At 52.3% G+C, this 69,116-nt stretch overlaps 3 protein-coding genes across 4 annotated transcripts in view; 2 read left to right on the top strand and 1 right to left on the bottom strand.

The window, feature by feature from the left end:
• Positions 1–4,482, top strand: part of POGLUT1 (protein O-glucosyltransferase 1) — a 23,491-nt gene extending 19,009 nt beyond the window's left edge. The window contains exons 9-11 of the mRNA XM_064152275.1: positions 645–812; positions 1,472–1,528; positions 2,153–4,482. Of these exons, the coding sequence (XP_064008345.1) occupies positions 645–812; positions 1,472–1,528; positions 2,153–2,309 (382 nt within the window). The 3' untranslated portion in view covers positions 2,310–4,482. The remainder of the gene's footprint in view (positions 1–644; positions 813–1,471; positions 1,529–2,152) is intronic.
• Positions 4,483–4,821: 339 nt separating this feature from the next.
• On the top strand, positions 4,822–20,130 carry TIMMDC1 (translocase of inner mitochondrial membrane domain containing 1). Its single transcript, XM_064152274.1, has 7 exons — positions 4,822–4,960; positions 5,072–5,237; positions 8,261–8,349; positions 10,826–10,893; positions 15,207–15,285; positions 17,832–17,942; positions 19,226–20,130. Exons 1-7 carry the CDS (start codon positions 4,866–4,868, stop codon positions 19,299–19,301), a joined length of 684 nt encoding a protein of 227 aa, XP_064008344.1. The 5' UTR covers positions 4,822–4,865; the 3' UTR covers positions 19,302–20,130.
• A 6,562-nt stretch (positions 20,131–26,692) lies between these two features.
• Positions 26,693–68,248, bottom strand: CD80 (CD80 molecule). 2 transcript variants are annotated; one of them, XM_064152139.1, is made up of 5 exons: positions 68,008–68,248; positions 44,616–44,945; positions 42,214–42,495; positions 36,365–36,490; positions 26,693–27,677 (listed from the first exon to the last, which is right to left on the bottom strand). In XM_064152139.1, the coding sequence occupies exons 1-5, from the start codon at positions 68,057–68,059 to the stop codon at positions 27,532–27,534; spliced, it is 936 nt and encodes a 311-aa protein (XP_064008209.1). In that variant the 5' UTR covers positions 68,060–68,248; the 3' UTR covers positions 26,693–27,531. The 2 variants fall into 2 exon arrangements, with proteins under 2 accessions (XP_064008209.1, XP_064008210.1); XM_064152140.1 differs by lacking the exon at positions 26,693–27,677 and adding an exon at positions 31,201–31,320.
• Between the last annotated feature and the right edge of the window lie 868 nt (positions 68,249–69,116).

The raw sequence follows: 69,116 nt of genomic DNA, 5'->3' as shown, positions 1-69,116 counted from the left end.
CAAGCAAGCAAACATCCCTCTGAGATACAGCTAAGAGAAATGTGCTGCCAGTCAAGCCCACATTACAAACTTGGCAGAAAACACTGAAAACAAAATTGTGGATTCTTTGTTATCTGCAAAGCCCATCTGTTGTCTGCTAGCCTATTTAACCTCCTGGGTTGCATTCCCAAGTTAATATGAAACAATTAGATTCAGATTAAAGCAGAATCCCAGAGGAAAAAAAACCAAAACTGAGATAGATGTTGTCAAAGCTGAACAATGAACAGAAAAGCTCACTGCGAGGCAAGAGAGAACTGGGAAAAAGCTTCTCATGGTAGCAGAGTCTCTGAAGTGTGGAGTTGCAGGATCAGTACCTACATGGTGACCACCCATGCCTTATTGGCAGTTGTCTGTGGGTCCTCCTTCGGTTTGCCACAGGCAGGTGTCTTTATCAGAGGTAAATCTCATACCTTAATTTTCTCCCTCACCTAACACATCCCTAACTTCACCTTCCTTGTGTGGAGCTCCAAATGTCTCCCCTTTGTTTTAGCAACTCCTTCAGTGTGAGGGAAGGTTGGCTGCTACTCAGAGTCCAGTTTCTTAGTGTGTTCCCTCACAAAACGCCAGGTGTAACCAGCTCCCTCTCTTTGCTTCTCCTTTTAAAGGTATCTCTTTAATTTCCGGGGAGTGGCTGCCAGTTTCCGCTTGAAGCACCTTTTCTTATGTGGCTCACTCGTCTTTCATGTTGGAGAAGAGTGGTTGGAGTTCTTCTACCCACAGCTGAAGCCTTGGGTCCACTACATTCCAGTGCCATCAGACCTCTCCAACATCAGGTGCGAGACCCCAGGTGTGCTCAGCAGAGCACTGCACGTCCCAGGAAAACGCTGCTGTGTTTGGGAAGGCACTTTGGTTTGTATTGCATTAAGAAGTGTTTCCCCTTCTAGGCATCTCCTAGACAAAGGCTCTTGGAGGTCATATTCTTTTCTCTTTTTTTTACTGCTCCCCCAAAAAAGCCTTTGCTCTTATTAGTACAGTTTCACTGGGCTATGTAGGTCTGTCACCCTCTTGGAAATCAGCGGGCAGCAGGCACCTGCATTTGCAAGCAAGCCTTGGAGCACAAAAAATGGGGGAAAAGGAACTTAAAAGTGGGGAAAAAAATGTTAGCTGCCAGATTTCAGCATGGTGTCCTGAACTGTTATGAACAAATGACAAGGGCATGTTCCTCCTGTGCTCTGAAGTGAGGGACACTAGAATCAAAGAATCAGTCTGGGTTGGAAGGGACCACAAAGATCATCTCGTTCCAACCACCCTGCCATGGGCAGGCACACCCTACCCTAGAACAGGCTGGCCAGAGCCTCAACCAGCTTGGGCTTAAACACCTCCAGGCTACCCTGGCTTAGTTGTGGATCCTTAATCTCATCCTTTGCAAGTTTAGCTAATGTTCTCCATCCAGCTGGTTGTTTCATAGCATCTGTTTTTGTCTTCATTTAAGGGAGCTGTTGCAGTTTGTAAAGGAAAATGATGCCATAGCACAAGAAATTTCAGAGAGGTGAGTTGTGTGTCCTTTTCTGTCTGTCTTTTCCTACCAGGCAGTCTTCTTCCAAAGCATTTTCTGACACAGCTTCTGTAAGGTTTACCTATCAAAGACAACCTAGCACTAACAGGGTGCAGTGTAACTGATCTTCTGCAATAACAACAGGAGTGTTGGGGAACTCATAATGAGCAGGGGGATGTGGAGAACAAGATTATATGCTTAAGTCTGGTTTGGATTTGACCTGTGTCAAGAACCCCACTGAAAGCTATCAGAAGTCAAGAGCTTTTGTCTCAATATGAGGTGAGTTGACCCATGGGAACTGTGTCTGCATTGCGTATGGAGGCTGGCAGCGAGTGGCTTCTGAAGCAGCAGCGCTGCTCAGGCTGTATCCCAGACGTGAAATGTGATATTTGTTATCTCAGATAACAAATACCATCGTGAGGATGACAAAAGCACTGCAGCTGTCAGAGCTGTGGGCGTGAGTGAGGGTTGTGAAATTAAACCAGACAGTTAGAGAGCAGCATGTGTTGTTTGTCACTGGAAACTCAGAAGAGAGAAAGTTGATATACATACAAAACAAAACCAACGGCTCTTGTAGGAACTGGAAATTGGTTCTGACTGTGCCTCCCGTGTCTCTAGGGGACGCCAATTCATCACTGAACACTTGAAGATGGAGGATGTCTCTTGCTACTGGGAGCATCTGCTGTCTGAGTATTCCCAAGCCTTGACTTACAAAGTGAAAAGGAAGAAGAGCTACGGCGAGATCACTTCTGAATGGCTGAAAACAGAACTGTAGAGACTTCCCTGTTTTTCTCTTCAGCTCAAACTGATCTTGGTGGAAATCTGAAGATCAGTATGCTTTCCTTCTTGTTCTCTCAGACTTACTATCCTTTACACTACAACTACAGAGAACAGCAGTAGGTTAACTTTGAAACTGCTCCCATAGAGTGGACCTGGTTACACTTGCCGTAAGATTATTCAGGAGAAAGTTGATGATGGGTAATGGGATGGTTGTAGCCATTCCTGGAAAGGAGTGGTTAGCATTTGGGACTTAATTGCTACCTGTCTCAGAAGGAGCCTTAATCCTGTTCAGTCAGTGAGGAGCCTTTCTGTTAATTTTGCTGGACTTTTTACCAAGTGCTCTGCATTCATGGGCAAGGTACAGAGGTTGACAGCTACACTCATCTGGGAGATAGATGACCTCTTTTATTTGCAACTGGTCAGTGTTTTCTCACCGTGAGATATTAAGGTGTTCTCTGACAGAAGCAGGTATTAGGATTTGGGGTTAACTTTTTAGATAGCTTAGAGCTTGGAGGTTGATGGTGAGGCTTTGATGTGCCATTGAATGGTTCCTTGCACAATTAAACTACCTACCTCATAGGAGCATGCTAAGCCTGAGTAGCAGACCAACAGTTGGCAACCGAGGTCCTCCAGCAGATGAGCCAGGTGCCTGCACAGCTGTGCAGAACCGAGCCCCTGTCAACACCCTCCTGCTGCTCAGCCCAGAGAAAGCACATGCAGAGGTAGAGTCAGCTCTTCTTTTCATCCAGTTATCCACAGGTTCTCTGCTGTGACCTGTAAGCTTTCTAAGGTTGTTTTGTGGGGTGTTGTTGAGGTTTTCTGAGACTGCTAACACATCTGCTCACTTCAGTATTTGCTTTTCTTTCCTGCTGTTTTTACACTCTTCATCTCTTTCAGTATGGTTGAGGGAATGTCTTCAGCCACACAGTGGCAGCTAGTCCTCACACTGCTGGTTTTGAGGTCAGTCACAGGCTGTTTGCATTCACAGAGTCATAGGATCAGCCAGGTTGGAAGAGACCTCCAAGCTCATCCAGTCCAACCTAGCACCCAGCTCTGGCCAATCAACCAGACCATGGCACTAAGTGCCCCAGCCAGGCTTGGCTTCAACACCTCCACCACCTCCCTGGGCAGCCCATTCCAATGCCAATCACTCTCTCTGCCAACAACTTCCTAACAACATCCAGCCTAGACCTCTCCCAGCACAACTTGAGACTGTGTCCCCTTCTGTTGCTGGGTGCCTGGCAGAAGAGCCCAACCCCACCTGGCTACAGCCTTCCTTCAGGTGGTGGTAGACAGCAATGAGCTCTGCCCTGAGCCCCCTCTTCTCCAAGCTGCACACCCCCAGCTCCCTCAGCCTCTCCTCACAGGGCTCTGCTCCAGGCCCCTCACTGCCTTCCTTGCCCTTCTCTGGACACCTTCCAGTACCTCATCATCTTGAGGAGCCCATAACTGGACACAGCACTCAAGGTGTGGCCTGAGCAGTGCTAAGTACAGGGGCAGAAGAAGCTCCCTTGTCCTGCTGCCCACACTGCTCCTGAGCCAGCCCAGGATGCCACGTTACTTACGCTCACTACAGCTGCTCAACCCAGAGGAGGTATCATTTCTGAAATACTCTGGCCCTTGGGAGGCCAGGTAGGAGGCAGCATCTCTGGCAATCGGGCAGAAGAGTGTGGGCAGCAGCAGGAAATCCCAGGAGGGCTGTTGCCTCCCATGTGAGCACCCTTGATTGTAAAGCAGCCTCAGCTTAGGAAGAGAATGATAGCAACTGCTCCTGCTGTCTTCTGCAATCAGTTTGAGTCAGAGGAGAGGAGAACACTGCAAGGGCCAGTAACACTAAGTGCACCTACACACATCTGTGCTCACACAGGCTTCCCAAGCCCCGATGCAGCAAGGCAACTATGAGAACTCTTCAAGCACCAGAGAAGCACCAGGTGGCCAGAACAGCATGCTGATACAGGCACTTGCCTTGTCCCAGCCTCCTGAGGCTAGCTGACCCGGGAGTAGAGAGTAGCCTGGGCTTGAGGATAGGAACTGTGCAAGAGTTGGAAGGGCTGTTATGGGTTTGTTCTTTCAGTCGGTGGATCGACAGTATTCTGAGGAACTGAAGCAGTTGTGTGTTTTTAAACCATTTTTACTGAAGTGCTTTTGGAATAAAACAAAGAAAACGATGTTCCGTTGCATGCAGCGTTGCTCAGCAGAGGTGCCGTAGCAGGGGCAGCCCCCAGCTGTTCTGCCAAGCGGGCGCGGTGTGGCTGCTTTTCCTCTCCCGCAGCGTGGTTTAGGGGGTCTGTACTTCCAGTCTCAGGTGGCTGACAACTTCTGGCCAGCCGCCTGTGCGCGCTGGGGACTTTTCCGTCCCGTACGCTTGTCCTGACCCGTGCTAGAGAGGGCAAGCCCCGCGTCCGCCCCTGCGGAGCAGCCGAGCTCCGCCGCCGATGTTGCCGAGGAGCAGCGCGGAGCGGGGCCGCTCCGGGCGCGCCTTGCCGTGCCCCGCCGGCAGGGCAGGGGGCGCTGCCGAGCCCGCCCAGCGCTGCCGGGAGCCTGGGACGCTATGGCGGAGGCCTTGGGCGCTGGGCCCGAGTTCCGCCGCCCGGCGCCGCCGCCGCAGACGGGCTGGGAGCGGCTCAGCGAGCTCTGGCAGCGCGAGTGAGGACCGTGCAGGGCTGGGGCTGGCGGGCAGCGGGGGGCAGCCGCCATCGCGGGGCGCCCGAGCCTCTCTCGCCGAGCCCCGGGCCCAGCTCTGCCCTTCCCTTGCAGCGAGCGGCAGCAGCTCCCGGAGGAGACGCTGAACATCTTCAGGGCAGCCTTCACCGCGGGGGTGGCCGGCTGGCTGTACGGCGGGCTGCCGGCATTCCGCCAGGCCAGGAAGGCCTTCATCGATGGCAGCCACGGCGAGCTTTTCCAGAACCGCGCCGATGCGGTGGTACGAGCGGCCCGGCGCGGCCTGCAGCGCCGCCCTTGGGGCCCGGGGAGCCGCCGGGGGGGCGCACGGGGGGCATGGCACGGCGGGGGCGGGCAGGGCATTGCCCCTCGCTGCGGGAACCGGAGCGTCCCTGGGCCCCTGCGGGGCGGGGGTGTGTGGCGTCTGCCTTTATAGGAGGGGAAGCTGGCCCAGGGACTCCTCGGGCCACAACCACCAGAGCGGGAGAAAGAATGACCTTGTGCTAGGGCGAGTCCCGGGCAGCTCGGGGTGGGCGATGAGCGGCCAGTGAGCCTGCCTGGAAAAGGCTTTCACCCTTGGAGTTTTACACAGTGTGTGGGCAAGAGTCCTTGCCCCAGAGTCAGGCTGGGCTTGGCTTGTGCCTGGGAGCCTTTTGAAACCGTGTTAAACTCTTGCACCTTGCAACACAGAGCGTTTTGGACATTCTGCAGGTGCATTGGAAGTCTTTCCATCAATTAAGATGCTGGTTAAATGGATTATTAAGAAGGAAAGCCCTTTAAAAGTCTACCTGATTTTTACTTCCTTCACTATTTGGATTTGGCTGCAACTGCACCTTGCAACACAGAGCATTTTGGACATTGTATAGGTGCATTGGAAGTCTTTCCACCAATTAAAATGCTGTTTAACTGGATTATTAAGAAGGAAAGCCCTTTAAAAGTCTGCCTGATTTTTACTTCCTTCACTATTTGGATTTGGCTTGCAACTGCATCTTGCAACTGCACCTTGCAACAAAGCACATTTTGGACATTCTGCAGGTGCATTGGAAGTCTTTCCATCAATTAAAATGTTAACTGGATTATTAAGAAGGGAAGCCCTTTAAAAGTCTGCCTGATTTTTAGTTCCTTCACTATTTGGATTTGGCTTGCAGCTGCACCTTGCAACACAGAGCATTTTGGGCATTCTGCAGGTGCATTGGAAGTCTTTCCATTAATTAACATGCTGTTTAACTGCATTATTAATAAGGAAAGCCCTTTAAAAGTCTGCCTGATTTTTACTTCCTTCACTATTTGGATTTGGCTTGCAGCTGCACCTTGCAACTGTACCTTGCAGCTGCACCTTGCAACACAGAGCATTTTGGGCATTCTGCAGGTGCATTGGAAGTCTTTCCATTAATTAAAATGCTGATTAACTGGATTATTAAGAAGGGAAGCCCTTTAAAAGTCTGCCTGATTTTTAGTTCCTTCACTATTTGGATTTGGCTTGCAGCTGCACCTTGCAACACAGAGCATTTTGGACATTCTGTAGGTGCATTGGAAGTCTTTCCATCAATTAACATGCTGGTTAACTGGATTATTAAGAAGGGAAGCCCTTTAAAAGTCTACCTGATTTTTGCTTCCTTCACTATTTGGATTTGGCTTGCAGCTGCACCTTGCAACACAGAGCATTTTGGGCATTCTGCAGGTGCATTGGAAGTCTTTCCACTAATTAAAATGCTGGTTAACTGGATTATTAAGAAGGAAAGCCCTTTAAAAGTCTGCCTGATTTTTACTTCCTTCACTATTTGGATTTGGCTTGCAGCTGCACCTTGCAACACAGAGCATTTTGGACATTCTATAGGTATTATGGAAGTCTTTCCATTAATTAAAACACTTCATTCACTCTTTGGATTTGGCCCTCGCATAGCAGCCAGCAAAGTACTGGTGCCTGGCATCGCTCAGCTCTTGTGCTGTCTCTCCTGTGTATCAGCGCCCAGGCCAAGCACATGCACCACAGGCAGGGGAAGAGAAATTTGTTTTTCTTTCATGGTATTACTTGGAGTATTTTTAATGTTTACTGAGCTTCTGTTTCTCACATCATTTTTAAGAGCCACTTACTGCCGAAGTTTGAAGCGCCAATGCTGAATTGCAGAGCTTGATAGTCTCTTAACATTTACATGGTGGTTGGTGCTTATTTGTTAGGGTTATTGTTTATTAGGACTTGCAAACTTGTAATAATTGACAAGTAGTTTTCACTTTGCTTCCCCCCATTCATGCTGTCCTCAGAAAGCTCTTGCTGTCCCTGCCCCAGATGCCTTTTGGCACTGGGATTAGAACAGTGAGTGGGGTTAAATCTTGGTTTTTCCATTGGCAGCTGGGGTAAAGGTGAGCAGCTTTCCCTGTGGAGATGGCTGACTTCACAGTATCACAGTGTCACAGTATCACCAAGGTTGGAAGAGACCTCGCAGATCATCAAGTCCAACCCTTTGCCACAGAGCTCAAGGCCAGACCATGGCACCAAGTGCCACGTCCAGTCCTGCCTTGAACAGCTCCAGGGACGGCGACTCCACCACCTCCCCGGGCAGCCCATTCCAGTGTCCAATGACTCTCTCAGGGAAGAACTTTCTCCTCACCTTGACCCTAAATTTCCCCTGGCATAGCTTGAGGCTGTGTCCTCTTGTTCTGGTGCTGGCCACCTGAGAGAAGAGAGCAACCTCCTCCTGGCCACAACCTCCCCTCAGGTAGTTGCAGACAGCAATAAGGTCTGCCCTGAGCCTCCTCTTCTCCAGGCTAACCAATCCCAGCTCCCTCAGCCTCTCCTCGTAGGGCTGTGCTCAAGGCCTCTCCCCAGCCTCGTCGCCCTTCTCTGGACACGCTCAAGCATCTCAATGTCCCTCCTAAACTGGGGGGGCCCAGAACTGAACACAGTACTCAAGGTGTGGTCTAACCAGTGCAGAGCACAGGGGCAGAATGACCTCCCTGCTCCTGCTGGCCACACCATTCCTGATGCAGGCCAGGATGCCACTGGCTCTCTTGGCCACCTGGGCACACTGCTGGCTCATGTTCAGGTGGGTACCAATCAGCACCCCCAGATCCCTCTCTGTCTGGCTGCTCTCCAGCCACTCCGACCCCAGCCTGTATCTCTGCATGGGGTTGCTGTGGCCAAAGTGCAGCACCCTGCACTTGGAGCTATTGAACGCCATCCCTAAGGGTCCAGGGTACCATTGCCAAGTGACCCATTGCAAACATGCCAGGCTAGTGGTGCTGGTGAAGGGCTGTGATCCCTAAACTGCCTCCTCTCTCCCCTAGCAATCTGCACATCGGGCTGGGCTCAGGAGTTTCCTCCGCTATGGCTGGCGCTGGAGCTGGAGAGTGACTGCTTTTGTGACAATATTCAAGTAAGTGTTTCATGACAGTAACGGGAGAGGAGCTGGCTTGTGCTTAACACACTAGTAGCAGGGAGCTTTTCATGCTGGCAGTGCTTACAGCTCCTCCAGAGCAGTGGTGAATGCTTGAGGCTCAAAGTGCTCTGTTAACAGTGAGTTGATTAGTAAGGTGTGAGGGTGAAAAGGGTTTGCATAATTATCCCAAAGTTCAGGGCTTCTAAGGAACCAACACAAAAACTAAAGCTGGAAAAGCCACATTCCAGGTATCTACCTCATACCTGAGTACTCTCCTTGCCTCGAGGGCTTCTTTCTGCTTCATCTCCCTTCTTTTTGTTGTTTTTCTCTTGGAGAGTGTTACAGTGTGTTGACTGCTTCTGGAAGAGCTTATCATAGAATCAGGGCACCACAAGGATCAGACAGTTCCAACTCCCTGCCATGGGTAGGGACACGCTGCGCTAGATCAGGCTGCCCACAGCCTTACACACCTCCAGGCATGGAACCTCAACCACCTCCCTGGGCAACCCATTGCAGCATCTCACCACTCTCATGGTGAACTTCCTCCTCACATCCAGTCTGAATCTCCCCACCTTCAGCTTTGCTCCATTCCCCCCAGTCCTGTCACTCCCTGACAGCCTAAAAAGTCCCTCCACAGCTTTTTTGTAGGCCCCTTTCAGACACTGGAAGGCCACAAGAAGGTCACCTAGGAGCCTTTTCCTCTCCAGCCTGCACAGCCCCAATTCTTTCAGTCTGTCCTCATAGGAGAGGTGCTCCAGCCCTCTGAGCATTTCTCCCTTCTTGTTTCATGACATTACCCCTAGTTTGCATATGCTAGCATTGCCCAACAGCTCTTTGCTCTTGTCCACAAATGATCATCTCATTAAGCAGTCACTGGGCAGACCTACCAGTTGTATGTACCTCTTTAGGTCTTCACATTTTTCCTAAGCACACAAGCAAGGCACATTTTTTTCCTAAGCATCAGTGGTTCTGCTTCCCTGTTTTTCTCCCTCAGATGGGTCACTGCATATCTGACAGTATCACATCAAACTGAACACACTCTTCTGACTAAACACCTCTTAAACTAGGAATAGCCCCTTCCCTGATGTTCCAAATGGTAAATTTATGTCTAGCCCTGCACTGCACTGGTTACATCTGCAGGTATGTTCTATTTACATTCCCCACCTGCTTTTAAGACATCAACAGCTTTCATAGAATCAGAATCAGCCAGGTTGGAAGAGAGCTCCAAGCTCAGCCAGTCCAACCTAGCACCCAGCCTTGTCCAGTCAACCAGACCATGGCACTAAGTGCCTCAGCCAGGCTTTTCTTGGTTTGTATTTCTGTCTACCTGATTGCTTTGTTCCTTTCTGAATTTCTTTGGCTCTTTTTGGGTCAGGATTTGTCCTGAGGTTGTAGTTCACTTTTCTATCCTGCAAGTTGGGGTTTCTTGAGCTGTTCCTGGGCTTGACGTGCAGGCTTGTCATCTTCCACCAGGTGTCTCCCCTGCAGTCAGACCATCCTCTTCACCACCCATTTGTAACAAGCTTTGGCGTTGTTCTCACTCCACTCAGCTGAAGATTTTATCCTGCTATGGAGCGACTGTTTAGTGTTACCCCGGGCAAAGGCTGAAGGAGAGAAAGATTGCTCTTCACTTGTAGAGGACATGCAGGAGGCTCATAAAATGCTGAGGAGCATGTAGCTGCTGAGCTGAGAACAGGGAGTGTTTTGAGGCTTAACTGATGTCTTTGGAAGAGAGAGTGTACCTACCCTGGTAAGAAGAAGACTGGATGACCCAGCTGGCATCATGAGTGACTTAGCTGTAGTCTGAGGGGCTGTCTATGAGGCAGGATCTTGTAGCCAGATGGGGTTGGTCTCTTCTCCCAAGCAACCAGCAACAGAACAAGAAAGGACAGTCTCAAGTTGTGCCAAGGGAAGTCTAGGCTGGCCATTAGGAAGTTGTTGTCAGAGAGAGTGATTGGCATTGGAATGGGCTGCCCAGGGAGGTGGTGGAGTTGCCATCCCTGGAGGTGTTGAAGCCAAGCCTGGCTGGGGCACTTAGTGCCATGGTCTGGTTGATTGGCCAGGGCTGGGTGCTAGGTTAGACTGGATGAGCTTGGAGGTCTCTTCCAACCTGGCTGATTCTATGATTGAGTTTCTGGGGGTAGAGGTCTTATATCAGGACAGACTGACTGAACCCCATCATTGCTTAGTTCATTTTATCCTTGAATATACAACCAAAAAAATTGTCTGTGATCAGAAAAAGAAGGACTGCTCCAGGTCCCAGCCAAGACTCTTGGTTCTCCCTGGCCTCTGGCTGTGCAGCTGCCCGCAGTGAGCAGAAATCAAGGCACTTGTGTGCTCTGGTCAGATGGGCTATAAGGCAGCTAGAGGCGACCTGAGGGTTGTCTGAATGAAACCCAGCTTTATTTCAGTGTGTGTTGCTGCCCATCTTTTCCCCTGTGCAGCTGCTGACTTGTGTGCCCTGTGTTTGCAGCGTGGTGAGCACCGGGCTGGCTGCCTACCGCGACAAGACCACCATCGGTAATTTTGCTTGGGCAGGAGGTAAGGCTGCTGAACCTTGTGTGCTGTCCTCTGCATCAGCAAGGGCCATGAGCAGAGAAGCAAAAGCTCCTGGGTGTGACCAGTTGTCTAGCTTCTCTGCTCCTGCCATTGTCTGCTGGTTTGAGGCTGGTTGGAATGTGTAAATGAGAGAAATTAGATCATTGGTTGTGAAAGGAAAATGATGGTGAGGTTGGTGTAATTTATTGGCTTGCTCAGAGGGATAAAAAGCTAAAATGTAAATAATCTTTCTCAGTCTGGTCTGTAGCTGGATCTAATCACTTCTTCTTAACAGCAAGCTAGGAGCAGGTGTGGAGCTGTTGGAGGGTAGCAGAGCCCTGCAGAGGAACCTGGCCAGGCTGCATGGGTGGGCAGAGGCCAATGGGATGAGACTGAACAAGGCCAAGGGCAGGGTCCTAGACTTTGGCCACAACAACCCCAAGCAGCACTACAGGCTGGGGACAGAGTGGCTGAGAACAGCCAGGCAGAGAGGGAGCTGGGGGTGCTGGGAGAGAGGAGCTGAAGAGCCAGCAGTGTGCCCAGGTGGGCAGCAGAGCCAATGGCATCCTGGGCTGGCTCAGGAGCAGTGTGGGCAGCAGGACAAGGGAGGTTCCTCTGCCCCTGTACTCAGCACTGCTCAGGCCACACCTTGAGTGCTGTGTCCAGTTCTGGGCTCCTCCATTGCAGAGAGATGTTGAGGTGCTGGAAGGTGTTGAGAGAAGGGCAGCAAGGCTGGTGAGGTGCCTGGAGCAGAGCCCTGTGAGGAGAGGCTGAGGGAGCTGGGGGTGTGCAGCCTGCAGCAGAGGAGGCTCAGGGCAGAGCTCATTGCTGTCTACAACTTCCTGCAGGGAGGCTGCAGCTTGGTGGGGTTGGTGTCTTCCGCCAGGCATCCAGCAACAGAACAAGGGGACACAGTCTGCAGCTGTTCCAGGGGAGGTCTAGGGATGTTGTTAGGAAGTTCCTGGCAGAGAGAGTGATTGGCATTGGAATGGGCTGCCCAGGGAGGTGGTGGAGTCGCCATCCCTGGAGATGTTCAAGCCAAACCTGGATGGGACACTTAGTGCCATGGTCTGGTTGCTTGGCCAGGGCTGGGTGCTAGGTTGGGCTGGCTGAGCTTGGAGCTCTCTTCCAGCCTGATTGATTCTATGATTCTGTGAACTCCACTTTATTGTCTTTCCATTAGTCTTGCCTCACAGAAAACAGCATAAGCTTTGCTGCTTGCTTTGTCTGTCTGGGAGATAGAGAGGGAGAAAGCGGCGGGGGGGGGGGGGTAGCTCTTCTGGGCAGTTGCCTTTGTGCAGGAGGGAGTTTGGATTTCTGTGTTGCTTCTAATTTGTATGTAATTGTAAACACTTGTACATACTGTGTATATATATGCTTCTAAGTTTTGTCCTGCTGTAAGTAGAGCTTCATCATACTTTGGTGCCGCAATGAAGGGACGGGGCAACGGCTTGATGCAAGCCAAAAATCCACTTTATTAGAAAAATAGGCAGGTATATATTGTATCAGAAGGACTAGCATGTTACTCACTGATTGGATAGAATTACAGTAAAAGTTAGTAACTACTATATGATTGGCTGATACTCTGCTCAGGCCGAAGACGCTGTTTCTACTTTCTTCTCTGCTCCTTGATATAAGTTGCTATGCAACTATCTGAGCAGTCCTGACCGCAGGATCTTACTTATCTTACTCTTCTGAGGTCTGTCTGACCCACACATTGCATGCCCAAGGTCTATACTGTATTTTGTTTTGTCTCGGGCAGCTGTTCCCTGCTAACAGGCCATTCCCTTATTCCTACACTTTGGAGCCATCTGAGCTAGTCTGGTACATTTCAGTAGTGTAGGGGGAAAGTTCCTAACCCATGTCACATTGTGACTTCACTCCATTAACTTCTGCATGCCTTGGTTTCTCACAGAGATACACTGATGTGCTTGTGAAACCAGTGGGGAGTTTGCAGAGAATCACAGAATGGTTTAGATTGGAAGGGACCTCAAGGATCAGCCAGTTCCAACCTCCTACCATAGGCAGGGACACCTCCCACTAGAACAGGTCACTCAAGGCCTCATCCAACCTGGCCTTGAACACATCCAGGGAGGTTGTGGAGCACAGAAGCACCCAACGTGATCTTTGATTACGTTGGGTGCTTCTGTGCTCCACAGCCTCCCTGGGCATCCTGTGCCAGTGTCTCACCACCCTCACTGCAAACAACCCTTTCCTAACATCTACTTTGAATCTCCCCTCTGCCAGTTCAAACCCATCCCCCCTTGTCCTGCCATTACCAGACCTTGTCAATAGTCCCTCCCCAACCTTCTTGTAGCCCCCTTCATATACTGAAAGGCCACAATAAGGTCTCCTGGAAGCCTTCTCTTCTCCAGGCTGCAGAGCTCCAACTCTCTCAGCCTGTCCTCAGAGCAGAGCTGCTGCAGCCTTCAGAGCATTCTCGTGGCTACTCCACTTCCATGTCCTTCTTGTGCTGGGGGCTGCAGAACTGCGCCCAGGACTGCAGGTGGGGTCTGAGGAGAGCAGATCCATGCTGCAGAATCCCCTCCCTTGCCCTGCTGCCCACACTGCTCTTGCTGCAGCCCAGCACAGGGTTGCTGTCTGGGCTGAACTCGCACTACAGGCCTATGTTGGGCTTTTCAGACCCCCAGGTCCTGTTCCTCAGGGCTACTCTCAGCCATTCCCCACCCAGCCTGGAGTTGTGCTTGGGATTGTGCCCACCCAGGTGCAGGACCTTGCACTTGGCCTTGTTGAATGTCCTGAGGTTGGCCTGGGCACAGCTCTGCAGCCTGTCCAGGTCCCTCTGGATGGATCCCTGCCCTCTAGCAGGTTGACTGTGCCACACAGCTTGGTGCCATCTGCACACTTGCTGAGGGTGCACTGATTCCTCTGTCCATGTCACTGACAAAGATGTCACACAGCACTGTGCCAGCAAATACTTGCAGGAGTTTTGGGGATGAAGAATGGTTGCATAGGGTGAAGCAAGGCTTGATGCATAAGCTGCTCTCATGACCTCATTTGTCAGGAAGAGCATTTCTTGTTTCCACTCTGCAACAGTTCCTCATGCTGTTTATAACCTGCCTTTTGAAGCTTCGTTTTGCATATCTGCTTTTGGCAACAGGGCCCCGGGGAAGGGGTCAGCTTGTTCAGAGGTATAGACTTTATTGCCCTTACAGTTAGGTACATGCTTTACTGATCTATTATAGAATCAACCAGGTTGGAAGAGACCTCCCAGCTCAGCCAGTCCAACCTAGCATCCAGTCCTGGCCAATCAACCAGACCATGGCACTAAGTGTCTCATCCAGTGTTTTCTTCAGCATCCCTAGGGATGGCGACTCCACCACCTCTCAGCCACTCTGTCCCCAGCCTGTAGTGCTGCTTGGGGTTGTTGGGGCCAAAGTGCAGAACCCTGCACTCGGCCTTGTTCAATCTCATCCCATTGGCCTCTGCCCACCCATCCAGCCTGGCCAGGTCCCTTTGCAGGGCTCTGCTACACTCCAGCAGCTCCACAGCTGCTCCTAGCTTGGTGTCATCTGCAAACTTACTGATGCTGGACTCAATACCCTGGTCCAGATCATCAATAAAGATATTGGACAGGACTGTGCCCAGCACTGATCCTTGGGGCACACCACTGGTGACAGCTGCCAGCTGGATGTGGCACCATTCACCACCACTCTGGGCCTGGCCCTCTAGCCAGTTCTTGACCCATATCAGAGTGAATCTGTCCAAGCCATGAGCTGCCAGCTGTGCCAGGAGCTTGTTGTGGCAGACAGTGTCAAAGGCTTTGCTGCAGTCCAGGCAGACTCCATCCACAGCCTGCCCCACATTCACCAGGCAGGAACCTGATCATAAAAGGAGCTCAGGTTGGTCAGGCAGGACCTGCCCTTCCTAACCCATGCTGGCTGGGCTGACCCCTTGGCCATCCTGTAGGTGCTTTGTGCAGCTGCTTTCTGCCTTACATGGCAGCTACTGTTACTAACTGGTGTTGACCAGAAAAAAGAGAAAAGAAGAGAGGGAGGGCTCCTGCTGCAGCCTGGAGAGAGCTTGGGTTTGCTTTCAGAGATAACTTCCTAGCACTTCCCCAGGAGTGGTTCTGCAGCAGAAGGAGCTGTGTGCAGTGCACTCCTGCAGAGACCATGCTGACTTGTGTGCTGAGAGTTGCCCCTGCTGGCCGCAGTGCTTGGTTTCTGCTCTGCTGAACGATGTCAACTCATGAAGAGAAGTGCAGCAAAGCAGCTCCTTCCCTGCAGCTGTGTGTGAGTGGCTGGTGGGGAGGCTCTTTGTGGTTTCAGTGGCTTTGTGTTGTTTTGTTTCAGCCTTCACAGGAGCCCTTTTCCGAATGAACTTGGGCCTGCAGGGACTGGCAGGTGGCTTCGTGTTCGGCACAGTATGTGGGTGAGTTGTGACTACTGCTGCTGAGTGATAGAGTGCAGCTGCTCTCCAAGGGTGCTGCTTAGGTGGTGGCCACACACACCAAGCCATGAATCACAGATGGGGCTACAGAAGCTTCCCTTCTTTTCCTGGAGGCATTTTCTGTATCTCTCCTGGGACCTCATGATGATGCCTTTCCTTCCAGCCTTTATAAAGCTCTTAGGTTGTTTCTTCTTTTTCTCTTGATCTGTGTTTTGTGGCTTCCTTGGTAATGAGAACTCAGTACTCTCACTAGAGTAGTAGAGGAGACACTAACTGCTGTTACACAGGAAATTGTGGAGATGGTTTATAGACATCACCTGTCCCCTTTTCTTGATGTGCTCACTGATGAGCCCAATGGGTGAGTGCAGAACCAGTGGGCATCTTCTGGAAGGAATTGTGTTGTCTGTGGGTAAAGGCAGCAGTGTAAGACACAAGTTTTGGGCTCCCTTCTCAAATTCCCTGGCAACTGCTCCTGTAGCAGCTCAGAATCCAGTCAGTGCCCAAGGGGTGTTTGGTGTCATGGTGGCACACTGGGAACTGGCAGCCTCTAGGTTAGGATTAAATGTAAGAATAATCTTAGAATCAGCCAGGGTGGAAGGGACCTCCAAGCTCATCCAGTCCAGCCTAGCACCCAGCCCTGTCCAATCAACCAGACCATGGCACTAAGTGCCTCAGCCAGTATTTGCGTGAACACAGGCATCCTGGGCTGGCTGAGGAGCAGTGTGGGCAGCAGGACAAGGGAGGTTCTTGTGCCCCTGTGCTCAGCACTGCTCAGGCCACCCTTTGAGTGCTGTGTCCAGTTCTAGGCTCCTCAAGTCAAGAGAGATGTTGAGGTGCTGGAAGGTGTCCAGAGAAGGGCAACGAAGCTGGGGAGGGGCCTGGAGCAGAGCCCTGTGAGGAGAGGCTGAGGGAGCTGGGGGTGTGCAGCCTGCAGCAGAGGAGGCTCAGGGCAGAGCTCATTGCTGTCTGCAACTCCCTGAAGGGAGGCTGTAGCCAGGTGGGGTTGGGCTCTGCTGCCAGGCAAGCAGCAACAGAAGAAGGGGACACAGCCTCAAGCTGTGCCAGGGGAGGTCTAGGCTGGATGTTGTTAGGAAGTTGTTGTCAGAGAGAGTGATTGGCATTGGAATGGGCTGCCCAGGGAGGTGGTGGAGTCACTGTGCCTGGAGGTGCATGGTCTTAGTGCCATGGTCTGGTTGATTGGCCATGGCTGGTTGCTAGGTTGGACTAGCTGAGCCTGGAGGTCTCTTCCAACCTGGCTGATTCTATGATTCTGTAATATATAAACCTCCAGGCACAGAGACTCCACCACCTCCCTGGGCAGCCCATTCCAATGCCAATCACTCTCTTTGGGAAGAACTTCCTTCTAACATCCAGCCTATGTCTCCCCCAGCACAATCCAAGGCTGTAAGGTGGCACATTTCTTTGTGTGTCTTACACTTGTCTGTCTCTTAAAGCACCGTGGGGCATGGAGGAACCAATCACAGGATGTGAGGGGTTGGAAGAGACCCAAGGAGATCATCCAGTCCAACCTCCCTGCCAGAGCAGGACAATCCTATCTGACACAGATCACAGAGGAACACATCCAGACAGGCCTGGAAAGGCTCCAGAGAAGGAGACTCCACAACCTCTCTGGGCAGCCTGTGCCAGTGCTCTGGGTCCCTTACAGTAAAGAAGTTTCCCCTTGTGTTGAGGCAGAACCTCCTGTGCTGCAGCTTACACCCATTGCTCCTTGTGCTATCCCAGGCAGCAGTGAGCAGAGCCTGTCCCCCACTCCTGGCAGCCCTCAGATACTTATAAACATTTATCCAATCCCCTCTCAGTCTTCTCTTCTCCAGACTAAGCAGCCCCAGGTCCCTCAGCGTCTCATCATGAGGCAGTGCCCTCCAGCCCCATAATCATCCTTGTAGCCTTCCTCTGGACGCTCTCCAGCAGACCCCTGGCTCTTCCTCAGAGCCCTGTTCACCAAGTCAGTGCCCTAACTCTGGCAAAGTCTGACTTTTCAAGCACAACTGGGTTTTTTTCTGAAAGTACTGACTTGTGAATATCCACACAAGTGGATTTGGGGATCCTACCTGGACAAGGGAGAGAGCTTTTTACGCACTACATAGCACTGTCAGGCTTGTGTGAGCTGTGAGCATGCATGGAAGCTGCCTGGGCAGCTCTACCAATGGAAACACAAACACCTGCAGAGGTAGGTCAGAAGATAAGCAGGAGTGTGAATAAATCATGGGTCTGAGGATCTAGAGGAGTTGCTTGGGCACTTTAAGGTCTTCTGCTACTTTGCCCTGTGGCTGCCTGTCTGAATAAATGCCAATTCCATTACTGAAGGGGCTACAGTGAGTCACAGCTGAAGACAGGCTGTGCTTGTTGGCTGCCAGTAGAGCAGGACTACCTTAGTCTGTGGTGTGTTGTGAGTACTGGGGAACACTGCTCTGGTCTTGTGGCTGGTCCCTGCATGCTTCTTTTGCTGATGCTGGTAAGTTACTGCTCTTGTGTGTCCCTTTTGACTTGTGATTTCTCTGTTCTAGGATCCCTGCAGGAGGCCTCTTAATAATGATGCAGAAGCTTGCTGGTGAGACCTTGCAGGAGAAGAGAAATCGGGAACGCAGGGAGCTGTATGAGCAAAAGTTAGCAGAGTGGTAAGGAGCAGCCCTGCCCCTTTGAGTCTGTGTCTACACAGACACACCTTGAGTGCTGTGTTCAGTTCTGGGCCCCCCAGTTTAGGAGGGACATTGAGATGCTTGAGCGTGTCCAGAGAAGGGCGACGAGGCTGGGGAGAGGCCTTGAGCACAGCCCTACGAGGAGAGGCTGAGGGAGCTGGGATTGGTTAGCCTGGAGAAGAGGAGGCTCAGGGGTGACCTTATTGCTGTCTACAACTACCTGAGGGGTGGTTGTGGCCAGGAGGAGGTTGCTCTCTTCTCTCAGGTGGCCAGCACCAGAACAAGAGGACACAGCCTCAGGCTGTGCCAGGGGAAATTTAGGCTGGAGGTGAGGAGAAAGTTCTTCCCTGAGAGAGTCATTGGACACTGGAATGGGCTGCCCGGGGAGGTGGTGGAGTCGCCGTCCCTGGAGCTGTTCAAGGCAGGACTGGACGTGGCACTTGGTGCCATGGTCTGGCCTTGAGCTCTGTGGTAAAGGGTTGGACTTGATGATCTGTGAGGTCTCTTCCAACCTTGGTGATACTGTGATACAAATGTGTCTGTGTCTCTGGTTCAGTCTTCTAGATTCACAGAATGGCTTGATTTGGAAGTGACCTCCAAAGGTCATCTAGTCCAACCCCCCTGCAGTCAGCAGGGACGTCCTCCATTAGCTCAGGTTGCCCAGAACCCTGTCAAGTCTGACCTTGAGAATCTCACAAGAATGGGACCTCAACCACCAGCCTGGGCAACCTGTTCCAGTGTTCCACTACTCTCATGGTAAAGAAGTTGTTCCTAACATGTAGTTTAAAGCAGCCATCACACACAGGCTTTCTAAACCTTGGTTCTTCTGTTCTTGCTTTTTGGTGTGTTTCACATAACCACTTAATGACCTATTCATTTAGTCTTCCTAGCCTCAGATGTTGCTGCTCGTTTTGTAACAGGGTATTGTGTTCCAGATTGATGCCCCACCCTGACCCACTGACTTCTGCTTCTGTTCATCCCTTCTGCAGTGGCTGCAAAGATGAGAAGGACAAGCACATTAGCATTTCTTTGCCAGAACTGGGAGAGGCCAGAACTCTGGCTTTGCATTCATTGCTGCCTTCTTTCCCTCCCTGTTAAAGGGCTTGGAGAGAAAAGGCTGTGACACTGCTTTTGTGACTTAAAAGAAGTCACAAGTGATGCCTGTCATGGGAGAACCTTTTCTAGAGCTGGGGTTCTGCAGCAGTGCCTTTGTCAGGAGGATATGGCATAAAAGGATCTTGCACTCTCTCTTTTCTCATTAGGCAATCCAGGCTCGATGTCTTAGGCCAAACAGAAAGCAATGCCCAGGGAGAGTCAGAGACGAGCAAGAGAATCTAAGAACTACTGAGTCTTCCCCAGACCTCTGTTGTAAGCAGCTACAAAGACTTGGAATCTGCTCACATTAAGTCTTCAGTCCAGGGGTGATGGAAGTCTTCTGTGAATGCAGCTATGTCCTATGCACTTGTGAAAAAGCATTTTGCTGAAAACATCCGTGGATGTGTACTACTGTACAAGAGCTTGGAAGTGCCAAACATGTTCCACCTGGATTCAGGAAAAGCCTGAAATGGAGACTCTGCAGACTAGAAACCACCACCTAGGTTTGGCAGGGGTCAGTGGCTCCCCAGAGCCTTGTCTGGAACCCATTTCACTGCTGACAACGCCCAAACCACCACTGATGCAGAAATAATGGAGAGTGTGAATAGTTTAGATGCTAAAAGTACCCTTGTTCCAAAAGCCAATATGCTCTGCAGAAAGCTGCTCTTCAAACAGTGCAGTCAGTAGCAGTGGAAGTGGTTCTCCTCGTCACCCCCCTGACACAGCCTGGCTTGGCCTAGGCTCTTTTAATCGTGGGGGTTTCTTCAGGCCTCTCATTGCAAAAGCCCCACACTTGTTTGCTACAGTGCTTGGAGTCTTTTGCTGTGTTGGGGAAGGGTGGAGGAGCTGGGAATGATATGGAAATACCCTGAAAAGGACATAGTTTGGGTTCCTCAATGAAGTGTGGTTAAGGAGGTTACAGAAAATGCTGACTTGTGGGGTGGTGGTGGAAGAATTGATGCTGTGGACAGTTTTAATGATGATGAAATGGCCTCATTTGAAGATTGGGAATCAGGGGATTACCTTTGGAGGAAATGTGGTCAAAGACACTCAATAAAGCTGTCTAGCAGTGGTGGTTGTGTGCCTGTAACCTTTATTTTAGTACACCGTGTACTTCATGTTAGTATTTCCATTGGAAAAGGTATCCCATGAGAACAGCTCTATCAAGATCCCACCAGTGAGCAGTAAAGCTTGGTGGTGTTGCCAGGTGTTCCTCTGTCTGGGCAGTAATAAAGACAAGAGCCAGGAGGATGCTGACTGTTCACTCTTCTGTTCCATTTGGATCAGCTGTTGAGTGCTAGCTGTTAGCCATGGGTAGGGCTGGAGTTAATGCAGTACCCAGAAGGGTCAAGGGGCCTGGCACCACTGCCAGCAAAGCAGAAGGGCTGAATTCTGTTCCCCTTTCTTTGCTGGAGGATTTTTTTCCCTACTAAAGGGAACTGCATCCAAGCAGGAGAGTTGGATCTCACTCCCACAAGAAAAGAGCATTCAGTCTGTTCTGGCTGAATGCTTTTCTCTGTTACAGCTGGTTACTGTTGATTGAAATATGAACAGTCAATTCCACAGAGCATATTTCACCCACCCAAAGCAGATTTTTGGCACACCTTTTCCTCCAAGAAGGTGTTCTGTTTTCTGCCTTCTGAAATCAGTGTTTTGTTAAGCACTTCAGTTTAGTTCATATTTCTGTTGAAGAAGAAACACATTGGATGACAGAGTTTATCATCAACTGGCTTTGTTTTTTCTCTCTGTGTAAGTGAAGGACCTGTCCAAGCTGAGGTACAGATGTGTCTGTGCCACATCCTGTTTTCAGCTCTGCATCTGTTAGTGGTGGTAGCATCCTCTTCCCCCTCACAAGTCTAAAAAGCCTTTCTGAGTTGCATTTTTGCCATCATGATTCACAGAATCAACCAGGTTGGAAGAGACCTCCAAGCTCATCCAGTCCAACCTAGCACCCAGCCTACACAGAGGGGGGTTTGGTTTCTTTTCTTCCTTTCCTTTTATTGCTGTTGCATCCCCACAGTGTCCCACACTGACCTGTGCAGCAGTTCTGGTGACATTTTGCTGTGTCATTGCTCAGTCTTTTTATCCCCACCTGCAGTCCTGTGTGCAATTCTGGAGCCCCCAGCAAAAGAAGGACATGGAACTGTTGGAGCCAGTCCAGAGGAGGCCACCAAGATGCTGAGAGGACTGCAGCAGCTCTGCTGTGAGGACAGGCTACAAGAGTTGGAGCTCTGCAGCATGGAGAAGGCTTCCAGGAGACCTTATTGTGGCCTTCCAGTATCTGAAGGGGACCTACAGGAAGGCTGGGGAGGGTTTATTGACAAGGTCTTGTAGTGACAGGACAAAGGGTTTTGAACTGGCAGAGATACAAAGTAGGTGCTAGGAAAGGGTTCTTTGCAGTGAGGGTGGTGAGACACTGGCACAGGTTGCCCTGGGAGGTTGTGGGGCACAGAAACACCCAACGTGATCAAAGATCATGTTGGGTGCTTCTGTGCCCCACAACCTCCCTGGAGGTGTTCAAGGCCAGGTTGGATGAGGCCCTGAGTGACCTGTTCTAGTGGGAGGTGTCTCTGCCTATGGCAGGGGGTTGGAACTGGCTGATCCTTGAGGTCCCTTCCAACCTGAACCATTCTATGATGCTGTGATTCTATTCCTCTGTAGTGGTATTTGATGTGATGCCTAAAGAGTGCTGATTTTCTTGTGCCTGACCATTGGTGCCAAGGTGTGACAGTTGTGTAGGTTATGAAGTAGGGAAGGAAAGGGCTGCTAGGTCTCCTTATGACAAAGCATTAGGGGTTGGAAGGGACCATGGAAAATCATGATCTAGTTGACTGGATAGGGCTGGGTGCTAGGTTGGACTGGATGATCTTGGAGGTCTCTTCCAACCTGGTTGATTCTATGATTCTGTGATCTAGTTCAACCCCGCCCCAGGAGCACCTAGAGTAGTTCATACAGGAATGTGTCCAGGCAGGTTTTGCATGTCTCCAGAAGAGACTCCACAACCTCTCTGGACAGCCTGTTCCAGAGCTTTGTCACCCTCCCAGTGAGAAAGCCTTTCCTTATGCTGCCCATTAGAAAGGGGGAGCAGAGCCTTCAGCCTACGCTCAAGATTAGCAACCATTTCTTTTTTGCTCTGTGCTGCATTTAGTTCCCTGCACTTGCCCATGGCTTGCATTCAAGCCCCCTGTCCAAACAGCATCATATTGACTTAAAATGCAAGGAATTCCCCCACTCCCCCCACAGCCCCAGCAAGAGCACAACACAAGTTAGCAGCACTCCATTTTCAGACCAGGTAACACAAGTGGCAGGGATACAGTGAGAGCATCTTAAGATGAATTTTGCTTTTGCAGTTAACCTCCTTTTTGGGGAGGGAGGAGGAAGACCTAGGGGATAGGTTGGACTTGATGAGCTTAGAGGTCTTTTGCAATCTGGTTAATTCTGCGACCTGCTGCGGGTCTTCTGGTGCCAGGCACCACACCAACAAATTGACAGCCATGAGATGTAGTTATGGATCTGATCTATAGACAAGTTGGGTAGCTTAAGTGCCACTTTGTCACTGCTCTTGAGCACAGCAAACAGTTATGCCTTAGGTTCAACAAGGACAAGTGCAGAGTCCTGCACCTGGGGAGGGATAATAAACTGCAGCAGTACAGCTGAGAGGTGACTGCTGGAGAGCAGCCCTGTGGAGAGGGACCTGGGGGTGCTGGTGGAGAACATCCATGGCACAGCAATGTGCCCTTGTGGCCAAGAAGGCCAATGGGAGCCTGGGGTGTATTAGGAGGAGTGTGTCCAGCAGATCAAGGGAGGTTCTCCTCTCCCTCTGCTCTGCCCTGCTGAGACCTCATCTTGAATATTGTGTTCAACTGGCTCCCCAGTTGAAGAGGGACAGGGATCTGCTGGAGAGGGTCCAGAGGAGGGCTACAAGGACGATTATGGGCTGGAGCACTGCCTGATGAGGAAAGCCTAAGGGACTTGGGGTTGCTTAGTCTGGAGAAGAGAAGACTGAGAGGGGATTGGGTCAATGTTTATAAGTATCTGAGGGCTGGGGGTCAGGAGCGGGGAACAGGCTCTGCTCACTGCTGCCTGGGACAGGACAAGGAGCAATGGGTGTAAGCTGCAGCACAGGAGGTTCCAGCTCAGCACAAGAGGGAACTTCTTTACTGTAAGGGTCCCAGAGCCCTGGCACAGGCTGCCCAGAGAGGTTGTGGAGTCTCCTTCTCTGGAGCCTGCCAAGGCCCTGTCTGGATGTGCTCCTCTGTGATCTGTGTCAGATAGGATTGTCCTGCTCTGGCAGGGGGGCTGGACTCGATGATCTCCTTGGGTCCCTTCCAACCCCTGACATCCTGTGAGCCTGTGATGCCAGCTGTACCTGTTGGATCCTTGAGCTCATCACCTGCCTTGCTGCTACACAAGGTATGTTTTCAGCAGCTGGGAAATGATGTCTGGGGCTCATGAATAACTGCAAGGCTCTGCCCAACTCCTTGCACATGGAGCAGACATCTTTTATTGCCATTTATTATTTAATACAGTTAAAGGAGGAATCCCAGTGGGGAAAAAAACTTACATACAAAATACCTGTGACAACCTGGTATGAAGCCCCAGATATTAAGCTGAAAAGGTCTCACAGAAACCATTTATGTGCAATTCACTGAATACAGCATCAAGCAACAACAACAACAAGATTCACAGCATAAGTCCTTAAGGAAAAAACTAAACCTAATAACCTGCACATCGAGGGTATAAAATGGAACTGATGCTAGACACACTTGTCAGTGAAAGTGTCTGTTCCCTTTAGAAGGAGTTAAAGTGTCACAGGAGTCTGTGGTGATGTAGAAAGGTTTGGCACAGTGCAACAGACAGACCCTGCTCTGCTAGGCTGTGCAGTGACCAGAAGCAGAGCGTGGGATAGTCAGAAGGAAAATGTACAACTGTCAGAGCTGTGGTGAGGTTGGTAAGCTGGAAGTGCATCGTGGTTACAGCAGGAAAGGAAGCACAATGCTGAAAATGAGCAAAGTGAGTGTCAGGAGCAGTGTGGGCAGCAGGACAAGGGAGGTGCTTCTGCCCCTGTGCTCAGCACTGCTCAGGCCACCCCTGGAGTGCTGTGTCCAGTTCTGGGCTCCTCCATTCAAGAGAGATGTTGAGGTGCTGGAAGGTGTCCAGAGAAGGGCAGCAAGGCTGGGGAGGGGCCTGGAGCAGAGTCCTGTGAGGAGAGGCTGAGGGAGCTGGGGGTGTGCAGCCTGCAGAAGAGGAGGCTCAGGGCAGAGCTCATTGCTGTCTACAACTGCCTGAAGGGAGGCTGTAGCCAGGTGGGGTTGGGCTCTTCTGCCAGGCAAGCAGCAACAGAAGAAGGGGACACAGTCTCAAGCTGTGCCAGGGGAGATCTAGGCTGGGTGTTAGGAGGAAGTTGTTGGCAGAGAGAGTGATTGGCATTGGAATGGGCTGCCCAGGGAGGTGGTGGAGTGGCTGTGCCTGGAGGTGTTGAAGCCAAGCCTGGCTGGGGCACTTAGTGCCATGGTCTGGTTGATTGGCCAGGGCTGGTGCTAGTTTGGGCTGGATGAGCTTGGAGGTCTCTTCCAACCCGGCTGATTCTATGATTCTATGAGAAGTGGGTGTTCAGCCTGCAGGAAGCTAATAGTCTGTGCTGGAGAGAACAAACATCAAGTGGAAGAACAGGACACTTGATCAATACGAGGCAGGACTGCCCACACACCATGCCCTGCAAGGAGGTCAGGCTGCCTTTTGGGAGCAGTGCTTGTGCTGTCACCTGTGTTTTGCTTGCAACCAGAATGCACAAGCACCAAGAGTATTTTTCCCTTAGCACCCACATTATCTCCTTTTCTCTGTCAAAAAAAGTCCTTCATAAGAGTGTTCTGAAGTTCCCACTTTGTACTCAGTGAAAAAGCTGATGGGGCAGCAGGAGCAAAAAGGGAGCAGTGTCCTTTTACAAGTGGCCTGATCTCTTAGCCTCTTGCAGCTCAAGCCCCTATAAGACACTCAGAATCATAGAATCATACACCACAGAGTGGTTTATATTGGAAGGGACCTCAAGGATCAGCCAGTTCCAACCCCCTGCCATAGGCAGGGACACCTCCCTCTAGAACAGGTTGCTCAAGGACTCATCCAACTTGGCCTTGAACACCTCCAGGGAGGTTGTGGGGCACAGAAGCACCCAACGTGATCTTTGATCACGTTGGGTGCTTCTGTGCCCCACAACCTCCCAGGGCAACCTGTGCCAGTGTCTCACCACCCTCAACCTGTGCCAGTGTCTTACCACCCTCACTGCAAAGAACCCTTTCCTAACATCTACTTCGAATTTCCCCTGCTGAGATCTCATCTTAAATACTGTGTTCAGTTTTGGGCTCCCCAGTTTAAGAGGGACAGGGATCTGCTGGAGAGGGTCCAGCAGAGGGGATGAGGGGACTGGAGCACTGCCTGATGAGGAGAGGCTGAGGGACCTGGGGCTGCTTAGTCTGGAGAAGAGAAGACTGAGAGGGGATTTAATCAATGTTTATAAGTATCTGAGGGCTGCTAGGAGGGGGGGGACAGGCTCTGCTCACTGCTCCCTGGGATAGCACAAGGAGCAATGGGTGTAAGCTGCAGCACAGGAGGTTCCAGCTCAACACAAGGGGGAACTTCTTTACTGTAAGGGTCCCGGAGCACTGGCACAGGCTGCCCAGAGAGGCTGTGGAGTCTCCTTCTCTGGAGCCTTTCCAGGCCTGTCTGGATGTGTTCCTCTGTAACCTGTGCTAGATTGTGTGGTCCTGCTCTGGCAGGGGTTTGGATTCGATGGTCTCCTTGGGTCCCTTCCAACCCCTCACATCCTGTGAGCCTGTGATCTCCTCTTCCAGTTCAAACCCATTCCCCCTTGTCCTGTCATTACTAGACCTTGTCAATAGTCCCTCCACAGCCTTCCTGTAGCCCCCTTCAGATACTGGAAGGCCTCTTCCAGTAAGGTCTCCTTGAAGCCTTCTCCTCTCCATGCTGCAGAGCCCCAACTCTTGTAGCCTGTCCTCACAGCAGAGCTGCTGCAGTTCTCAAGCATCTTTGTGGCCTGCTCTGGGCTCGCTCCAACAGTTCCATGTCCTTCACTTTCAGTCCTCCCTTTTCCCCCAGCAATCTCTCTACCAGTGGGTGCCTGCTAGAAAGAGGTGGAATGGATTTTTCTCTGCTGTGTCCTAACAGGGCAAACAGCTCACACCACAAAACGTGGCCCAAAGAAGATGGCATGGTGCTCTTGGACTTTGTTCTGCCCCACTGTCAACACAAGCAATGAGCAGTAAGGGGATGGGTACAGCTCCCAGTGGGACAAAGCAAAAGGGGAAAGCAAACCTGCCAGACTTAGGGCAGGGCTGAGCGAGGTCAGCAGGCAGAGCTGCTTAGGAGGCTTGGGGGATTTTCCTCTTCTTCCCTTCAAAATGAGGAATCACTTTTTCCTACACAGTAGGCAAGAATATCACCCAGATCAGATGAGTACTATCCAGTGTTAGCAACCTGTTGGGGAGCTTCTTTCAAGCCCTGGCTGAGATACTTCTGGCAGAAAGCATCAGCATTCCAAGCAAAGTCAGTGCCAACGTCCCTGCGTGAAGTCCCAGCAACCTGCAGCGTCTGCCCTGGGAAGCTCTCCTGGGCAGACCTCGGAAGAGAAGCTGAGCTGTGCCTGTGAGGCCAGGCCCTGCACTGCGCTTAGCTAGAGCAGGCACACGGGAGAGAGAGCCAGCAGCGCTGCTGGCACGCCGCGGGCAGGGTGGGCGCCCGTGGGCAGCCGGCAGGTGCGTGGGCACAGGCAGCCAGCGGCAGGCTGCGCCCTGCCAGCCGCGCTCCTGCGGCTCTCCGCTGCGCCTCGGCGCCTGGCTTGGCAAGGCTGTCCTGGCAGGAGAGAAAGGGAGCCAGAACCTCTGCCGCTGCTAAGCACTGGGAAGTGGCTGTCAGGGGACGCTGCCAGTGTGTGCTGTGGCCTAAGGAGTCTCAGGGCAGTGAAAATGAGGAGGAGGAGCACAGTCCCACCTCGGGGTGCTTTTGTGGAGAGGCACAAGTGTCACTGCCTCTGCAGGGGAGGAGGAATCTGTCACGGGCAAGTGAAGTCCAAAGTGCTCCAGCACCAAGCACAGTGCTGGCGGTGCCCAGGCGAGGCTGAACACAAAGGACGTTTTTGGCCGCTCGCAGTCACAAGGCAGAGGCATGGCATCATTTGAGACTGTCAGCATCTGGGGTCTCCCAAAGGTCAGCTCTGTACTCCTGAAAGGCTGGGTGGGCATAGGCTACCTGCTAGGGCTCTGCTGGCACCCTGATTTCCATCAAGGCAGCATTAAGCCACGAGATCCCAAACTCTGGAGCTGGTGTGTCGATGCTGAGGGCATCCTTCTTCTCTCCCGCTGCAGGACCGCTGATGGTCCCAGTGGGTGGAACAACAGTGGTGCTCTTAGAACAAGACCACCCCGCAGCTTCCATGGCATAGGTGGGAGTTTGTATTCAATCACACAGGAGTCTCCTGGCAGCCTTCTTCAGCAGAGCTTTCTACCTTCCATCGTCCCCTTTCAGAGCGCCAAAGGGTCAACGCGAGAGGCATTGCCGTACAACGAACAGCAGGGACTGCAGTGCAGAATACACAGGATAAGAAACCTGAGGGGGACAAATAAAGGTTTTCACTGATTTCTGTCCCCCCCTTCCCACCTTCTCCTTAATCCTAAATGTAAGCCTGAATGTCGCCACCGGGACAAACAAGCATCACCTGCGATGGCCCTCCACAAGAGGGCTCCTACAACAGTAAAGGCAGAGCTGTTCACGGCCAGACAGGCGCTACAGTGGAGCTGCAGATGGGCTCAGTGCTCATGCTGGACCTTACCAAGGTGCCATCCCTCTGCGAAGTGGAGACAGCTAATGAGTGTATTACCTTATTTAAGCAGCAACAGGACATAGCTCAGTGTATCACACAGTTAAGAGGTGACAGCCACTAAAGCTGCAGCTGGGAAACACAAGAAAAGCCCGTCGAACTTTGGTAACAGAAGAGGAACGTGGCAGAATGGATTCATTCAGTAGGTGAACTCCTGCCACCCCCATCACAAAACCACCCAAAGTCATGCTAACCAAGGCTCTAGTGTCTGTTCCAGACAGGGCCTTCCCCAGAGCGGGTGGTCAGGCTTGGAAACGAGACAAGTGGCCTGCGTTGCAGCTTCCCCTCCTGCCGATGGCGAGAGTGGTGGCATTTTAGCTCACTGCAGCACATGGTGTGACAAATCCACCACTTCTAGGGCTCTGCAGGTTGGGCTGGACTCCTCCACAGGACTCCAGGTGGTTGAGGCCCCATCCCTGGAGATGCTCAATGCCAGGCTGGATGAGGCTGATCCCTGGAGATGCTCAATGCCAGGCTGGATGAGGCTAATCCCTGGAGATGCTCAAGGCCAGGCTGGATGAGGCTGATCCTTGGAGATGCTCAAGGCCAGGCTGGATGAGGCTGATCCCTGGAGATGCTCAATGCCAGGCTGGATGAGGCTGATCCCTGAAGATGCTCAAGGCCAGGCTGGATGAGGCTGTGGCCAGGCTGCTCTAGGGTAGGGTGTCCCTGCCTAAGGCAGGGGGGTTGAATCTGGCTGATCCTTGTGGTCCCTTCCAACCCTGACTGATTCTGTGATTCTACAGCTGTTGCCCCTCAGCATGACCCTGACAATCCAGCCTGCTGTGGTGAAAGCAGGAAATGCAGTAAGCTGTGTGTGATGTGCTGGTTTGAGGCTAATCGGAATATTTAACAGAGAGAAATGACAATCCTCAGCTGTGAGAAGAAAGAAAACAAACCCAACTGGTCTCTGTGTCTCTCATTCTTCTGCTGAGAAATGCAACTACTCAAAACATAGATGAGACACTGCGCAGGTAGCTCTCAGTTCTCTCTAGCGGGCTGGTCTGTGTGTTTGCCTCTGCCTTAGCTCTTTAATCCAACCTAACCCTTTTTCCTCTGACCTCCTTGTTGTCTTTTTGACATCTCACCTCAGATCTCTCCAGATTTATCACGTGAGATATATGGGGATTGGTCTGGTTGATTCTGAAGGGAGGGAAAGAGGGAGAGGGAAGGAGGTTTGGGTCAGGAGCCTCCTGGGCAATCTGATTGTTCAGGCAGAGGTGTTGTGTTTCTGTATTACTTTTAACTTGTACATAACTATATATATTTATGTAAATACCTGCTTGCAAATTGTGCTAAGCTGTGACTATAGCTTCATTCCTTAAGTCCCAGCTGGCTGAGCCTGGTCTGGGTGATTTCCTAAGAGAAGGGGGGCAGGGAACTCCCAAACCATCGCATGTGAGTAAGAACAGGTAGCTGTTCATCTTTCCTTAAGTCTCTTCAGTTGTAAAATGCCTTTCTGAAGCTCACAGCTGAGCTTTCAAGGCAAAGTTAAAATACCACTTTATAGTCCCAACCCCATGGTAAAGCAGAGTGGTCCTCAGCCCATCCTTCCCAACACCTCACTGTCAAAAGGAACTCCTTTAAAATGCGAGTGATTCCCAGGAGAGTTGTAGAGAAGAGAGCCACAGACCAGGCTGCCTTGCTGAGAGTTATCTCCTGCCTGCACAGATCCAGCTCAGCTTTCTTTCCCAACTGACACAGCCCAAGAAAGGGCAGAAGGAGGCCAAACAAGCCAGGAAGCAGCCCAGAGAGGGGACTGGAATTTTTGCTTGCTCTAACATAAAAGTGTAACAAACAAAAGGTGAAATTAAAGCCAACTATATTAGATGGGGAAGCTGCCCCAAACAGTTCACATTTTAACTTGGAAATGCTTTCCTAGCTTTGAGATTAGAAAAATGCTCTTCTTGTAAGGCTCCTGCCTGCTGGGCAGCTGTGTTTACTGTGCCACTTTGGACATGGTGAATATTGGGGGCTGGATGAGGCACTTGGTGCCATGGTTTAGTGAAATAGGGTCAGGTGACAGGGTGGACTCGATGACCTTAGAGGCCTTTTCCAACCTGGTTAATTCTGTGATTCAAGAAGGTTTTCCTTTTCCATTTCTCCAGATGCTCAAGGGAATGGGGATATTTCAGAAGCAGGCCAGCACTGCCAGGCTTACTGGGAAAGTTTGAGTTCATAGTATCACAGAATCATAAAACCAAACAGGTTGGAAGAGAGCTCCAAGCTCAGCCAGTCCAACCTAGCACCCAGCCCTAGGCAACCAACCAGACCATGGCACTAAGTGCCCCAGCCAGGCTTGGCTTCAACACCTCCAGGGACAGCAACTCCACCACCTCTCTGGGCAGCCCATTCCAATGCCAATCACTCTCCCTGGGAAGAGCAATTGTGCTCCTGTTGCTTGTGGGGCACTGCTTTGTTTGGGTTATTTCAAATTCCTATTCCTTTCAAATTCAGCTAGGTGGGGAGGGGCCTGGAGCAGAGCCCTGTGAGGAGAGGCTGAGGGAGCTGGGGGTGTGCAGCCTGCAGCAGAGGAGGCTCAGGGCAGAGCTCATTGCTGTCTGCAGCTACCTGAAGGGAGGCTGTAGCCATGGGGGGGTTGGGCTCTGCTGCCAGGCAAGCAGCAACAGAAGAAGGGGACAGAGTCTCAAGCTGTGTCAGGGGAGGTCTAGGCTGGATGTTGTTAGGAAGTTGTTGTCAGAGTGATTGGCATTGGAATGGGCTGCCCAGGGAGGTGGTGGAGTGGCTGTGGCTGGAGGTGTTGAAGCCAAGGCTGGCTGGGGCACTTAGTGCCATGGTCTGGTTGATTGGCCAGGGCTGGGTGCTAGGTTGGCCTGGATGAGCTTGGAGCTCTCTTCCAACCTGGCTGATTCTATGATTCTATGATTTATTCTTTTAGGGACCTGACTGGGAAACACCATGTGTCTAAGCTGGCAGTAGAGCCCTACTGCTTTTACTTACCCTACAGGACAGCAGGCACCTAAAAGCCATATCACAGAATCAACCAGGTTGGAAGAGACCTCCAAGATCATCCAGTCCAACCTATCACCCAGCCCTAACCAATCAACCAGACCATGGCACTAAGTGCCTCATCCAGTCTTTTCTTGAAGACCCCCAAGGATGGTGCCTCCACCACCTCCCTGGGCAGCCCATTCCAATGGGAAATGCCTTTGTGAGCGAACCTTACATGAGAACCTAATAGTACTGGAGAAGCCATGTTACCAAGAGAAGAATGGGAAAAAAGCTACCTGACAGTGCCTCCTCTTCACACAGATGATGTTTCTGATGTCATTTTAGAGCTTGTGAGTGGCTTTGTGCATTCTTTCACACCTTCTTCCACTGAATCCTGAGGCGTACCACTGCAAGAACAGACTGAAAAAGAAGGTCCCTCATTAGTATTTGAATTCCAGGAGACACAGAAGTGTTGAATGCAAATGTCTTTTGTAACAAACTAAGAAGAAATTAAAAATAAAGAAATCATAGAATCATAGAATCAGCCAGGTTGGAAGAGAGCTCCAAGCTCAGCCAGTCCAACCTAGCACCCAGCCCTGGCCAATCAACCAGACCATGGCACTAAGTGCCCCAGCCAGGTTTGGCTTCAACACCTCCAGGCACAGCCACTCCACCACCTCCCTGGGCAGCCCATTCCAATGCCAATCACTCTCTCTGACAACAACTTCCTAACAACATCCAGCTTAGACCTCCCCTGGCACAGCTTGAGACTGTGTCCCCTTCTTCTGTTGCTAGATGCCTGGCAGCAGAGCCCAACCCCACCTGGCTACAGCCTCCCTTCAGGCAGTTGCAGACAGCAATGAGCTCTGCCCTGAGCCTCCTCTGCTGCAGGCTGCACACCCCCAGCTCCCTCAGCCTCTCCTCACAGGGCTCTGCTCCAGGCCCCTCCCCAGCTTCATTGCCCTTCTCCAAACACCTTTCAGCACCTCAACATCTCTCTGCAATTGAGGAGCCCAGAACTGGACACAGCACTCAAGGGGTGTCCTGAGCAGTGCTGAGCACAGGGGCAGAAGAACCTCCCTTGTCCTGCTGCCCACACTGCTCCTCAGCCAGCCCAGGATGCCATTGGCTCTGCTGCCCACCTGGGCACACTGCTGCCTCCTCTTCAGCTCCTCTCTCCCAGCACCCCCAGCTCCCTCTCTGCCTGGCTGCTCTCAGCCACTCTGGCCCCAGCCTCTAGTGCTGCTTGGGGTTGTTGTATCCAAAATGTAGAACCCTGCACTTAGCCCTGTTCATTCTCATCCCATTGGCCTCTGCCCACCCATCCAGCCTGGCCAGGTCCCTCTGCAGGGCTCTGCTACCCTCCAGTAGCTCCACACCTGCTCCTAGCTTGGTGTCATCTGCAAAGTTACTGATGCTGGACTAAATCCTCTGGTCCAGATCATCAATAAAGATATTGAGCAGGACTGTGCCCAGCACTGATCCCTGGGGCACACCACTGGTGACAGCTGCCAGCTGGATGTGGCACCATTCACCACCACTCTCTGGGCCCAGCCCTCCAGCCAGTTCTTGATCCAGCACAGAGTGAATCTGTCCAAGCCATGAGCTGCCAGCTGTGCCAGGAGCTTGTTGTGGCAGACAGTGTCAAAGGCTTTGCTGCAGTCCAGGCAGACTCCAGACAATATGTCCTTGGCCTAATCGTGGACATTAAATTATCTGAACACACAAATCAGACACTTTCCATTCCTGACTTATTGAGAAAAACAAGCTGTGAGCATCTCAGAGTAGGGAGTTGTGAACCTCAACAAAACATCTCTGTGTTTTGGTCACCACCACAATCACAGAGCTGAGAGCTCTGGTTTCCGTTTTGCTCTCTTTCTATTCTCCCCTCCCACACTTCAGCTTTTTGAAGCATGGCATTCTGAGCTCAGAAACCACTCTCAGCATCACGGCAGCTCCTGACTCAGCTTTTCATTTGCCAGCACAACAGAGGTGCTGTTGGATGTATTCTGAGCTCCTAGCAGAGCTCTAGAAAGGTGATGTGTAGTCACAACAGCAGAATTTACTCTTAGGACAGGCATTTCCCTTTCCAAGTGTGCTGGTTTGAGCCTAGCTGGGATATTTTAGTGAGAACAATTAGACAGGCTGTGGAAAGGAAACACTGGTGATGTCTGCTGCACTCATAGGCTTGCTGAGATGGATAACAAGAACACAAACATAGATAGCACAGTTACTCTTTGGCTCTGGCTGCATGCACTTCTGTAACCTAACTTGTTGTCTAACTAATCCCTCTGCTTCCTAACCCCACCTGGCCGATTCTCCAAACTCACCTTGCACATAAGGCAAAGCCTGGGGTAAGGTAGAAGGGTGGAAAAGAGGTGACAGGGTGGCTGGGAGCCCCTCCTGGGCACTCTGGTTTCTGGGAGGGCTGTTGTGTTTCTATATTGGAATGGGCTGCCCAGGGAGGTAGTGGAGTCACCATCCCTGGAGGTGTTGAAGCCAAGCCTGGCTGGGGCACTTAGTGCCATGGTCTGGTTGGTTGGGCAGGGCTGGGTGCTAGGTTGGACTGAATGAGCTTGGAGGTCTCTTCCAACCTGGTTGATTCTATGATTCTACTTCTGTCTATAGCTGTAACTGTTGTAACTATCTGCTTGTATCTTGTGCTAAGCTGTAAGTATAAAGCTTCATTCTCATTTCCAGCTCAGCCAAATCTAGTCTGGGTGATTTCTTAAGTGTGGAGGTGACACCCAAACCATCACAGCAAGCAGGTGGCAACGCACAGCAGCACTGAGCTCTGGCAGTTGTGCAACTGAGAAGTTGGGCTGAAGTTCTAACCACAGCTATTTACAGTACATGTCTGGTCTGGAAAGTGGCTGTGCAAAATAGCTCCAACCTGACTCGGCAAACCAACTGCAAGGGGACCGAAAGGGACACTCCAGCTTACGCAGCCACCTCCCATGCTGCTGAAAGTCATCCTGTGGGGAGCAGCTGAGGGAGCTGGGGGTGTTTAGTCTGAATAGGAGGCTGAGAGGGGACATTATTGCCCTCTACAACTGCCTAAAAGGAGGTTGCAGTCGGCTGGAGCTGGTCTCTTCTCTTGAATTACTAATGCTAGGACAAGAGGAAATGGCCTCAAGCTTCATCAGTTGAGGCTTAGGTTGGCTGTTGGGAGGAAGCTGTTTCCTAAGCAGGAGGTCAGGCACTGGCACAGGCTGCCCAGGGAGATGGTGGAGTCCCCATCCCTGGAGGTGTTTAAAAGGAGAGTGGATGTGGTGCTTGAGGCTATGGTCTGGTGATGAAGGCTGCTGGGATGCAGGTTGGACTGGCTGATCCTGGTGGTCCTTTCCAAGCACAGTGATTCACAGTGATGAGATGTTGTGCTGAGGGGTTTGGTTGAGTCAAGGACTTGCCATTGTGAAACTAATGATTGGACTCTAAGCTTGAAGGGCTTTGCCAGCCTAAGTGATTCTGTGATCACATCCCACCACACTGGCATGCTTTTGACATCTCCTTTAAAAGCAATCTCGTTTCTATGTAAAAAGCTACCTCAGAATGCTCCAGAATCTTACTGATTCAATGGTAAAACAACTTTCCATTTCCAGCCTCTATTTGTTAACAGCTAAATGCTCCAATTCCAGTTCATTTTCTTCTATAACTAGAAGCTCATTATCCATGCAGCACAGGCTGTGAGCAGCTGTGATTTTCTCAGTTTCAACCTGCTTGCTGCTTTCCCATTGACATAGCTCCAGGGAAGAGCAGAGGCTCTCACAGGGGCACACGAGTGGAAAATGAGGTGCACAGGTGTAGTCACTGCCTTCCAGAAGCTTCCTTTCTTTCTGGCAAAACTTGAAAATTAGCCCAGCCTGACTTGGAGGTGACATTTGGTTTTGAAGGGATGTGGCTGGAGAGAAGGGAAAAAGGAAAATGGTAAAGCTGCCTCCACACTTCTCACTTGTCAGAACAGAATAGAATGAAATAGAATCAAACAGGTTGGAAGAGACCTCCAAGCTCAGCCAGCCCAACCTAGCACCCAGCCCTGGCCAATCAACCAGACCATGGCACTAAGTGCCCCAGCCAGGCTTGGCTTCAACACCTCCAGGCATGGCAACTCCACCACCTCCCTGGGCAGCCCATTCCAATGCCAATCACTCTCTCTGACAACAACTTCCTAACAACATCCAGCATAGACCTCACCTGAAGCACCTTGAGACTGTGTCCCCTTCTTCTGTTGCTGCTTGCCTGGCAGCAGAGCCCAACCCCACCTGGCTACAGCCTCCCTTCAGGGAGCTGCAGACAGCAATGAGCTCTGCCCTGAGCCTCCTCTGCTGCAGGCTGCACACCCCCAGCTCCCTCAGCCTCTCCTCACAGGGCTCTGCTCCAGGCCCCTCCCCAGCCTTGCTGCCCTTCTTTCAACACCTTCCAGAACATCAACATCTCTCTTGAATTGAGGAGCCCAGAACTGGACACAGCACTCAAGGTGTGTCCTGAGCAGTGCTGAGCACAGGGGCAGAAGACCCTCCCTTGTCCTGCTGCCCACACTGCTCCTGAGCCAGCCCAGGATGCCATTGGCTCTGCTGCCCACCTGGGCACACTGCTGCCTCATCTTCAGCTCCTCTCTACCAGCACCCCCAGCTCCCTCTCTGCCTCTCTGCTCTTCATTCACTCTGTCCCCAGCCTGTAGCACTGCTTTTGACCACACAAAGAAGACAAATCCATTTCTCCTCCCTGAAGTTCTTCTACAAGTGGGACATTGCTCTGCTTAAGACCTTTCTGGGGCTCTAGCACGATGCATTTTGTAAGTGGCTCTGTGAATTTCCTGAGGGGAGCGCATAGAGAGATCCAGTATTGAAAGCTTTCAGCTGCATCTATCAAGATCACCCAGATTCTTGGCATCTTCAAGCATCTCAATACACGAAAAAGAACCTTTGTGAATTCCTTCAGTTCTGCATGGTCTTGATTCTGGAGCTATTCTGACCTGCTGTCACAGCTCCCCATTACTTCTTCACTCGCAAATCTGAACCCAAGTGCCTCTTGCACACAAAATGTGGGGAAGTCTTAAAGTGGACTTATGACAGTAGATGCTGCACCAAAAAACTCTAACCAAGCCAAAAGAAAAGGGAGGGGAGAGAGGAGGAGAAGAGAGGGGAAGGGGGAAGGGGGAGGAGAGGAAGAGGAGAGGAAGAGGAGAGGAAGAGGAGAGGAAGAGGAGAGGAAGAGGAGAGGAAGAGGAGAGGAAGAGGAGAGGAAGAGGAGAGGAAGAGGAGAGGAAGAGGAGAGGAAGAGGAGAGGAAGAGGAGAGGAAGAGGAGAGGAAGAGGAGAGGAAGAGGAGAGGAAGAGAGAAGGAGAGGAAGAGAGGAGGAAAGGAGCAAAACCACACAGTGTCAGCCTAGCTTCTCTAAATGTATGTTTTACATCAGAACTCCATAAGCATTAAGAGCCTGTGGAACAAGGAGTGACACTTACCATGCCTTGAGAGGTACCTTGCTGCTAGGGCAAGAGCCAAAAGGAAGACGACAATGACGATGCTTGAAGCAGCAATGACATGATAAGGTGGGGGCTTAGGAAGGACAACACAGTCATTTGCTTTTTCTGAGACAGAAGAAACAGGACATTAAAGAAAGAGGCCAACAGCATATCAGCATTTTTATCACAGTATCACCAGGGTTGGAAGAGACCTCACAGATCATCAAGTCCAACCCTTTACCACAGAGCTCAAGGCCAGACCATGGCACCAAGTGCCACGTCCAGTCCTGCCTTGAACAGCTCCAGGGACGGCGACTCCACCACCTCCCCGGGCAGCCCATTCCAGTGTCCAATGACTCTCTCAGGGAAGAACTTTCTCCTCACCTCCAGCCTAAATTTCCCCTGGCACAGCCTGAGGCTGTGTCCTCTTGTTCTGGTGCTGGCCACCTGAGAGAAGAGAGCAACCTCCTCCTGGCCACAACCACCCCTCAGGTAGTTGCAGACAGCAATAAGGTCTCCCCTGAGCCTCCTCTTCTCCAGGCTAACCAATCCCAGCTCCCTCAGCCTCTCCTCGTAGGGCTGTGCTCAAGGCCTCTCCCCAGCCTCGTTGCCCTTCTCTGGACATGCTCAAGCATCTCAATGTCCCTCCTAAACTGGGGGGCCCAGAACTGAACACAGCACTCAAGGTGTGGTCTAACCAGTGCAGAGTACAGGGGCAGAATGACCTCCCTGCTCCTGCTGGCCACACCATTCCTGATGCAGGCCAGGATGCCACTGGCTCTCTTGGCCACCTGGGCACACTGCTGGCTCATGTTCAGGCAGGTATCAATCAGCACCCCCAGATCCCTCTCTGTCTGGCTGCTCTCCAGCCACTCCGAGCCCAGCTTGTATCTTTATGTAAGAGCAGGCAGGTGAATTTCAGTGATTCTGGCCAAATTCTAACTCAGCTATTCAGTCTGAAAAGTCACCCATTCAATAAACAAACAGACAAATCTGACAGCTAAATTTCTTCTATTCCTCTGCATCTGCTATGTGCTGAGATGTTTAACTCCCCCCCCTAGAATCTGAAATGCTGGATCTTTGTCCAGAACAGGGCTGAGGCAAGCAGCATTGTAAAACACAGAAGCTGTTTTAAAAGAAACTGGATGGGCTTGGTGGAAAAGTCTGAGTGTGTATCCAGAAAGCTTCCAATCTCTGCAGTTTTTCCTACTGTTTTCCCCAGATTTATGCCTAACTTTGTTCCCCTTCTGAATTTTCAGAATTGGAGAATTAAACAGACTAGAACAGACCTGCTTCTGTGTGGCAGAAAAATAAGTGGTGTGGCAGTGCTTCAGTGGATCTGGAGCCTTTGGCTCTCTACACTGGAGAGGACCACTTGGACATTAGAGCAAACAATACAGAGTACAGGACAACCCTAACGAGGCAGCAGGGACAGACTTGGTGCTTGTTAATAGGTCTTTGGATTTTCATCATCATCATCATCATCATCTGTCACTGTGCTCATTTGAGGCTAGCTGGAATATTTTAGGGAGGAAAAAATAGATGCTAGGCTGTGAAAAGGAAACACTGGTGGTGTCTGCTGCACTCCTAGGCTTGCTGAGATGGAGAAGAACAAGGACACAAGCACAGCTAACAGAGTGGGTCTCTGTCACAGCTGGTGCCTGTACATTTTCTCCTTGGGCTGCTTCTGTGTAACTAAGCCTTCTGCTTCCTAACCCCCCTGGCCAATCCTCCAAACTCATCTTGCACAGAAGGCAAAGTCTGGGATAAGGTATAGGGGTGGGAAGAAGGTGGAAGGGTGGTTGGGAGCCCCTGCTGGGCACTCTGGTTTCTGGCAGGGCTGTTGTGTTTCTGTATTACCTTTAACTTGTCTCTCTGCTTGTCTCTTGTGCTAAGCTGTGAATATAAAGCTTCATTCCTTAACTATCAGCTTGGCTGAGTCTAGTCTGGGTGATTTCATGGGGGGGGGAACTCCCAAACCATCACAGTCACAAGCCTGATCCACTGTACCATCTTCCACCACCACTGCAGGCTTTGCCTCCTGCATGTAGCAGAGGCTGGTTTTGATCTGAAACTCTGTGTTCACAACAGCTTTTTTTTGTTCAACACCACTTCCATCACACCGAAACAGCACTGCTCCCACATCATAAAAGTGAAGGAATGGGTGTCTGGTGACTGCTGCTGTCACTGCTGATGGCTCCTTCCTCTGAGAAGCTGTTACTTTCTGTTTCTGTGTAGTGTGGTACTCACAGCCTTTTTCTAGTGTCTTCTCTTGGGGGCATAAAGCACTACTCTCTGGCACTTGTCCTGAAGCTGAATGGCCACTCTCCTCCTGAGCCCCTTGGATGAATTAGGTCACTGCTGTGGTAGGTCTGATGGGCCAGAAATAGGCTTTTAGACATACTGGCTTGCCCAGGCATGGTTTTCTCCTGTGGTAAACAAGCTACACACCCAGGGAGGTGGTGGAGGCACCGTCCCTGGGGGTCTTCAAGAAAAGACTGGATGAGGCACTTAGTGCCATGGTCTGGTTGATTGGATAGGGCAGGGTGATAGGTTGGACTGGATGATCTTGCAGGTCTCTTCCAGTCTGGTTGATTCTATGATTCTACGCACACTTAGCTTGTGCCTGCCTTCTGCAAGACCTGTGATATTCCCAAATTTGGGGAAAGCAAACCTATGGCTTCACCCAATATGGTCAGGCTTGGCTAACTCCCATTCTGATTGGCCATTCTGTGTGCAAAGGGCAATTAGTCCTGGCCCATGCTGATAAAAGAGACACACAGGTAAACACAGTGTGTGCTCTGCCATTGTATTCGTGCCTGCTGTAGCCTGCTGCCATTGCTTACTGCCTTGCTGTGTGCCTGGAGACTCCACTCTCATGAGTTTACCAGGGACAGGCTCTAAATGCCTCCATGCAATCAGCCTGCACAGCCAGCATGACACTGTGCTGAGACTGCACATGGCAAGACATCCTGCCTGCACCTGAAAGCCTCCTGCCAAGATGAGAAGTCCTGGAGATACACAGATCATCCAGAGGAGCCAGGAGACAAGGTCAGAGATTGTCTGCCTCCTGTCCCCAGAAGCCTGGGAAGAATCAGAGGTCTCAGCAGCTGAGAGTGAGCAGAGTTCCCTGAAAGCATTTGGGCACAGTCTGGGGCTGTGGCCAGTCCCTGTGAGTTGGGTAATAATAGTAAATACCTAAAGCCTCTTTCTAATTCACCACTGCCTTCTGCCATAAGCAGCAAAGTGCTTCTTGAGTCCATCTAGAGGGCAAGTGCACATGCCAGTGGCATTTGGCCACAGGCACCTTCTCTTCCAGTTCAGTTCATGTTCATCTATTTTGCTGGTTATTACTAGACCTAGTTACTAACTGTAAGATGTTTCCATGACTGTGTGAAGAACTGATTATTATTATTAGAATTAGTGGCCAGGGGTGGCAGAGTTCTGAAGGGCAAAATTAATAAACAAGACTAATTTTGGAAAAAAATATCATAGAATCAGTCAGGGTTGGAAGGGAGCACAAGGAGCAGCCAGTTCCAAGCCCCCTGCCATGCCCAGGGACACCCTACCCTCGAGCAGGCTGCACACAGCCTCAGCCAGCCTGGCCTCAAACACCTCCAGCCATGGGGCCTCAACCACCTCCCTGGGCAACCCATTCCAGCCTCTCACCACTCTCCTGCTCAGCAACTTCCTCCTCACCTCCAGCCTCACTCTCCCCACCTCCAGCTTTGCTTCATCCCCCCCCATTCCTGCCACTCCCTGAGAGACTAAAAAGTCCCTCCCCAGCTTTTTTGTAGCCCCCTTCAGATCCTGGAAGGCCACAAGAAGGTCACCTGGGAGCCTCCTCTGCTCCAGCCTGCACAGCCCCAACTCTTTCAGTCTGTGCTCACAGCAGAGCTGCTGCAGCCTCTGAGCATCCTCCTGGCCCTGCTCTGGACACACTCCAGCATCTCCACAGCCCTCTTGGAATGGGGGCTCCAGAACTGGATGCAGTACTCCAGGTGGGGTCTCAGCAGAGCAGAGCAAAGGGGCAGAATCCCCTCCCTGGCCCTGCTGGCCACATTTCTGCTGCTGCAGCCCAGGCTCTGCTTGGCTTTCTGGGCTGCAAGTGCACACTGCTGGCTCCTGTTGAGCTTCTCCTCCAGCAGCACCCCCAAGTCCCTCTCCTCAGGGCTGCTCTCCAGCCAGTCTCTGCCCAGCCTTGCATTAATTATCTCACATTAATTAATTATCCCCTTCCTAACAGTACCTTAATGAATAAGGTATAAATCCCTAGGAGAAGCAGCATTTCTCTAGCTTCTCTTGAGGGTGCCCTTAGCTCTACAGTGGAAGCATCAGACCAAGAGACGTTTCAGCATGCCTTTTCCTTTGGCAATGACCATTTGCTTGCAAACCTCCTTCTCCTGCAGAACATCTGCCTTCTATGGTGCTGCCTCCCCCCAGGCTGCTTCCACTTCTGCCTCAGGTTTTTCAATGCACAGATTGATCTGTGATCACCAACAAGCCATGAAGAGTGATGGATTGTTTTTCAGGATGAGTTAGCCCTATATTAAATAGGTGTATGAAGGCAGAATTTTGGGTTTGACTCCAGCTATCAGATCCTCTCAGTGAAGCAGGATAAATTTACTTGTTGAATGAGGAAATTCCTTCAGGCATCACCTGTGCCTTTCAAGGCAAGGAGCCAGATGAGGTTCAACAAGGCCAAGTGCAGAGTCCTGCCTCTGGGGAGGGATAATAAACTGCAGCAGTCCAGGCTGGGAGGTGACTGCTGGAGAGCAGCCCTGTGGAGAGGGACCTGGGGGTGCTGGTGGAGAACATCCATGGCACAGCAATGTGCCCTTGTGGCCAAGAAGGCCAATGGGACCCTGGGGTGTATTAGGAGGAGTGTGTCCAGCAGAGCAAGGGAGGTTCTCCTGCCCCTCTGCTCTGCCCTGCTGAGACCTCATCTTGAATACTGCCTTCAGTTTTGGGCTCCCCAGTTGCAGAGGGACAGGGATCTGCTGGAGAGGGTCCAGTGCAGGGCTATGAGGATGATGAGGGGACTGGAGGGCATGGCTGATGAGGAGAGGCTGAGGGACCTGGGGCTGCTTAGTCTGGAGAAGAGAAGACTGAGAAGGGATTTGATCAATGTTTATAAGTATCTGAGGGCTGTCAGGAGGGGGGGACAGGCTCTGCTCACTGCTGCCTGGGATAGCACAAGCAGCAATGGGTGTAAGCTGCAGCACAGGAGGTTCCAGCTCAACACAAGGGGGAACTTCTTTACTGTAAGGGTCCCAGAGCCCTGGCACAGGCTGCCCAGAGAGGCTGTGGAGTCTCCTTCTCTGGAGCCTTTCCAGGCCTGTCTGGATGTGTTCCTCTGTGATCTGTGTCAGATAGGATTGTCCTGCTCTGGCAGGGGGGTTGGACTTGATCTCCTTGGGTCCCTTCCAACCCCTGCCATCCTGTGAGCCTGTGATCTCTCCTGTCCCTCCCTTTGAACACCACATCTCCATCACACAACTGGCAGCAAAGCATCCTGGTACAAAGGAGCACTGAATGGTGGCGACACCAGCCTGTGGGAGCCATGAATGCTGGCACCACCAGATCCCACCGGGATTCAGCTGCCCTCCCACATGACTCACGTTTGGGCAGCAGGAAGGCAGAGCTGTCTCTGCCTGGCAGAGCCTGTCACACCTCTCCCCTCCCACCCTTGCTGTCTCAGGCTTGGAGCTACTTTGGTAGGCAGCTCACAGGTGGGGTCGCTGAGCCCTCCTTGCACGAAGAGACACACAGAATGTACTGCTTTCTCAGAAAGGCAGCTCAGGCTCAGCAGTAGTGGTCTTGTACCACAAACTCTCACTAAAACCTACTCAGAAGCAGGCTGGTGGAGGTGACAAAGCCATTGTACTCCAGGGAGCAAGTGAAGCTGGCGTCTTGGGTCAGGCTGAGCCAGAGCTGGGCAGTGACGTTGTACAGGCTGAGGCTGGACTTGGCCACCTGGCTGGCATTCCACACCACAGGCTTGCTGTCGAGGGCTCCACAGACTTTAGGCTTGGGGAAACCTCCATGAGAAGAGCAGGTGAGCATCACCTCAGCTGACTCACAGGAACTGGCGACCACCTCCGCTGTCACGTTCGGTGTGCTGAAGTCAGCTGAAGCAAGAGAGAGTTTGTTACCATGCTGCCAGACCACGGAGAGGATTGGGGTCCTGATCACTCGGGGTCGAAGCAAAGACTCCCCCCCAGGGCATTCTTCCTCCATCATAATCTGTCTGGCCTCTCTTGTGCCACAGCATTCCCCCCACAGCCTTGAGTCGATATGGCCTTTGTGTCCTTTCTCCTGCCTGGACAGTACAGAGGCTTCAAGTTCCATTTGGTGCTGCCATTTCATAGCATCAACCAGGTTGGAAGAGAGCTCCAAGCTCAGCCAGCCCAACCTAGCACCCAGCCCTGGCCAGTCAACCAGACCATGGCACTAAGTGCCCCAGCCAGGCTTGGCTTCAACACCTCCAGGGAAGGCAACTCCACATACAGCAATTTGTGGGACAACAGAAAGAATCATAAAGCAGGCAGGAAAAACAAGGAACTGAACAAGGGTCTGGTGGGTCCTACTTGATGGGAGGTTGACCACAAGCCAGCAGTGTGGTCCTGTGGCCAGGAGGGCCAATGTCATTCTGGGGTGTATTAGAAGGGTTGTGGCTAGCAGGTCAACAGGTTCTCCTGCCCTTCTACTGTGCCCTGGTGAGGCTGCATCTGGAGTACTGTGCCCAGTTCTAGGCTCCCCAGTTCAAGAGGGACACAGAACTGCTTCAGAGAGTCCAGTGCAGAGCCACAAAGATGGTGAGGGGAAGGGAACAGCTCTGTTAGGGGGAGAGCCTGAGGGAGCTGGGGCTGTACTGCTGGGAGAAGAGGAGCCCGAGAGGTGACCTCATCAGTGGTTATAATTATGTACAGGTGAGTGCCAGGAGGCTGGAGCCAGGCTCTGCTGGGTGCCCAGTGCCAGGACAAGGGGCAGTGGGTGGAATCTGAGGCACAGGAAATTTCATGGACACATGAGGAGGAATTTTATTCCCTGTGAGGGTGACAGCACACTGGAACAGGCTGCCCAGGGGGCTGTGTAGCCTCTGCCTCTGGAGATAGTCAAGATCACAGTATCATCAGGGTTGGAAGAGACCTCACAGATCATCGAGTCCAACCCCTTACCACAGAGCTCAAGGCCAGACCATGCATGCCTAAAGTCTAGGGTTGCAAGCTTAGAATACCTCCTCCTGGGTGCCCTGAGGATCTTAAATTCAACTGCTTCATGGTCACTGCAGCCAAGGCTGTCCCTGAGCCTCACACTGGTCATAGAATCATAGGAATCAACCAGGTTGGAAGAGACCTCCAAGCTCAGCCAGTCCAACCTAGCACCCAGCCCTGGCCAATCAACCAGACCATGGCACTAAGTGCCCCAGCCAGGCTTGGCTTCAACACCTCCAGGAACGACAACTCCACCATCTCCCTGGGCAGCCCATTCCAATGCCAATCACTCTCTCTGCCAACAACTTCCTCCTAACATCCAGCCCAGACCTCCCCTGGCACAACTTGAGACTGTGTCCCCTTGTTCTGTTGCTGGTTGTTTGGGAGAAGAGAAGGTCACCAGCCCTTCCCTGTTGGTAAGAACAAGGTCCAGCATGGCACCTTTTCTTGTTGGTTCCTCTACCATCTGGAGGAGGAAATTGTCATCTATTCAAGCCAGGAACATCCTGATTGCTGATGCCTTGCTGTGTTGTCCCTCCAGCAGATGTCAGGGTGGTTGAAATTCCCCATGAGGACCAGGGCTTGTGACCTGGGAGCTGATTCTATTTGCCTGTGAAGGACCTCATCTGTTTGGTCCTGCTGGTCAGGTGGCCTGTAGCAGACCCCTACAGTACCATCCAATTTGACTTGGATGATTTCCATGCACCAAGGACTTGGTCTCTACTTTGCCCAGAAGACAGCAGGAGGCAGAGGCATGCAGAAGGAGGCCCCTGGGAAGGGTCCTTTCCCAAGAGGGAGATACTAAGGAGAGGATGTTAAGTTGGTGGTGGGAAAGGTAAATTTTCCATACCTGGAGTAGCTTTGAGGGAGGAGGGAGACTGCTAGAATGGAAATAATGAAGACACCTTCTGGCCCTCCTTCAGGCTTCCTGATGAAAACCTGTCTGCTACACTACGACTAGAGCTCGGAGGAGCATCCCTTGCACCCAGAGGTTAGAGTGGAAGACCTGAGGCGGCGAGAGGCAACCCACCTACCTGTAACAAAGAAGGCGACGTGCTTTTCACACAGGACACGTGCCAAACTGAGCACCTGAACTATACACTGGTAGGAGCCATTGTCCAAGATTTCCACGGGGGAGATCCACAGGGTGAAGTTCCTGGTGTCCAGCACCGTGCGGTTCTCGTAGCGCTCGTCAGTGGTGATACCCTGCTCCGGAACGTAGGCGAGCACGACCTCTGTGGTGCTCTTCTGCCAGTAGATTCGGTAGCTCTGGAGGCTTTCCGAGCTGGAAAGCTCATGACAACAAGGCAGGCCAACCTTTTCCCCCATTTTGCCTTTGATCTGTTCAAAATAGCCTGCATAGCCTGCAGCAGGGAGGGAAACAGAGTCAGTGAGACAGCGGTAAAGCTTTGTGTCTGCTGCGCCTTTTGGCTCTGGCAGCACCCACTGATGCTCCTCATCACCCACTGAGCTGTGCACAACTTCAGCTCTGCACTGAAGGGAAGCTGAACCAGGAAAGGTTGAGAGGGGTAGGGGGAAGGTGCAGGAGTGGTTGAGAGCCCCTCCTGGGGACTCAGGTTTCTGGGATGGAGTTGTGTTTCTGTATTCCCTTTTACCTTGTCTATTTCTGTCTATACTGTAACTATCTGCTTGTCTATTGTGCCAGCTGTAAATATAAGCTTCATTCAATTTCCAGAGCTGGCTGAGTCTAGTCTGGGTGATTTCCAAAGTGTGTGTGTGGGGGGGGGGGGGGGGCAGGGAACACCCAAACCATCACAGTCCGGAAGGTTGAGTTGCTTTATGTTTGCCCTGCTTGCCTCAGCCTCATTACCTAAGCATCTGTCAGGGGGTATCATAGAATGGTTTAGGTTGGAAGAGACCTCAAAGATTATCCAGTTCCAACCCCCTGCCATAGGCAGGGACACCTCCCACTAGAATAGGCTGCTTGAGGCCTCAAGATTCCTCTCCCCCAATCCCCCATTCCCCTCTCCACCTCCTCTCTCCCTCTCTCTCCTTATTGGGAGATAAAAAAGGCAGGGGGAAAAAAAAAGGAGGGAGAGACTTATAGTTGATTTACACAAAATAGTTTACTTCTCTACTACGAGGGTCTCAGATTACAGCAGCACATGCAGAGAGAGCAGAGGGAAAAGCTGCATCCACCTACAGCAGCCAAAAGGGCACACAAGTCTGCTGCACTGCCCTGAAAGCAGAAAACCCAAATAGCTGACTGCAGGACAGAAAATATTCAAATTCCTTTTTCTTTCCCTGCAGAACAGATCTCAGTCATCACCTCCGAGACAGAAAGCAGGAAAGTCCTGACCAGGCAGGGTGCCACTGATGGGCAGAGTGCAGCATCAGCCCTCGGTGGAGGTGAGGCCTCATGTGCAAAGCCTCTGTGCAGAGTGAACGCTTGACACAGCTGAGCCTAACACATTACAGCCGGACTGATGTTGGCTCACACGTTACTGTCAGAGCCAGTGGCCAAAGGCAGCTACACTGTACAGAGGCTCACAGTGTGGCCCAGGCTGAGGGTGTGATGGGGATGCTGTGACATTCAAATCGTCACAAGCTTGCTGTCTGCCAGCGCTCGTTTGGGTAGCAGTGATGCGCTTCAGAGTCCTACGGCTGCAGTGCTGCAGGGACACAGGCAGATGTTCAGCCAGAGCGGAGCACTGGCACAGGCTGCCCAGAGAGGGTCTGGAGTCTCCTTCTCTGCCTGTCAAGGCCTGTCTGGATGTGTTCCTCTGTGACCTGTGTCAGATAGCAGTGTCCTGCTCTGGCAGGGGGGTTGGACTGGATGATCTCTTTGTGTCCCTTCCAACCCCTAACACGCTGTGATCTTGGGGCTTGTTGAAGTTAAGCTCCTTTCTTGGGCTGTGTCAGTTTGGAAAGAAAGCTGAGCTGGATCTGTGCAGGCAGGAGATAACTCTCAGCAAGGCAGCCTGGTCTGTGGCTCTCTTCTCTACCACTCTCCTGGGAGTCACTCGCATTTTAAAGGAGTTCCTTTTGACAGTGAGGTGTTGGGAAGGATGGGCTGAGGACCACTCTGCTTCACCATGGAGTTGGGACTATAAAGTGGTATTTTAACTTTGCCTTGAAAGCTCAGCTGTGAGCTTCAGAAAGGCATTTTACAACTGAAGAGACTTAAGGAAAGATGAACAGCTACCTGTTCTTACTCACATGCGATGGTTTGGGAGTTCCCTGCCCCCCTTCTCTTAGGAAATCACCCAGACCAGACTCAGCCAGCTGGGACTTAAGGAATGAAGCTATAGTCACAGCTTAGCACAATTTACAAGCAGAGAGTTACAACAGGTACAGCTACAGACAGAAATAGACAAGTTAAAGGTAATACAGAAACACAACAGCCCTGCCAGAAACCAGAGTGCCCAGCAGGGGCTCCCAACCACCCTGCCACCTTCCTCCCACCCCTCTACCTTATCCCAGAGTTTTGCCTTCTGTGCAAGATGAGTTTGGAGGATTGGCCAGGGGGGTTAGGAAGCAGAAGGCTTAGTTACACAGCAGAGCAGAAGGCTTAGTTACACAGAAGCAGCCCAAGGAGAAAATGTACAGGCACCAGCTGTGACAGAGACCCACTCTGTTAGCTGTGTTTGTGTCCTTGTTCTTCTCCATCTCAGCAAGCCTAGGAGTGCAGCAGACACCACCAGTGTTTCCTTTTCACAGCCTAGCATCTATTTTTTCTCCCTAAAATATTCCAGCTAGCCTCAAACGAGCACAGTGACAGATGATGATGATGATCCAAAGACCTATTAACAAGCACCCAGTCTGTCCCTGCTGATTGGTTAGGGTCATCCTGTACTCTGTATTGTTTGCTCTAATGTCCAACCATCATTCCACCTTCTTTCCACCCCTCTTCCTTATCCCAAACACTACCTTATGTGCAAGGTCTGTTGCAAGGATGGGCAAGGGTTAGAAGCAGAAGGATTAGTTACACAGAAGCAGCCCAGGGAGAAAGCACAGGCTCAGACAGACACACACACACTCTGTCCTGTCTATGGTTTTGTGCTTGCTTTCGTACATCTCAGCAAGCCTATGAGTGCAGCAGACATCATCAGTGTTTCTCTTTCACAGCCTGTCACCTACTTTTTCTCATTAAAATGTTCCAATTTGCCTCAAACTAACAGAAGCCAGGACACAGAGGCTGAGATAGAACACAAAATCTTCCAGCCCTCTCACAGTATCATCAGGGTTGGAAGAGACCTCACAGATCCTCAAGTCCAACCCTTTACCACAGAGCTCAAGGCCAGACCATGGCACCAAGTGCCACGTCCAATCCTGCCTTGAACAGCTCCAGGGACGGCGACTCCACCACCTCCCCGGGCAGCCCATTCCAGTGTCCAATGACTCTCTCAGGGAAGAACTTTCTCCTCACCTCCAGCCTAAATCTCCCCTGGCACAGCCTGAGGCTGTGTCCTCTCGTTCTGGTGCTGGCCACCTGAGAGAAGAGAGCAACCTCCTCCTGGCCACAACCACCCCTCAGGTAGTTGTAGACAGCAATAAGGTCTCCCCTGAGCCTCCTCTTCTCCAGGCTAACCAATCCCAGCTCCCTCAGCCTCTCCTCGTAGGGCTTGTGCTCCTCGCAGCACAGCTACCCCCGTCCCACTTCTCCTCTTTAAATCTGTGGGAAGCACACTGAGGCAGTCCCAGCAACACTATGGAATGCTTTAATACCAAATAAATGAAGTAGAATGTGCAATTAAAGGATCAACCTCTCATTTAACTGGTTTCATAGAATCCACCAGGTTGGAAGAGACCTCCAAGATCAGCCAGTCCAACCTAGCACCCAGCCCTATCAACCAGACCATGGCACTAAGTGCCCCAGGCAGTCTTTTCTTGAACATGCCCAGGGATGGTGACTCCACCACCTCCCTGGGCAGCCCATTCCAATGCCAATCACTCTCTCTGCCAGCAACTTCCTAACAACATCCAGCCTAGACCTGCCCTGGCACAGCTTGAGGATGTATCCCCTTCTTCTGTTGCTGCTTGCCTGGCAGCAGAGCCCAACCCCACCTGGCTACAGCCTCCCTTCAGGTAGTTGTAGACAGCAATGAGCTCTGCCCTGAGCCTCCTCTGCTGCAGGCTGCACACCCCCAGCTCCCTCAGCCTCTCCTCACAGGGCTGTGCTCCAGGCCCCTCCCCAGCCCTGTCGCTCTTCTCTATGCAACGAGTCATCACAAACTGGGGAATCCCCTGCTGACTGGAAAAGGAGAAACATAATCCCTGTCTTCAAAAAGGGAAAGAAAGACCCTGGAAACTATAAGCCAGTCAGTCTCATCTCTGTGCCTGGCTAAAAGCAGAGAGCAGATCCTCCTGAAGGCCTTGCTAAAGCACACAGAAAATGAAGCAGAGGTGGTTGGTGCTAACCAGCACAGCTTCACCAAGGGAGATCATGCCTGATGAGCTTGATGGCTTTCTGTGATGGAGTTACAGCATCAGTGGACAAAGGAAGAGCAACTGATGTCATTGACCTGGACTTGTGTAAAGCTTTTGATCATGTCCTGAATGACATCCTGCTCTGGACAGCATGGACTTGAGGGATGGCTCACTCACTGCATTAGGAATCAGCTGGATGGCTGCACTCAGAGAGTTGTGGCCACTGGCTCAACGTCCAGATGGAGCCCAGTGACAAGTGGCACCCCTCGAGGGTCAGCACTGGGACCAGTGCTATTCAATGTCTTTGTGGGTGATATGGGCAGTGGGATTGAGTGCACCCTCAGCAGCTCTGACAGCGAGCTGTGTGGACTGGGCCATACACAGGGGGTAAGGGATGCCATCCAGAGAGACTCGAAACGGCTCCTCAGGTGGCTCCAAGCCACCCTTACGAAGTTCAACAAGGCTAAGTGCAAGGTCCTACACCTGGGTTGGGGCAATCCTAAGCATAGATATAGGCTGGGCAAGGAGTAGCTCAAGAACAGTCTCAAGGAGAAGGACTTGGAGGTGTCAGTTGATGAAAAAATTCACCACAAGCTGGCAATGTGTACCTGCAACCCAGGTGCCCCTGCAAGCCAAGGGCAACTGTGTCCTGGCCTCCAGACAAAGAAGTCTAGCCTTGAGCTCTGTGGTAAAGGGTTGGACTCGATGATCTGTGAGGTCTCTTCCAACCCTGATGATACTATGATACTAAGTGTGACCAGAAGGATTGGGAAGGTGATTCTCACTCTCTACTTTGCTCTCATGAGACCCCACTTGGAGTACTGCTTCCAGTACTGGTGTTGCCAGAGCAAGGACATCAGACTGCTGCAGTGGATCCAGAGGAGGGCCATGAAGATGATTAGGGGGCTGGAATACCTTCCTTGTGGGGACAGCCTGAGAGAGCTGGGGCTGTTCAGCTCTAGGGGAACTTTAGAGCAACCTTCCAGTACCTGAAAGGGAACTAGGAGAAAGCCAGAAAGGGACTTTTTCACAAGGGCATGTAGTGCCAGAAGAAGAGTGAATGGATTTGAGCTGGAGTAGGGTAGCTTTAGACTGGATATTTGAAAGAAGCTCCTTACAGAGAGGGTGGTGAGATAGTGGAACAAGCTGTGCAGTGAGGGTGTGGATGCCTTCTCCCTGCAGATGATCAAGGCCAGGCTGGATGAGGCCATGAGCAATCTGGTCTAGTAGAAAGCATCTCTGCTCATGACAGAGGCAGGTGGAACTAGATGACCCTCAAGGTTGCCTCTAATGCAAACCATCCCACAAATCTATGACTCACCCTGTGCTGAGAAGTTGCACAGTTTGATTGCATGTCGTGTGGAAGAGCATCTCCTTCTGTTCACCCTTAAAAGCAGCCCTCTTTAGGGTGTGATTCTTGACATTCCTTTTCCTGCATGTCGTGTGCTCTCTTCCCTGCCCTGCAGATGTGCTCCCTTCCCTGACCATATCTTTACTTGTCACAGTTCAGCTCTTAGGGCTGCTGGAGAGACTCACAAGAGCAGCCAGCCAAACTTGAGGATTGTGGAGCCTAATAAAGCCAATTCTCCCTTTTCTTCTGCAGCAACAGGGGAAGAGTAGGCGTAGAGTAAATGTCAGGGTCACATCACATCATGAGTTGCAGGAAGTTGGCCACATCTTGCCCCTAAGAGTCTCCTTTGCAACCAAAAGGAGAACAAAAACCTCCCAGGCAGTACATGTGCAGGAGCTGGAAACTCCTGCTGATGTCACACCTACCCTTAAAAGGCTCTGCAGCCTTGAAACTGCAACTTGAATGCTGCAAGCCTGAAGGAACCGAAGTCCACTAAGAGTCATTCAGTCCCACAGAAGTCCCCTTTCAGTTTAAAGGTGAACTGCAAATCAAAAATGAAAATCCAGGTTTGTCCCATGTGTGTGCTGAGTGCTCTCTGTGAGCAGGCAGAGGTGGATGCAAGCACAGTGGAAATCACAGTACCACCAAGGTTGGAAGAGACCTCACAGATCATCAAGTCCAACCCTTTACCACAGAGCTCAAGGCCAGACCACGGCACCAAGTGCCACGTCCAGTCCTGCCTTGAACAGCTCCAGGGATGGCGAATCCACCACCTCCCCGGGCAGCCCATTCCAGTGTCCAATGACTCTCTCAGGGAAGAACTTTCTCCTCAACTCCAAGTGCAGGGTGCTGCACTTTGGCCACAGCAACCCCATGCAGAGATACAGGCTGGGGTCGGAGTGGCTGGAGAGCAGCCAGACAGAGAGGGATCTGGGGGTGCTGATTGATACCCACCTGAACATGAGCCAGCAGTGTGCCCAGGTGGCCAAGAGAGCCAGTGGCATCCTGGCCTGCATCAGGAATGGTGTGGTCAGCAGGAGCAGGGAGGTCATTCTGCCCCTGTACTCTGCACTGCTTAGACCACACCTTGAGTGCTGTGTTCAGTTCTGGGCCCCCCAGTTTAGGAGGGACATTGAGATGCTTGAGTGTGTCCAGAGAAGGGCAATGAGGCTGGGGAGAGGCCTTGAGCACAGCCCTACGAGGAGAGGCTGAGGGAGCTGGGATTGGTTAGCCTGGAGAAGAGGAGGCTCAGGGGTGACCTTATTGCTGTCTGCAACTACCTGAGGGGAGGTTGTGGCCAGGAGGAGGTTGCTCTCTTCTCTCAGGTGGCCAGCACCAGAACAAGAGGACACAGCCTCAGGCTGCACCAGGGGAGATTTAGGCTGGAGGTGAGGAGAAAGTTCTTCCCTGAGAGAGTCATTGGACACTGGAATGGGCTGCCCGGGGAGGTGGTGGAGTCGCCGTCCCTGGAGCTGTTCAAGGCAGGACTGGACGTGGCACTTGGTGCCATGGTCTGGCCTTGAGCTCTGTGGTAAAGGGTTGGACTTGATGATCTGTGAGGTCTCTTCCAACCCTGATGATACTGTGGTACTGTGATACTGTGATTGTTCTAGAGAACAGAAAATCCTTTCTCTTCCCACCTGCCCCCTTGCTGTGCACTCACATCTCTCCATCACTGGAAGCCTGCAGCATGTGGCAATGCTGAACCCATGAAAGGGTCAACTTTCTGCCTTCTGGGCAGAAAACCATCCTGCATTCAAACTTAGCCTGTGCTGCAGATGCCCCAGAGAGCAGTGCTAATTAGAACAGGAAAGTGAGTGTAGAGGTAACCCATCCTTTCCTCTTCATTCTGAGTCACCAGGCAGGACACCACTTCAGCCTCTACCCCTATTTCCTCCACTTCTTGCCTAAGCCATGTTTCAGAAGTTTCCCAGCCACAAAGTGCTTGGATAGCCTTGACCACACATACAGTCAGGTGGAACAGGAGAGCAGATTGCTTCTGGGACAGAAGTCTTGCAGAGATACTTGGCTGTAAAATGCAGCAGAAGAACATGGGAGGCCCTAGAGAAGCAGTGCTAAACTGTTGGAAATGAAGATGATTCGTGGTGGACAGAAGCAATTTGCTCACTTTCCCCTCTGCTTTCCACTTCTCTGCCATTCTGGAGAGTGTTGCCTTTTTCACTTGGTCTTATCTCACCTTGCCTTGCTTTGCACGTAACCCACAAAGCAGTGCATGTGAAGGAAAGGCCTTTCTGCTTGGGGCTGGACTGCTTTGCCCCTGTGCAAGTAGCAGGCAAGAGAGTGGATCTAGACTGACACCTGTGCAAAAGTCTCTGGGGTGAATTGTTGGTGGCCTTCCAAAGCCAGGAGGGTCAAACCAGCCTTGTGTGCTGTTCTCTCCTAGGGCTACCTACTTATCATTGCAACAACAACTGGTGTCTCTTGCAATGAAATTATTGGCAGCACTGAATTTGCCCAGGAATGTGCACCTGGGACTCCTGCTCTGATGGGGCACAGACACCTTTCTCATTCTCCAGCTGTGTGTGGCTGGAGCAGGAACAGCGAGGCCAGCAGGACAAAGGAGGTCATCCTGCCCCTGTGCTCAGCACTGCTCAGGCCACACCTCGAGTGCTGTGTCCAGTTCTGGGCTCCTCAATTCAAGAGAGATGTTGAGGTGCTGGAAGGTGTCCAGAGAAGGGCAGCAAGGCTGAGGAGGAGCCTAGAGCACAGCCCTGTGAGGAGAGGCTGAGGGAGCTGGGGGTGTGCAGCCTGCAGCAGAGGAGGCTCAGGGCAGAGCTCATTGCTGTCTGCAGCTGCCTGAAGGGAGGCTGTAGCCAGGTGGGGTTGATTTCTTCTGCCAGACAAGCAGCAACAGAAGAAGGGGACACAGTGTGAAGCTGTGGCAGGGGAGGTCTAGGCTGGATGTTGTTAGGAAGTTGTTGTCAGAGAGAGTGATTGGCATTGGAATGGGCTGCCCAGGGAGGTGGTGGAGTGGCTGTGCCTGGAGGTGTTGAAGCCAAGCCTGGCTGTGGCACTTAGTGCCATGGTCTGGTTGAAGAGAAGACATCCCAAACTGAAACAGAGACACACTTCACTCAGCTGCAGTTTCACTCAGTCTCACTTCCCTGTACCTGCTCACACTTCCCAAACATAGCTGCAGCAGTCAAGTGATGGCATTAATCACAGTTGATGATGATGTCACGGCAGACCTGAAGCAGTGACATGGGTTAGGAACTTCCCACACACACACACTATTTGAAATTCACCAGACTAGCCCAGAGAGCTTCACAGGCTCACAGGATATTAAGGGTTGGAAGGGACCCAAGGAGATCGAGTCCAACCCCCCTGCCAGAGCAGGGCAATGCTATCTAACACAGATCACAAAGGAACACATCCAGACAGGCCTGGAAAGGCTCCAGAGAAGGAGACTCCACAACCTCTCTGGGCAGCCTGTGCCAGGACTCTGGGACCCTTACAGTAAAGAAGTTCCCCCTTGGGTTGAGCTGGAACCTCCTGTGCTGCAGCTTACACCCATTGCTGCTTGTGCTATCCCAGGGAGCAGTGAGCAGAGCCTGTCCCCCCCCTCCTGGCAGCCTTCAGACACTCAAACATTGATCCAATCCCCTCTCAGTCTTCTCTTCTCCAGACTAAGCAGCCTCAGGGCCCTCAGCCTCTCCTCCAGTGCCCTCATCATCCTCCTAGCCCTCCGCTGGAGCCTCTCCAGCATGTCCCTGTCCCTCTTCATCTAGGGAGCCCAAAACTGAACACAGTATTCAAGGTGAGGTCTCGGCAGGGCAGAGCAGAGGGGCAGGAGAACCTCCCTTGCTCTGCTGGACACACTCTGCCTAATACACCCCAGGATCCCATTGGCCTTCTTGGCCACAAGGGCACATTGCTGTGCCATGGATGTTCTCCACCAGCACCCCCAGGTCCCTCTCCACAGAGCTGCTCTCCAGCAGTCACCTCCCAGCCTGGACTGCTGCAGTTTATTATCCCTCCCCAGGTGCAGGACTCTGCACTTGTCCTTGTTGAACCTCATCTGGTCCCTCTGTGCCCAGCTCTCAGTCTGCCCAGGTCAGCCAAGCCTCCCAGCTTGGTGTCATCAGCAGACTTGCTGAGCAGACTCTGTCTGTCTGATCTCTCATCCATGTCATTGATGAAGATGTTGAACAGGACTGGCCCCAGCACTGATCCCTGGGGGACACCACTGGTCACAGCTCTCCAGCTGGACCTGGCACCATTGATCAGCACCCTCTGAACTCTCTCTTGCAACCAGTTCCTAACCCACCTCACTGCCTGCTCCTCCATCCCACACTTCCTCAGCTTGCTCACTAAACTGCCATGGGAGATGGTGTCAAAGGCCTTGCTAAGGTCAAGGCAGACTACATCCACTGCTCTCCCTGAATCTACCCACTCAGCTATGGCATCACAGAATGCTTTCAGGTCAGTGAAGCAGGACTGCCCCTTGGAAGCAAGAGGAAGCTCTACTTACAGCACAGCCAAATTTGCAAGCATATCCACGCAGTATTTACACCATGGTGTCAATGGTGGTTACAATTATGCACCAACTAAAAACTACACAGAAATCCAAACTTCCTCTCAGACAAAAAAACTCCAAGCTGCTTCCCTCTTTCTCCCTCTCCATCTCAGGCAGACAAACACAACAAGCAGCAAAGCTTAGGTATTACCTAAGGTCAGAGGAGAGCTATTTAGATCTGATCAGAGGAGGAATGAGCAGGGCAATGTCCCAGGACAAAGTGAGGGAAGATTATTTACATGGTAGCTTTGTATTCCCCTCAGCAAACCAATGAATGACAGACATCATCATTATTTTCTTTTCACAACCAATGACCTAATTCCTCTCATTAAAATACTCCAATCAGCCTCAAACCAGCACAAGTAGGGAAAGGGCTCCAAGAGGGTTCCCTGAAAGCTGATCTCTGTTTGTTCTTGTGCTGTAACTTGGGAGTACCCTCCCTGGAGCAGCATAGCAAGGGCAGGGCACCCCTTAGGTGGCTTTATGCACTTCCCATCTTCATGTTCCTCCCAAACAAAGCAGTGCCTCTGCTGGGACTGGCTCTGCCACATCCAGCCCCTCTGCTGGGACTGGCTCTGCCACATCAAGCAGTACAACGACTGCAATACCCTCAGGGCATTTGGGTGCCTGTCTCCTTCAGCAGCCTTTATTCACTTTTAATATTGTGTTTCATGTGCAAAGTTTTGAGTGAAGAAAACCTTGAAGTCATAATCATAGAATTATAGAATCAGCCAGGTTAGAAGAGAGCTCCAAGCTCAGCCAGCCCAACCTAGCACCCAGCCCTGGCCAATCAACCAGACCATGGCACTAAGTGCCCCAGCCAGGCTTGGCTTCAACACCTCCAGGCACAACCACTCCACCACCTCCCTGGGCAGCCCATTCCAATGCCAATCACTCTCTCTGACAACAACTTCCTAACAACATCCAGCCTAGACCTCCCCTGGCACAAGTTCAGACTGTGTCCCCTTGTTCTGTTGCTGCTTGCCTGGCAGCAGAGCCCAACCCCACCTGGCTACAGCCTCCCTTCAGGGAGCTGCAGACAGCAATGAGCTCTGCCCTGAGCCTCCTCTGCTGCAGGCTGCACACCCCCAGCTCCCTCAGCCTCTCCTCACAGGGCTCTGCTCCAGGCCCCTCCCCAGCCTTGCTGCCCTTCTCTGGACACCTTCCAGCACCTCAACATCTCTCTTGAATTGAGGAGCCCAGAACTGGACACAGCACTCAAGGGGTGGCCTGAGCAGTGCTGAGCACAGGGGCACAAGAACCTTCCTTGTCCTGCTGCCCACACTGCTCCTGAGCCAGCCCAGGATGCCATTGGCTCTGCTGCCCACCTGGGCACTGCTGCCTCCTCTTCAGCTCCTCTCTGCCAGCACCCCCAGCTCCCTCTCTGCCTGGCTGCTCTCAGCCACTCTGGCCCCAGCCTGTAGTGCTGCTTGGGGTTGTTGTGGCCAAAGTGTAGAACCCTGCACTTGGCCTTGTTCAGTCTCATCCCATTGGCCTCTGCCCACCCATCCAGCCTGGCCAGGTCCCTCTGCAGGGCTCTGCTACCCTCCAACAGCTCCACAGCTGCTCCTAGCTTGGTGTCATCTGCAAACTCACTGATGCTGGACTCAATCCCCTCATCCATTTTGCATATTTTAGTTCCTTTTGAGATCAGCTTCCTGCCTTTGGCTCAGCACTCTTACAGTTTCCCAGTCTGGGGGCAGAAACTAGATGTGGCAGTTGTGTAAGAGAGGCCTTGGGGGGAGATTTGTCACACACCAAGACAAAAATAAGTTTGTTCATGTCTTTTCTCCCTGCAGACTCTGTCCCTTGCTGACTGCATCACTTTGTGCTTCCTCCCAGCTGAAGATGTTCTCAGATAATGTTCCTATTTCCCCCAGTACCACTGCCATGCCTGTGCTGCTGTCCTTGCAGCACTGCTTTTGAAGTTGAGGTCCTACCCCCTGCTTAAGGCCACATTTTGATTCAGGGCTTGCTAAACCTCACTGCTCTGCATGCTCCAAGTAGCCAGCCCAGCCTGGAAACTAACAGAAGGCAAAAGGTACCCAGTAACCAGGAAAACCAAATATGATACCTCTCATATAAACCCACTTAAAACTGCAAAATTACAAGTGTTTTCTCTTTGTCTTCTGAAGTAGTTGCCCACAGCCATAGCAATATCCACCAGTGCAGCTTACAGTGCTGCAGGCCTGCAGGCAATCTCCTGCTAGAAAAACCTGGTCCCTGCACAGGCACTAACTCACAGACACCCTGAAAATGACAACCTTGACAACAACCCCTGCAGCTAGAGAAGAGATTAAACAGCCCCACATGAAAGTACAGCCTGGTGAATGGTAATTGCATCAGGAATGGTGTGGCCAGCAGGAGCAGGGAGGTCATTCTGCCCCTGTACTCTGCACTGCTTAGACCACACCTTGAGTGCTGTGTTCAGTTCTGGGCCCCCCAGTTTAGGAGGGACATTGAGATGCTTGAGTGTGTCCAGAGAAGGGCGACGAGGCTGGGGAGAGGCCTTGAGCACAGCCCTACGAGGAGAGGCTGAGGGAGCTGGGATTGGTTAGCCTGGAGAAGAGGAGGCTCAGGGGAGACCTCATTGCTGTCTGCAACTACCTGAGGGGTGGTTGTGGCCAGGAGGAGGTTGCTCTCTTCTCTCAGGTGGCCAGCACCAGAACGAGAGGACACAGCCTCAGGCTGTGCCAGGGGAGATTTAGGCTGGAGGTGAGGAGAAAGTTCTTCCCTGAGAGAGTCATTGGGCACTGGAATGGGCTGCCCGGGGAGGTGGTGGAGTCGCCGTCCCTGGGGCTGTTCAAGGCAGGACTGGACGTGGCACTTGGTGCCATGGTCTGGCCTTGAGCTCTGTGCTAAAGGGTTGGACTTGATGATCTGTGAGGTCTCTTCCAACCCTGGTGATACTGTGATAATTAATTGGAGTATGACTAATGGAGCAAGACCAAGGCAGTTCAGAAGTGTGAGAAAGCTGCAAGAGCCAGAGGGAGTGAAATGAGAAACTCGGACAGAAGCCACTGGAGGTACCAGCTGGGAGCGTCACAGGACAGGGCAATGCAGGGCAGAGGCTCTCTGGGTTGGTAAGGAGCAGTGTCTGACAGCGAGGTCTGTTCAGACTGGAGTGCTTCCCTCAGCACAGTGATGAAATCCTTGCTTGGCAGGCAGTGGGAACTGCATTTGAGGGCAGCTGCCATGGTGCGAGCAGCGGTGCGCAGCGGCGCTTGCCTCGACGACTCTTTCCATCAGCTTTTTGTATGACATGGTTAAGCCTTCTGGGCTCACCAAAAAGTGAGCAGCTTTTGAGCACAGCATGGTTAGAGATGCCACCATTAGCCAGCAGTCAGCACTTCCATTTTCAGCCAGGCAGTCCCCTGGGACAAACGATGCTTCAAAGGCGTAACAGTGAGAAAGCAGAAGTAAAGCCTGTGGCCTTTCCGTGGTGGGAAAGACCTCCTGAGACTCTAAAGGGTGATGTCCCTCCAAGGAGGCTGAACAGCTACAGTTTAAACATGAAGTTCATCTCTTTAAAAACAAACCCAACCTCCTCTCATCAAGCAAACAGACTTCACTGCACCCAGCACATTGAGTTGGCCACCTCATGGAAAACACCACATCTATGCGTGCACAGTGCTTGTAGTAGGAAGCAAGCTCAAAAGGAAGGAGGTTGCTTTGAATATGGGAATTCTCCTCCAGCCTGGCATCACCCCAGGGTGCAGCCAGATGGGAAACTGACAGTGAACTCATGCCTTCCCCACATAAAGAGAGGGGATATGGCTCCTCTTCTCCTTCCAACCCCACGTGCTTTCCAGAGGCTGGCTCAGTACAACCACACTGGCATAAAGCAAGGGGGAGAAAAAAAAACCCTTCTGCTAAGCTGGAAGGTGAACTAGCCATAGAATGAACCAGGTTGGAAGAGGCCTCCAGTATCATCCTGTCCAACCTATCACCCAGCCCTATCCAGTCAACCAGACCATGGCACTAAGTGCCTCATCTGGTCCTCTTAGCAGGGACAATAGCTCCAAGTGCAGGGTGCTGCACTTTGGCCACAACAACCCCATGCAGAGATACAGGCTGGGGTCAGAGTGGCTGGAGAGCAGCCAGACAGAGAGGGATCTGGGGGTGCTGATTGATACCAGCCTGAACATGAGCCAGCAGTGTGCCCAGGTGGCCAAGAGAGCCAGTGGCATCCTGGCCTGCATCAGGAATGGTGTGGCCAGCAGGAGCAGGGAGGTCATTCTGCCCCTGTACTCTGCACTGCTTAGACCACACCTTGAGTGCTGTGTTCAGTTCTGGGCCCCCCAGTTTAGGAGGGACATTGAGATGCTTGAGCATGTCCAGAGAAGGGCGACGAGGCTGGGGAGAGGCCTTGAGCACAGCCCTACGAGGAGAGGCTGAGGGAGCTGGGATTGGTTAGCCTGGAGAAGAGGAGGCTCAGGGCAGACCTTATTGCTGTCTGCAACTACCTGAGGGGTGGTTGTGGCCAGGAGGAGGTTGCTCTCTTCTCTCAGGTGGCCAGCACCAGAACAAGAGGACACAGCCTCAGGCTGTGCCAGGGGAGATTTAGGCTGGAGGTGAGGAGAAAGTTCTTCCCTGAGAGAGTCATTGGACACTGGAATGGGCTGCCCGGGGAGGTGGTGGAGTCGCCGTCCCTGGAGCTGTTCAAGGCAGGACTGGACGTGGCACTTGGTGCCATGGTCTGGCCTTGAGCTCTGTGGTAAAGGGTTGGACTTGATGATCTGTGAGGTCTCTTCCAACCCTGATGATACTGTGACATCCCTAACTAGATCAGGTTGCCCAGAGTCTTGTCAAGACTCACCTTGGACCATCCAAGAATCAGACACATAACACAACCAGTGCACAGGAGAGGAGGATCATGTAGCTAGAAGCAGAGGAGAGAGGAGCAGAAGAAGTTCTTCACAAAGGGAGTGATTTGCTGTTGGAATGAGCTGCCTGCAGAGCTGGTTGAGGTGCTTAAAAGGAGACTGGATAAGGCACTTAGTGCCATGGTTTCATTAATTAGAAGGTGACAAATAATAGGTTGGACTCAATGATCCCAAAGGTCTTTTCCAACCTGGTTAGTTCTGACTCTATTCTGATTACAACTTCACCTTATGGTGGTAGTGACCTGTTTAGCCTTTTAGCTCTGCAGCTGGTCTGCATTCCCCTCTGTGGTACACAGTACTGAGTGCAAGAGCAAACTGGCACTAAAGAGAGCAGGCTGACTGCTGCAGAACACTAACTCAGTACTCAAATCACAATCATTTGCCACCATGCAACAAGTAGATATGGCTGTTGGTGTGTTTAAGATGCATTCTTCTAAGTTATTAGGAATAGGCTTGGTGTTAGGAGGAAGTTGTTGGCAGAGAGAGTGATTGGCATTGGAATGGGCTGCCCAGGGAGGTGGTTGTGTCGTGCCTGGAGGTGTTGAAGCCAATCCTGGCTGGGGCACTTAGTGCCATGGTCTGGTTGATTGGCCAGGGCTGGGTGCTAGGTTGGGCTGGCTGAGCTTGGAGCTCTCTTCCAACCTGCTTGATTCTATGATTCTATATGCTTCAGCAGGACAGGGAGCAAAACCCACTCAAGCTGCCCCAAACTAGGGTCCTGCCCATACAAGCCTGCTAGAGGAGGTCAGGGACACATGGCTGACCACAGGGAGCATATGTGAGCTGGCAGAGCTGCCTCCTGGCAAATTCAGGACTGGCAGCCAACACTGCCAACATATTTGATGGGACAGGGCTGGGTGCTAGGTTGGACTGGATGAGCTTGGAGGTCTCTTCCAACCTGGATGATTCTACAGTTCTATGATTCTAAGGCAGGGGAATAGCTCCCTCAATGACAGCCTTCTTGTGGCCTTCCAGTGTCTGAAGGGGGCCTGCAAAAAATGCTGGGGAAGGACTTTTCAGGATATCAGGGAGTGACAGGACTGGGGGAATGGAGCAAAGCTGGAGGAGGATGGGATCAGGCTGGACATGAGGAGGAAGTTCTTCAGCATGAGAGTGGAAGGGACCACAAGGATCAGCCAGTTCCAACCCCCCTGCCATGCCCAGGGACACCCTACCCTAGAGCAGGCTGCACACAGCCTCAGCCAGCCTGGCCTCAAACACCTCCAGCCATGGGGCCTCAACCACCTCCCTGGGCACCCCATGCCAGCCTCTCACCACTCTCCTGCTCAACAACTTCCTCCTCACCTCCAGCCTCACTCTCCCCACCTCCAGCTTTGCTCCATTCCCCCCACTCCTGGCCCTCCCTCACAGCCTCAAAAGTCCCTCCCCAGCTTTTTTGGAGCCCCTTCAGATCCTGGCAGGCCACAAGAAGGTCACCTGGGAGCCTCCTCTGCTCCAGCCTGCACAGCCCCAACTCTTTCAGTCTGTGCTCACAGCAGAGCTGCTGCAGCCTCTGAGCATCCTCCTGGCCCTGCTCTGGGCTCCAGAACTGGATGCAGTACTCCAGGTGGGGTCTCAGCAGAGCACAGCAGAGGGGCAGAATCCCCTCCCTGGCCCTGCTGGCCACACTTCTGCTGCTGCAGCCCAGGCTCTGCTTGGCTTTCTGGGCTGCAAGTGCACACTGCTGGCTCCAGTTGAGCTTCTCCTCCAGCAGCACCCCCAAGTCCCTCTCCTCAGAGCTGCTCTCCAGACACTCACTGCCCAGCCTGGATTTGTGCTTGGCATTGCCCCGACCCAGCTGCAGAACCTTGCCCTTGGTCTTATTGATCCTCCTGAGCTTGGCTTGTGCCCACCTCTGCAGCCTGTCCAGGTGCCTCTGGATGGATCCCTGCCCTCCAGCCTGGCTGCTGCACCACACAGCTTGGTGTGGGCAGCAAACTTGCTGAGGCTGCACTCAGTGCCTCTATCCATGGCATCTGCAGAGATGCTGTAAAAGACTGTTCCCAGGACTGATCCCAGAGGGACTTCACTTGTCACTGGCCTCCACTGGGACATTACATGGCCTATCCCTAGAACGTTCACCTCTCCACTCAGTGCTTTTACTTCTAATGTATCTCTGTTCCAAATATTTTCACGTCTGAGCTAGAAACCAGCTCCAACAGCCACAGTACCACAGACATCTCCTTTCTGCACGTCTGGAACCCGAGGAGGCAGAAATTCATCCGAAAAGAAAGAGAAATTAAAACCCCAGCTGAAGGCAGAAAGCTCAAGCAGACAGAAACTCAATTTGCAACCGGCGATGGAGGGGGCAAATCCGACACCTAAAGCAAGGTTTCTGCCCTGAGATCTGCCCCCTGCACCACCCACGCTGGAGCTGGCATGGGGACTAGGGGCCAAGCACCCAAAGCTCATTGATACTTCAGTATTTGTGTGTGTGGTGGTAGTGGTGGTATGCAAAACAGGGAATCTTTTCTCATTCTCCTCCTTTGCTCCACGCCAAACTCTTTGTTGGCAGTAATAAGCGAGAGGGGACTCCCAGAGTGAGCTACTTATGAGCCAGTGAGTAGTTGCAACGTGGAGGGAAGGGGATATTTCCAACCCCCTTAACTCCACAGTATCTCAAGAAAGTTGTAGGGATTTTCCTCCAAACTTCCCAAAAAATTTCACCACTGGGAAGTAACCAAGGACTAGGAAGTGCCCAGCTAGAAGGAAAGGCTCAGGGAAGCTGAAAAGCAACAGTCCTTGGACACAAAGCTGGGCTTGCTAGGTCCCTGCCATCAGTGCCTACGCCACACTGGCACACAGGGCAGGGAAAGGTCATACTGAGTGGCCTCACAAACTCACAGCACAGCTATGGTTGGAAAAGACCTTCAAGATCATCATAGAATCAGCCAGGTTGGAAGAGACCTCCAAGCTCAGCCAGTCCAACCTAGCACCCAGCCCTGGCCAATCAACCAAACCATGGCACCAAATGCCCCATCCAGTCTCTTCTTGAACACCTCTAGGGAAGGTGACTCCACCACCTCCCTGGGCAGCCCATTCCCATGGCAAATGGTTACATTACCTAACTCTACCATGGCCTAGTGGTAGACCATATCCTTGAGCACCATATCTAGATGGCTTCTAAACACATTCAAGGGTGGGGACTCAACTGCTTCTCCGGGCAGCCTGCTTCAGGCTCTGAGAAATCTTTCAGTAGGGAAGTTTTTCCTAATGTAGAACTTCAACCTCCCCTAGCATAACTTGGTAACATTTCCCCTTTTCCTTCCAGCTGTGTCTTGTGAGGAGAGACAAATGCTCACCTCTATAACCTCCTTTCAGGCAGCTGCAGAGAGTAATGAGGTCTCCCCTCAGCTGCCTTCAGACTATACAACCCCAGCTGCCTCAGCCACTCCTCACAAGACTTATTCTCAACACCCTTGATTACTCCCAGCAACATTTTCCTAGTGTAAGCCACTGGGACTGAGAGCACACTGCAATCTGTAGGTAGCTGTGATGGTGCAAAGGCAGGAGAAAAACAAGTCCATGGGGGCCCCACCTCAGGTGAACCCCAAAGCACCAACATTCAATTCAAGAGGAAACAAATGTACCTACCCAGCTTGGGCACATGCAATTCCCTGTGAAATGCAATCTTCAAACCATCCTTTTTCATTAAAGCCACAAATAACACCTTCTACTGGGGCTCCACCACCTCCCTGGGCAGCCCATTCCAATGCAAATCACTCTCTCTGACAACAACTTCCTAACAACATCCAGCCTAGACCTCCCCTGCCACAGCTTGAGGCTGTGTCCCCTTGTTCTGTTGCTGCTTGCCTGGCAAAAGAGCCCAACCCCACCTGGCTACAGCCTCCCTGCAGGTAGCTGTAGACAGCAATGAGCTCTGCCCTGAGCCTCCTCTGCTGCAGGCTGCACACCCCCAGCTCCCTCAGCCTCTCCTCACAGGGCTCTGCTCCAGGCCCCTCCCCAGCCTTGCTGCCCTTCTCTGGACACCTTCCAGCACCTCAACATCTCTCTTGAATTGAGGAGCCCAGAACTGGACACAGCACTCAGGCTGTGGCCTGAGCAGTGCTGAGCACAGGGGCACAAGAACCTCCCTTGTCCTGCTGGCCACACTGCTCCTGAGCCAGCCCAGGATGCCATTGGCTCTGCTGCCCACCTGGCACTGCTGCCTCAGCTTCAGCTCCTCTCTATCAGCACCCCCAGCTCCCTCTCTGCCTGGCTGCTCTCAGCCACTCTGGCCCCAGCCTGTAGTGCTGCTTGGGTTGTTGTGGCCAAAGTGCAGAACCCTGCACTTGGCCTTGTTCAATCTCATCCCATTGGCCTCTGCCCACCCATCCAGCCTGGCCAGGTCCCTCTGCAGGGCTCTCCTACCCTCCAACAGCTCCACAGCTGCTCCTAGCTTGGTGTCATCTGCAAACTTACTGATGCTGGACCCAATCCTGTGGTGGAGAACATCAATGAAGACACTGAAGAGGACATGCCCTACATTACTCCTCACACAGGGTACAGGCAGCCTACCTGCTGCCATCCTAGTGTGCTAGCTGACATTTCTGAGCACTACAGCATGGAGGTGTGTAAGCACTAGAACACTTGGGCTAAACCCAACAACTCAAGATGTAGCCACAGGCTCTCTGTTCTGGCTTTAACTATGACTTATTGTGGTTATACACAGTCCCACGTGGTGACAGCTCTGTAAATGCTGGCCTCAGTGACTGGCTTAATGTGTGGGAAGTCACTGGGAGAGAGGCAGCAGATACTCAGGGCTTCATTTTGCCATGTCAAGGTCAGAAGTGGAGTCCTTGTGGTCCCTGTGGGCAACCTGGGAAGACATCACCTACAAACCCCAGTAAAGCTTTGAAAGTCACTTGTTTGTGGGTTCTGTGCAGTGCATTTTCAAGGTTCACTGATGTAGGAGCACCTATTATTTGAGGGCAAGACGGCAGAGTGTGTACATGTGCACACTGAGCTAGAAAGGAAGTGCAATTCTTACAGGCCTGCCAACCAACCTGCTCCTGGGGGCACCACGACTCATTGTGTGGGAAGCATCTCCCAGTTATGCCACAAGAGCCAATAAAATGCTTTCCAAACAGCTTCCCCCCTGCCCCACTCTGCCTCTTACAGAATTAAATCTCAAAGCTGTGTAGTTGCTCAGATCTGCCAAAGTCAGTCACAACAACCAAACCTTGCTGGCCTATGAATTTGTGCCTTCTGTTTCACAGTCTCACAGTATCATCAGGGTTGGAAGAGACCTCACAGATCATCAAGTCCAACCCTTCACCACAGAGCTCAAGGCCAGACCATGGCACCAAGTGCCACGTCCAGTCCTGCCTTGAACAGCTCCAGGGACGGCGACTCCACCACCTCCCCGGGCAGCCCATTCCAGTGTCCAATGACTCTCTCAGGGAAGAACTTTCTCCTCACCTCCAGCCTAAATTCTCCCCTGGCACAGCCTGAGGCTGTGTCCTCTTGTTCTGGTGCTGGCCACCTGAGAGAAGAGAGCAACCTCCTCCTGGCCACAACCTCCCCTCAGGTAGCTGTAGACAGCAATAAGGTCTCCCCTGAGCCTCCTCTTCTCCAGGCTAACCAATCCCAGCTCCCTCAGCCTCTCCTCGTAGGGCTGTGCTCAAGGCCTCTCCCCAGCCTCGTCGCCCTTCTCTGGACACGCTCAAGCATCTCAATGTCCCTCCTAAACTGGGGGGCCCAGAACTGAACACAGCACTCAAGGTGTGGTCTAAGCAGTGCAGAGTACAGGGGCAGAATGACCTCCCTGCTCCTGCTGGCCACACCATTCCTGATGCAGGCCAGGATGCCACTGGCTCTCTTGGCCACCTGGGCACACTGCTGGCTCATGTTCAGGCGGGTATCAATCAGCATCCCCAGATCCCTCTCTGTCTGGCTGCTCTCAGCCACTCTGACCCCAGCCTGTATCTCTGCATGGGGTTGTTGTGGCCAAAGTGCGGCACCCTGCACTTGGAGCTATTGAAGCCATCCCCTTGGACTCTGCCCATCTGTCCAGGTGGTCAAGGTCCTGCAGCAGAGCCCTTCTGCCCTTCAACCCAGCCACATCTGCCCCCAGCCTAGTTTGCCTACCTCCAACTCTCCCCACACTCTGGGAGCCCAATCCCAAGCTCCTGGTGCCACTGTGCTCCTTGCAGTCCCCTTGCAGCTGCCTCCTGCCCCTTCTGTTGGCTGGGCATGAGTGGGACAGTGCATGCTCTGGCTATTGGGGTGCTGCTTGTGGATAGTCAGCAGCATCCACGTAGTGGGCAAGGACACTGCATCTCTGCCAGCTCTGCTTCCTACCAAATTTGGCTGAAAGTGGGCAGGTGACCTGAAAGTTACAAGCAGGGCCCTAGACACATGAAGAAGAGATGGAAATCAGAAGAAATGACCACTCCTTTAGTAAACCATGTTGAAAAAAGTACAACCAGAGGAACACCTACCCTTCCATTATCAAGGTCCTGCTTCTGGTACTGGCCACCAGCACACATCTGACTGTGTGCCCAAGTATTGCCCACATCTGGCACTGGAATCAGCATCCTTTATAGAGAAGTTACAGGACTGGCAAATTCCATATGGTCATAACTACATTAATAACATTCCACAAGCTCTTAAACTACAGAAACACTTCTACAGGCAATACATTGACTGCTGCAGGATGTCCCTGCTTGACACCTGCTTCACAAGCACAGAAGGGGGAGGAAGGATTGCAGGGGAAGAGAGGAGAGCAGAAATTTCACGAGCAGTGTTTGAGGTGGTTGCTTTCTTTACAAGTGAGCTCTGTGATTCAATCCCTGTTAGAGTCTTTGAGTCTTGTTTTTAAGATTCTGAGGCTGAAACTCAAAATGAAACTCAGTACCAAGTATCTTCCAGTTTGTGCTAGTGTGAAGCTAGCTGGAATGTTGTGGTGAGAAGAATTAGATGCTAGGCTGTGAAAAGGAAACACTGGTGATGTCTGCTGCACTCATAGGCTTGCTGAGATGGAGAAGAACAAGGACATAAACACAGTAACACAGTAGCTGTGTGTCTCTGGGCAACTGTACTTGCTCCTTGGCTTGCTTTCTGTGTAACTAATCCTTCTACTTTCTAACCCCCCAGCCAATCCTCCAAACTCACCTTGTATGTAAGGTAAACTCTGGGATAAGGCAGAGGGGTGGAAGGGTGGTTGGGAGCCCCTCCTGGGCACTCTGGTTTCTGGCAGGGCTGTTGTGTTTCTGTATCACCTTTACCTTGTCTGTAGCTGTAACTATTGTAACTCTCTGCTTGTCTCTTGTGCTAGGCAGTGAACATAAAGCTTCATCCCTTAACTCCCAGCTGGCTGAGTCTAGTCTGAGTGATTTCATACGAGTGGAAGGGCAGGGAACACCCAAACCATCACAGAGTTTCACATCATCAACATGAAAAGCTCCTGCTTTGGTATCACTTGATTTTTAGCTTAATTTCAGCCCAGGTTTGCTCTAGAGCACTGTCAGCTGCAAGGGAACACTAAAACTGCCAGCAAGCACAGCCTACCTTTCATCCACCCAGCCTCAAACCAGTGAGTTTTGTGTGGCTTCAAGGTTAAGATTGCACACAGCTGAGAAGATTCACCTCAAGCTTACTGAGGTCAGGAGGGACCTGTGGGCTTCAGTGGCCTTGAACATGGCAAGTTCTTAGAGAAGGATGGAGCACAGCCCCTGCGGTCCTCTGATGAGGACTTGTTGGAGAATCAGAACCATGGAATCAAGCAGGTTGGAAGAGACCTCGAAGTGCATCCAGTCCAACCTATCCCCCAGCGCTATCCAGTCAACCAGACCATGTTGCTGCAGCATCTGCAGCTGTGCCTCCCTCCCTCCTGCCTGCTGTGGCCCCAAAAAGCCTCACGAAGGAAGGCGCTTGCTGCGCGTCGTGCCCGGGCAGCACAGAGCCCTGCGCCCTGCTGCTCTGCCCTGTCTCCCCCCGGCGCAGTCACTTTGAGCCATCTCAAACATCACAGGACCGCCTGGGGGCTGCACCGTACGCTCCTAGCGGGTGCTGGCAGCCCCCAAAGCGCCCTCCTTCCCTCTATCCCAGCTGACCCGAGCGGCCGCCTTGCTCCTCCGGCTCCTCATCGCCGCGGTCAGACGAGCCAGCCCACCCCCGACCCCGGCTGGCCTCAGCCTCGGCAGAGAACCCCGGGATGAGTGTCCTGGGGGCTCTGCCCGCTGCCAGCCAGCCACAGGCGCTGCTGCTGCGGCCCCGCACGGCTCCCCCGCCCCCCGCTGCCAGCCGCTGTCGCTTACCCGAGCCAAGGTGCAGGAGCGCCAGGAGCCCGAGCCGCAGGCACCCCCCCATGGCCGGCTCCGGCGGCGGGCGGGCGGGCGGGCAGGACGCCTTCCTCCCGCAGCTCCTGCGCTGCGAGCAGAGGGGGACACGGAGAGAGGAACGGCTGCAGCCTCTGCCGCTGTGCCTCCGTGCCCGCGGCCGCCCCGAAGAGCCGCAAGCCCAAACCGCCCTGCTTCCCTGCCCACAGCCGCCCAGCACCTGTGGCTTCCCCGGCCGGCGGAGCTGCAGCCGCCCTCCGAGCCAGGGAGCAGGCTACTAAGACACTCAGCCGAAGCCAGCTGCGCTTCATAAGTGCCCTCCTGCCCGCCCACGGCTTCCTCCTGGGGCGGGCGCAGGGCTGCAGCGCTGCCCAGGGACGGGCGCGGGGGACACCCCTGTGCTCCCAGGCTGGTCTGCATCACTCTCCAGCAGGCAGGCAGGAAGGCTTCGTGCTTTGGAGGAAGGAACAACCCCAAGCAGCGCTGCAGGCTGGGGACAGAGAGGCTGAGAGCAGCCAGGCAGAAAGGGACCTGGGGGTGCTGGTAGACAGGAGCTGAACATGACCCAGCAGTGTGGCCAGGAGAGCCAATGGCCATCCCCCCCCACCCCCGTCCTGTCATTACCAGACCTAGTCAGTAGTCCCTCCCCAGCCTTCCTGCAGGTCCCCTTCAGACACTGGAAGGCCACTCTAAGGTCTTCTTGAAGCCTTCTCTTCTCCAGGCTACAGAGCCCCAACTCTTGTAGCCTGTCCTCATAGTAGAGCAGCTGCAGCCCACCGAGCATCTTGGTGGCCTCCTCTGGACTGGCTCCAACAGTTCGATTTCCTTCTTGTGCTGGGGGCTCCAGCACTGTACGTAGGACTCCAGGTGAGGTCTCTCTCACCTCCTTTTAAACACTTCCAGGGATGGTGACTCCACCACCTCCCTGGGCAGCCCATTCCAATGCCAATCACTCTCTCTGACAACAACTTCCTCCTAACATCCAGCCCAGACCTGCCCTGCCACAACTTGAGACTGTGTCCCCTTCTTCTGTTGCTGGTTGCCTGGCAGCAGAGCCCAACCCCACCTGGCTACAGCCTCCCTGCAGG

Source organism: Pogoniulus pusillus, chromosome 12, assembly GCF_015220805.1.
Source record: "Pogoniulus pusillus isolate bPogPus1 chromosome 12, bPogPus1.pri, whole genome shotgun sequence".
NCBI lineage: Eukaryota > Metazoa > Chordata > Aves > Piciformes > Lybiidae > Pogoniulus > Pogoniulus pusillus.
This window is presented reverse-complemented; position numbering and strand designations above follow the sequence as displayed.

Coding starts and splice junctions, on each gene's coding strand:
- TIMMDC1 (XM_064152274.1), top strand. CDS start 4,866: ATGGCGGAGGCCTTGGGCGCTGGGCCCGAGTTCCGCCGCCCGGCGCCG. Junction 4,961..5,071: donor AGCGAGCTCTGGCAGCGCGA/GTGAGGACCGTG, acceptor CTTCCCTTGCAG/CGAGCGGCAGCAGCTCCCGG. Junction 10,894..15,206: donor TAATTTTGCTTGGGCAGGAG/GTAAGGCTGCTG, acceptor GTTTTGTTTCAG/CCTTCACAGGAGCCCTTTTC.
- CD80 (XM_064152139.1), bottom strand. CDS start 68,059: ATGGGGGGGTGCCTGCGGCTCGGGCTCCTGGCGCTCCTGCACCTTGGC. Junction 36,491..42,213: donor CTCCACCAGCCTGCTTCTGA/GTAGGTTTTAGT, acceptor CTTCTGTCTCAG/AAAAAGCAAATGACTGTGTT. Junction 27,678..36,364: donor AAGGTACCTCTCAAGGCATG/GTAAGTGTCACT, acceptor TGTCCCCCTCAG/GTTTCTTATCCTGTGTATTC.